The following is a 69,568-nucleotide window of genomic DNA, read 5'->3' as shown; positions in this document are numbered from 1 at the left end:
AAGATGCTCTCGCTCCACCCAGATAGGGGAGTCGATGAATTAGGTGCGAGGTACGAATATTTAGTTGAACGCAAGCGCAGCTGCCAATCTTACATGCCAAATCGAGACTCACTTATTAATTATATAACAAAGGCGACCGGATAGGTAAAGTGCAATCAAGAAACAAACTTACAATAAGCACAAACACGTGTTCAAGGTCACAAACGATCTTTATTAAGCCCTAATTGGTCCTGGCCAGCATGGCGGGTGCGGCCGCAACGGGCAGGATGCTCTGGAGCTGGTTGTGGGGTGCGGGCCAGGATGGTAGGACCGTGCCTTTGTTCCTCTCCTTCGGGGGAGGAACTCTTTACCTAACCCTAACCCTAACCCTAACCCTAACCCTAACCCCTAACCCTAACCCTAACCCTAACCCTAACCCTAACCCCTAACCCTAACCCTAACCCTAACCCTAACCCCTAACCCCTAACCCTAACCCTAACCCTAACCCTAACCCTAACCCCTAACCCTAACCCTAACCCTAACCCTAACCCTAACCCCTAACCCTAACCCTAACCCTAACCCTAACCCCTAACCCTAACCCTAACCCTAACCCTAACCCTAACCCTAACCCAATCGGTACCTGCAAGAAAAGAAACAGAAATACACAAGAGCGAAAAAAACAACAAGTTAATAAGCTAAAATAAGTAAATGGGAAATTATCCGGTACGAAACGCAAATTGCTGACATGAAACTATATAAGGACCGCTCCAAGCAGGAAACTCAGTCTCGATGCGGCCATGAAGGAGGAAACAGCTCCACGTGCAATAAAACTAAATTTAGCTGCAATTCCCGTGTGCCAGACCTGAGGAAGGCACAAAAGATGCCGAAACGTTGTCGATGGCCACACGGAGGAAATAAAAGGGAGCGCAAACTAGCGCCCATAGGAAAACAATTAGACGCAAAATTAATATTGACCCACGCTCTACCCAGATAGGAGAGCGCATGGATGCCGCACAGAGCAAGATGCTCTCGCTCCACCCAGATAGGGGAGTCGATGAATTAAGTGCGAGGTACGATTAATTTGACCGCAAATGCAGCTGTCAATCTATCATGCCAAGTCGAGACTCATTTATTACATATATAACAAAGGCGACCGGATAGGCAAAGTACAAACACAAAAACAACACAACAACTACAAAGCAAATACATGTTTATTAAGCCCAATTTGGCCTGACCAGCATGGCTGGCGCAGCCACGACGGACAGTGTGCTCTGGGGCTGGTTGTGGGACGTGGGCGTGGACGGTAGGACCGTGCCTTTGCTCCTCTCCTTCGGGGGAGGAACTCCATACTTAATCCACGCTCTACCCAAATAGGAGAGCGCATGGATGCCGCACAGAGCAAGATGCTCTCGCTCCACCCAGATAGGGGAGTCGATGAATTAGGTGCGAGGTACGAATATTTAGTTGAACGCAAGCGCAGCTGTCAATCTTACATGCCAAATCGAGACTCACTTATTAATTATATAACAAAGGCGACCGGATAGGTAAAGTGCAATAACAAGAAACAAACTTACAATAAGCACAAACACGTGTTCAAGGTCACAAACGATCTTTATTAAGCCCTAATTGGTCCTGGCCAGCATGGCGGGCGCGGCCGCAACGGGCAGGATGCTCTGGAGCTGGTTGTGGGGTGCGGGCCAGGATGGTAGGACCGTGCCTTTGTTCCTCTCCTTCGGGGGAGGAACTCTTTACCTAATCCTAACTCGCCTGTGCCACCTCCAGTGCGCCCCCCCCACGTTTCCGGTTTCTATCGAGCTCCTGTTACGTCTGTGTGCTGTCCCCTAAACTGGTCTTATCCCAGCCCTAATCCTAACCTATCCCCCATCCTAACCTAACCCCCGACCCTAACCCTAATCCTAACCCTAACCCTAACCCTAACCTTAACCCTAACCCTAACCCTAACCCTAACCTGACCCCATTTCCCGACAAGACAAAAACGTCAACCTGCAAGTTAAATTTGAAAATAAACAAGTCAAAATCTGAACGTAAACACAAATTTGAACAATAATGGCAAATAAGCACTATTTGAGACCAAAAGGCAGTTAAAAGTAAATACTTACCTCAAATAAAACCACAATACTCACCCAAAACAAAAACAAAAAATGTGCATACCTATCAAATTGAATGTAAACAATTGCAAATAAGCATTATTTGGGACAAAAAAAAGCAAAAAAAGCAGTTAAAAGTAAAATACTTACCTTAATTAAAACCATAATACTTACCCAAAACAAAAAAATACCCCATTTCCCGACAAGACAAAAACGTCAACCTGCAAGTTAAATTTGAAAATAAACAAGTCAAAATCTGAACGTAAACACAAATTTGAACAAAAAATAATGGCAAATAAGCACTATTTGAGACCAAAATGCAGTTAAAAGTAAATACTTACCTCAAATAAAACCACAATACTCACCCAAAACAAAAAAAATGTGCATACCTATCAAATTGAATGTAAACAATTGCAAATAAGCATTGTTTGGGACAAAAAAAGCAAAAAAAGCAGTTAAAAGTAAAATACTTACCTTAATTAAAACCATAATACTATCAAATTGAATGTAAACAATTGCAAATAAGCATTATTTGGGACAAAAAAAAGCAAAAAAAGCAGTTAAAAGTAAAATACTTACCTTAATTAAAACCATAATACTTACCCAAAACAAAAAAATATACTTACCTATTCCGGAGATCACAAATCCACGCCCAATCGGTGCCTGCAAGAAAACAAGTTACCATGTTAAAGAAACAAGCGCAAATCGCTGGCTCCGCCCACTTGGAGGAGTGTATATAAGCACCGTTCGGAGCAGGAGCTCTCAGTCTCGATGCGGCCGTGGAAGGGGAAGCAGCTCCCCATGTGATGAAACTAAACTAAATTTAGATGCAATTCCTGTGTGCCAGACCTGAAGAAGGCACAAAAGGTGCCGAAACGTTGTCGATGGCCACACAGATGAACAAAATTTAGCGCAAAATGACGCCGGTACAAAACCAATTGGAAACAAATAGTAATTTACCCACGCTCTACCCAAATAGGAGAGCGCATGGATGCCGCACAGAGCAAGATGCTCTCGCTCCACCCAGATAGGGGAGTCGATGAATTAGGTGCGAGGTACGAATATTTAGTTGAACGCAAGCGCAGCTGTCAATCTTACATGCCAAATCGAGACTCACTTATTAATTATATAACAAAGGCGACCGGATAGGTAAAGTGCAATCAAGAAACAAACTTACAATAAGCACAAACACGTGTTCAAGGTCACAAACGATCTTTATTAAGCCCTAATTGGTCCTGGCCAGCATGGCGGGCGCGGCCGCAACGGGCAGGATGCTCTGGAGCTGGTTGTGGGGTGCGGGCCAGGATGGTAGGACCGTGCCTTTGTTCCTCTCCTTCGGGGGAGGAACTCTTTACCTAACCCTAACCCTAACCCTAACCCTAACCCCTAACCCTAACCCTAACCCTAACCCTAACCCTAACCCTTCTTCCGCGCTCCTGGTGGAGGCGACACCGCTCGGTCTCCCGACACCGCCGCGTCTCCTCCACCTCCGCCAGCAAAGCGCCCCCCCTCCTCACCTGAGCAGACATTGCGCCACACCGGGCCGTTGAGACCGCAACGGAGCGCCGCGACGCTTACTGGGGACAAGCTACACAATACGGTAGCGGCCGCATCGAAGCCCGACGTGGCGTGCGGATAGTCAGACACGGATAGAGCGGATCACCTTGTCCATGGAGCCGTCCCTCAGGCTGAGGACCGAGGCATTCAGTCGCTGGATCTCTCCATCTTTGATTTTGATCACTCTCATCAGCTCCATTTCATGCTGCCGCAGTAATGTCTCCCTGGTAATGGCTAACTCTTTCTGCTTCTCCTCATGGAGTTTGCTTTTGAGTTCCGTCATGGCGGCGGTGGCACGGTGGTGCTCCGCCCGCAGGTCCTGACTTCTCTCTCTCTCCAGACAGCTGACCTGACATGACTTAGACTTAGACAAACTTTATTGTCATCTTGTCTGCACATGGTGCATACAAAACGAAATTCCGTTGCATACGTCTTACAACAAAGTAGTGATATTGCAGTTGAATAGAAGTAACATATCCTATGAAAATATATATATATACATATATACTATATATATATATATATATATATATTAAAAATAAGTATAAAGTGCAGCAGTGATAATTATGCAATAGTGCAAGTAGGCAAAACAGTATTCAAGAGTGTGCAGAGGAATGCTAAACCATGTATTAAACTTCTATTTAAAGGGTTTATACAAGTTCAGTAAAGTTGGTAGTGCGAGATAGTGCAAGATAGAGGTCCGTAGTGTCATAAAGTACAGTTCTGTGAATGTGTGATGCAGAGTTCAGTTTAGAGCTCAACAGTTCTAGTGTTCAACAGTCTGATGACAGCAGGGAAAAAGCTGTTGCAGAACCTGGTGGACCTGCAGCGGATGCTGCAAACCTCTTCCCAGAGGGCAGCAGGGAGAATAGTCCATGGTGGGGGTGTGATGGGTCATTGATGATGTTACGGGCACGGGACATGCAGCGCTGAGATGAAATGTCCTGAATGGAGGGAAGAGGAGCCCCTATGATCCTCTCTGCTGTCCTCACCACTCTCCTCACGTTCTTCCAATCGGAGGCGGTGCAGCCTCCACACCACACAGAGAGACAGCTTGTCAGAATGCTCTCTATGGTGCTCCTGTAGAACGTCCTCATGATGGGTGGGGGCAGGTGGGCTCTCCTCATCCTCCGCAGGAAGTACAAGCGCTTCTGTGCCCTCTTGACCAGTGCCGTAGTGTTCATAGTCCAGGTGAGGTCTTCTGTGATGTGGACCCCCAGGAATTTGGTGGTGCTGACCACCTCCACAGCTGAGCTGTTGATGATCAGTGGAGCGTGGTGAGGCTGTTTTTTCCTGAAGTCGACGATGATCTCCTTCATCTTCTCCTCATTCAGGATCAGGCTGTTTTCTCTGCACCAGCCCACCAGCTGCTCCACCTCCTCTCTGTAGTCCAGGTCGTTGTTGTCTCTGATGAGCCCCACCACCGTTGTGTCGTCTGCTGACTTCACGATGTGATTGGTGGTGAACCTGAGGACGCAGTCGTGTGTCATCAGGGTGCACAGCAGGGGGCTCAGGACGCAGCCCTGAAGGGAGCCTGTGCTGAGGGTGATGACATCAGAGGTGTTCTGTCCGACCCGGACTGACTGAGGTCTGTTGGTGAGGAAGTCTAGCAGCCAGTTGCGAAGGGGGGTGTTGAAGCCCAGGTGTTCCAATTTTCCTACCAGATGCTGTGGGATGATGGTGTTAAACGCTGAGCTGAAGTCCAGGAACAGCCTCCGCACATGGGTGTTCTTCTCCTCCAGGTGAGCCAGGCTCAGGTGAAGAACGGAGGAGATGGCGTCCTGAGTGGAGCGGTTTTGCCGGTCGGCAAACTGGAACGGGTCAAATAATAGGGGGAGTCTGGAAACGATGTGACCTTTAAGCAGCCTTTCGAAGCACTTCATCATAACCGGAGTCAGTGCAACAGGCCGGTAATCATTAAATGAGGTGATTTGAGGTTTCTTCGGCACCGGAATGATGGAGGCAGTCTTAAAGCACGCCGGCACTGTGGCTTGGCCCAGCGAGGTGTTAAAAATGTCTGTGATGACCCCAGCCAGATGACTTGCACATTCCCTGAACACACGCCCAGGAATGTTGTCGGGGCCAGGGGCCTTACAGGGGTTGACTTTCCTCAGGGTCTTCAACACATCGGCGGAGTCAAGGCAGAGTACCTCCTCTTCCTGATGGGGGACAGTTTTAACTGCTGGAGTGCCGTTTAGTGCCTCGAACCTCCCAAAGAAGTTATTTAGACCATTTAGAAAGTCAGCATCAACTACACCCACCGGGGGGGGGGAGGGTGAGTTGTAGTCTGTAATCGCCCGTATGCCTTGCCACATACTCCTGATGTTTTTGACGTCGTGGAAACGATCCTGAAATTTTCGACTGCGGTCTCGCTTCGCTATCCTGATGGCACGGTTCAAGTTGGCTCTCGCTGTCCTCAGTGTCTCCTTGTCGCCAGACTTGAAGGCAGAGTTCCGCGCTCGTAGCGTTTGACGTACCTCCTCAGTCATCCAGGGTCGTTGGTTGCCCCGGGTGATGATATTCTTAGTGGTGCTGACGTCCTCGGTGCATTTGTTGATGTAGGCTGACACAGTCATGGCACACGCATGTCTAATCTACATCGGGAAAACTGGGAGGGAGGGAGGCAGGCAGGGAGGCAGGCAGGGAGGCAGGCAGGGAGGCAGGCAGGGAGGCAGGCAGTGTCTGTCTGTTGAGGTTTTCACCTTGTTCTTCTCCTGCTGAAGTTCTAACTGGACGTCCATCAGTTTGGTTCTCAGCTCGTCATTGGCGGCCTGAAGGGCGTCCGTTCGCTCCGCCTTGGCCCGCCCTGCCGGAGCTCGTTTGGACATCTCTTACTCGAGTCTCGCCCGGTCGTCAGTCAGAGATCACAACATTTGTACCTGGAGAGAACAAACGCAGCGCTGTTTTCCACTGGCTTCGAACTCAACTTCAATCGGTACCGTAACTTACAACATCATAAACATAGAACTAGCTTGACTTATTCATTGAATAAATGCATTTGGTTCTTCAAAACTGCATCACGCAACATAGCGTGACCGAGACGGCCGTTATCCACCTGCGTGAAGTTATTTGGTGAAATGAATGAGATGTTTAAGACACCATCGTTCTGTCTCTATGTAGATGAAGGTAAATAATCGATTGCTGAAGGTCCAAAGGTGTTGTGATAAACAAATAAACATATTAGTGATTAGTGACATATTTGTGATAAACATATTAGGCAGGATAATCACATATGTTAACGTGACTGCCCACACTGTATTTATTTATGGTTATTTGTTAACTCGAGTACTGTTAGACATGAAATAGGAAGTGTTTAACATAAATGGAAGACGAAAGGGGTACTCACCATTGTAGCTCCTGCTGGTCAATGATACGAGCCTCTTCTTGCAGTGGAAAACATACAGCCAACAAACACCGTGGAACCTAAAGGAATGAAATTAAACATTAACATTTAGCCTCAACCAACATTCACAGATACAACGCAACGCAAACTACACAAACGTAAATCTTTTTAAACACAATGAGTTGTACTTACCGTGTACGCTCTAGACGGTCCACTTGCAAGCGGAAAATAAAGATATTTCTGTTGATAATCGTCGTGTTTGTATCCGGTGTCTCGCTCAAGGCCATTGCGCCCACAGATTTGAATTTTGGCGAGAGTTCAGCCTATTGACGTCATTTCCGCGGTGTAATACCCGCATATCTGAAACGGCAAAGTTAAGAGTAGAGTTAAATAAAGTTTTTAGTCAACGCAATAATTTACAACCGTTGACCAGTCGAAATAATCGTCGAAATTTGGCGTCTGTGGCTGGAAGCAGACGCCGAGTTCGACATTCCTCCCAAACGCCACACTCCCTTGCTTTTCAGGGCTAAAAAAAAACAGTTGTAATTACCTTGTACGCTCTAGACGGTCAAGTTGCAAGCTGAAAACAAAAATATTTGCCTTGTTAGTCATCGTGTTACTAACAGCTGTGTCTTGTTTGCCAGAACTGCCGCTTTCCTACTTCCTGTTGCAAGCCACGCCCACGGATTATAATTTTGCCGTGAGTTCCGCCTATTGACGTCATGTCCGCGTCACATGACTGCGACGTAATATTATCTAAAACTGTTTGTGCGGTATTGTGTTGTTCTGTGCGGTATTGTGTTATTCTGTGCGGCGTCGTGTTGTTCTGTGCGGCGTCGTGTTGTTCAGTGCGACGTCGTGTTGTTCAGTGCGGCATGGTGTTGTTCAGTGCGGCATAGTGTTGTTCAGTGCGGCATGGTGTTGTTCAGTGCGGCATAATGTTGTTCAGTGCGGCATAATGTTGTTCAGTGCGGCATGGTGTTGTTCAGTGCGGCATGGTGTTGTTCAGTGCGGCATGGTGTTGTTCAGTGCGGCATAATGTTGTTCAGTGCGCCATAATGTTGTTCAGTGCGGCATGGTGTTGTTCAGTGCGGGATGGTGTTGTTCAGTGCAGGATGGTGTTGTTCAGTGCGGCATGGTGTTGTTCAGTGCGGCATGGTGTTGTTCAATGCGGCATGGTGTTGTTCAGTGCGGGATGGTGTTGTTCAGTGCGGCATGGTGTTGTTCAGTGCGGCATAATGTTGTTCAGTGCGGCATGGTGTTGTTCAGTGTGGCATGGTGCTGTTCAGTGCGGCATGGTGTTGTTCAGTGCGGCATGGTGTTGTTCAGTGCGGAATGGTGTTGTTCAGTGCGGCATGGTGTTGTTCAGTCCGGGATGGTGTTGTTCAATGCGGGATCGTGTTGTTCAGTGCGGGGTGGTGTTGTTCAGTGCGGGATGGTGTTGTTCAGTGCGGCATGGTGTTGTTCAATGCGGCATGGTGTTGTTCAGTGCGGGATGGTGTTGTTCATTGCGGCATGGTGTTGTTCAGTGCGGCATGGTGTTGTTCAGTGCGGCATGGTGTTGTTCAGTGCGGCATGGTGTTGTTCAGTGCGGCATAATGTTGTTCAGTGCGGCATGGTGTTGTTCAGTGTGGAAAGGTGTTGTTCAGTGCAGGATGGTGTTGTTCAGTGCGGCATGGTGTTGTTCAATGCAGGATCGTGTTGTTCAGTGCGGAATGGTGTTGTTCAGTGCGGCATGGTGTTGTTCAGTGCGGCATGGTGTTGTTCAATGCGGCATGGTGTTGTTCAGTGCGGGATGGTGTTGTTCAGTGCGGCATGGTGTTTTTCAGTGCGGCATAATGTTGTTCAGTGCGGCATGGTGTTGTTCAGTGCGGCATGGTGTTGTTCAGTGCAGGATGGTGTTGTTCAGTGCAGGATGGTGTTGTTCAATGCGGCATGGTGTTGTTCAGTGCGGCATGGTGTTGTTCAGTGCGGAATGGTGTTGTTCAGTGCGGCATGGTGTTGTTCAGTGCGGGATGGTGTTGTTCAATGCGGGATCATGTTGTTCAGTGCGGGGTGGTGTTGTTCAGTGCAGGATGGTGTTGTTCAGTGCAGGATGGTGTTGTTCAGTGCGGCATGGTGTTGTTCAATGCAGGATCGTGTTGTTCAGTGCAGCATAATGTTGTTCAGTGCAGCATGGTGTTGTTCAGTGCGGCATGGTGTTGTTCAATGCGGCATGGTGTTGTTCAGTGCGGGATGGTGTTGTTCAGTGCGGCATGGTGTTTTTCAGTGCGGCATAATGTTGATCAGTGCGGCATGGTGTTGTTCAGTGCGGCATGGTGTTGTTCAGTGCAGAATGGTGTTGTTCAGTGCGGCATGGTGTTGTTCAATGCAGGATCGTGTTGTTCAGTGCAGCATAATGTTGTTCAGTGCAGCATGGTGTTGTTCAGTGCGGCATGGTGTTGTTCAATGCGGCATGGTGTTGTTCACTGCGGGATGGTGTTGTTCAATGCGGGATCGTGTTGTTCAGTGCGGCATAATGTTGTTCAGTGCAGCATGGTGTTGTTCAGTGCGGCATGGTGTTGTTCAGTGCGACATAATGTTGTTTAGTGCGGCATAATGTTGTTCAGTGCGGCATAATGTTGTTCAGTGCGGCATGGTGTTGTTCAGTGCGGCATGGTGTTGTTCAGTGCGGCATGGTGTTGTTCAGTGCAGGATGGTGTTGTTCAGTGCGGCATGGTGTTGTTTAATGCGGCATGGTGTTGTTCAGTGCGGGATGGTGTTGTTCAGTGCAGGATGGTGTTGTTCAGTGCGGCATGGTGTTGTTCAGTGCGGCATGGTGTTGTTCAGTGCGGCATAATGTTGTTCAGTGCGGCATGGTGTTGTTCAGTGCGGCATGGTGTTGTTCAGTGCGGCATGGTGTTGTTCAGTGCGGCATAATGTTGTCCAGTGCGCCATAATGTTGTTCAGTGCGGCATGGTGTTGTTTAGTGCGGGATGGTGTTGTTCAGTGCAGGATGGTGTTGTTCAGTGCGGCATGGTGTTGTTCAATGCGGCATGGTGTTGTTCAGTGCGGGATGGTGTTGTTCAGTGCGGCATGGTGTTGTTCAGTGCGGCATAATGTTGTTCAGTGCGGCATGGTGTTGTTCAGTGCGGCATGGTGTTGTTCAGTGCGGCATGGTGTTGTTCAGTGCGGCATGGTGTTGTTCAGTGCGGAATGGTGTTGTTCAGTGCGGCATGGTGTTGTTCAGTGCGGGATGGTGTTCAATGCGGGATCGTGTTGTTCAGTGCGGGGTGGTGTTGTTCAGTGCAGGATGGTGTTGTTCAATGCGGCATGGTGTTGTTCAGTGCGGGATGGTGTTGTTCAGTGCAGGATGGTGTTGTTCAGTGCGGCATGGTGTTGTTCAGTGCGGAATGGTGTTGTTCAGTGCGGCATGGTGTTGTTCAGTGCGGCATGGTGTTGTTCAGTGCAGGATGGTGTTGTTCAATGCGGGATGGTGTTGTTCAGTGCGGGATGGTGTTGTTCAGTGCAGGATGGTGTTGTTCAGTGCGGCATGGTGTTGTTCAATGCGGCATGGTGTTGTTCAGTGCAGGATGGTGTTGTTCAGTGCGGCATGGTGTTGTTCAATGCGGCATGGTGTTGTTCAATGCGGCATGGTGTTGTTCAGTGCGGCATGGTGTTGTTCAGTGCGGCATGGTGTTGTTCAGTGCAGCGTAATGTTGTTCAGTGCGGCATGGTGTTGTTCAGTGCGGAATGGTGTTGTTCAGTGCGGCATGGTGTTGTTCAGTGCAGGATGGTGTTGTTCAGTGCGGCATGGTGTTGCTCAGTGCGGCATGGTGTTGTTCAGTGCGGGATGGTGTTGTTCATTGCGGCATGGTGTTGTTCAGTGCGGCATGGTGTTGTTCAGTGCGGCATGGTGTTGTTCAGTGCGGCATAATGTTGTTCAGTGCGCCATAATGTTGTTCAGTGCGGCATGGTGTTGTTCAGTGCGGGATGGTGTTGTTCAGTGCAGGATGGTGTTGTTCAGTGCGGCATGGTGTTGTTCAATGCGGGATCGTGTTGTTCAGTGCGGCATGGTGTTGTTCAGTGCGGCATGGTGTTGTTCAGTGCGGCATGGTGTTGTTCAGTGCGGCATGGTGTTGTTCAGTGCGGCATAATGTTGTTCAGTGCGGCATAATGTTGTTCAGTGCGGCATAATGTTGTTCAGTGCGGGATGGTGTTGTTCAGTGCGGGATGGTGTTGTTCATTGCGGCATGGTGTTGTTCAGTGCGGCATGGTGTTGTTCAGTGCGGCATGGTGTTGTTCAGTGCGGGATGGTGTTGTTCAGTGCAGGATGGTGTTGTTCAGTGCGGCATGGTGTTGGTCAGTGCGGCATGGTGTTGTTCATTTCGGCATAATGTTGTTCAGTGCGGCATAATGTTGTTTAGTGCGGCATGGTGTTGTTCAGTGCGGGATGGTGTTGTTCAGTGCGTTATAATGTTGTTCAGTGCGGCATGGTGTTGTTCAGTGCGGCATGGTGTTGTTCAGTGCGGCATGGTGTTGTTCAGTGCGGCATAATGTTGTTCAGTGCGGCATAATGTTGTTCAGTGCGGCATGGTGTTGTTCAGTGCGGGATGGTGTTGTTCAGTGCGGGATGGTGTTGTTCAGTGCGGCATGGTGTTCAATGCGGAATGGTGTTGTTCAGTGCAGGATGGTGTTGTTCAGTGCGGCATGGTGTTGTTCAGTGCGGCATAATGTTGTTCAGTGCGGCATGGTGTTGTTCAGTGCGGCATGGTGTTGTTCAGTGCGGCATGGTGTTGTTCAGTGCGGCATAATGTTGTTCAGTGCGGCATGGTGTTGTTCAGTGCGGCATGGTGTTGTTCAGTGCGGCATAATGTTCAGTGCGGCATAATGTTGTTCAGTGCGGCATGGTGTTGTTCAGTGCGGGATGGTGTTGTTCAGTGCAGGATGGTGTTGTTCAGTGCGGCATGGTGTTCAGTGCGGGATGGTGTCTTTCAGTGCGGCATGGTGTCGTTCAGTGCGGCATGGTGTCTTTCAGTGCGGCATGGTGTCGTTCAGTGAGGCATGGTGTTGTTCAGTGCGGCATGGTGTTGTTTAGTGCGGCATGGTGTTGTTCAGTGCGGGATGGTGTTGTTCAGTGTGGCATGGTGTTCAGTGCGGCATGGTGTTGTTCAGTGCGGTATCGTGTTGTTCAGTGCGGTATCGTGTTTCTCAGTGCGGTATCGTGTTGTTCAGTGCAGTATCGTTGTGTTGTTCGTATTGTGTTTAACACTTAGCCTCTAACACTTAGCCTCTAACACTTAGCCTCTAGCATCTAGAAGGTAAATAAATAGGAAGGAAGGACTCACCGGTGACGTCTTCGCCCACGTCCAAGCGTTGTACTTTGTATTTTCATCCTTCTGACAGTGGAAAACATAGCCAACAAACACCGTGGAACCTAAACGAATGAAAGAAAACTATCATTTGGCCACAACCAACATTCACAGATACAACACAATGTGACGTGCGGGGTTGAGGTTAAAGGTTGAGTGAAGGGCCCTCGTTTTAAACTACTTTTTTGAAAAGGATTGGGAACAAGTAAGACGTATTTAATTTATTTAATGGGAAGTAGTAAGAGCTATTGAATTTAATCTATGTATTATATTCTATTGTATTGTATTCTGTTGTATTCTTTTGGATTGTATTCACACTAACCCCACTAAAACTTCAGCCCACAAAAACTCGCCTCTGGCGCCTAGCCTCTGGCACTTAGCCTCTAACACTTAGCCTTTAACACTTAGCCTTTAACACTTAGCCTTTAACACTTAGCCTAGAAGGTGAATAAATAGGGTTAAAGGTTGAGTGAAGGGACCTCGTTTTAAACTACTTTTTTGAAAAGGAGTGGGAACAAGTAAGACGTATTTAATTTATTTAATGGGAAGTAGTAAGACTTATTAAATTTATTTAATCTACTTTTCTTCCCAGGCAAAATTTGATGTGCTGCAATTCCAAATTTCCAAAGTGAATGAAGGAATGAAGTCCTTTAAATTATGATTTTGTATAAATACTAGGCATTAACACAAAATCGACGGCACAAAATGGGCAGACTTTACTTGTTTGAAAAGGACTGGTTACAAGACAGACTTTTTTAATTTATTTAATGGGAAGAAGACTTATTTATTTTAATTGATCTATTTTTGTTCCCTGCCAAAATTCGATTTGCTGCAATTCCAAATTTCCAAAGTGAATGAAGGAAAGAAGTCGTTTAAATTATGATTTTGTTTAAATACTAGGCATAGACACAAAATCTACGGCACAAAATGGGCAGACTTTACTTGTTTGAAGAGGACTGGTTACAAGACAGACTTTTCTGATTTATTTAATGGGAAGAAGACTTATTTAGTTTATTTAATCTATTTTTGTTCCCTGGCAAAATTGGATTTGCTGAAATTGTATTTTGCCAAATCTTGCCTTGAGACCTGATAGGAAGTATTAAACGCTTAGTTAAATCAATACAAGTTGGTAATAAGAGCGAGTAATGTTGGTTGAACCGATGAATGAAGGTTGAAAGCAATTTAAATTATGACTTTGTATAAATACTAGATATTAACAGAACATCTACTGCGCGAAATGGGCAGAGTTTACTTGTTTGAGAAGGAGTGGCTTATTCAAAACTAAGATTTATTTAATCTGTTTGTTCCCAGGCAAAATTGGATGTGATGCAATTCCAAATTTCACCACATGATGGTGCCCAATTTTGACTTCATAGGACATATTAAACACTTAGCTTGTTATTATGTTCAAGGTAATCAGATTTGTTTATTATTCTAATGGCCTCTTCAAAACTATTCTGGATTACTACTTTGGATCTATTCTACATTACTTGGCAACAACATACTCTGTAACAGATTAGGCAGTATAATCATATCTGTTAACTTGAGAGTGCCCACACTCAATCTACTTATCGTGATGTGTTAAATCAATTACTGTTAGACATTATTTGTCTGATAATCTACCAAATCTTTGAATTGAAGAATTTGTGATTTAATTAATAGCTTGTTGTTATGTTAAGGGTAATCAGACTTGTATATAATTCTAATGGCCTTCTTTTGAAAACTATTCTGAATTACAACTTTGGATCTTATATTACTTTGCAACAATCTACTCCGTGACAGATTAGGCAGTATAATCACATATGTTAACTTCAGTGCCCACACTGTATTTATTTATGGTTATTTGTTAAATCAAGTACTGTTAGACATGAAATAGGAAGTGTTTAACATAAATGTTATGGCTACTCACCATTGTAGCTCGCTCCTGGTCAATGATACGAGCCTCTTCTTGCAGTGGAAAACTTGCAGCCAACAAACACCGTGGAACCTAAAGGAATGAAATTAAACATTAACATTTCGCCTCGACCAATTTTCACACGTACAACGCAACGCGGCTACACTTCTGCTATTACAAACGTAAATCTCCTTAAACACAATGAGTGTTACTTACCGTGTACGCTCTAGACGGTCCAGTTGCAAGCAGAAAATAAAGATATTTCTGTTGATAATCGTCGCTGCTCAGTGGCTCACGGCCATCGCGCCAACAGATTTGAATTTTGGCGGAGGTTCGGGCAATTACGTCATATCCACGGCACATGACTGCGACGTAATACCCGCTTATCTGAAACGGCAGTTAAAAGTAGAGTTACATCAAGTTTTCTTGGAACCTAAACGAATGAAAGAAAACTATCATTTGGCCACAACCAACATTCACAGATACAACACAACGTGCGGGGTTGGGGTTAAAGATTGAGTGAAGGGCCCTCGTTTTAAACTACTGTTTTGAAAAGGAGTGGGAACAAGTAAGACGTATTTAATTTATTTAATGGGAAGTAGTAAGACTTATTAAATTTATTTAATCTACTTTTCTTCCCAGGCAAAATTTGATGTGCTGCAATTCCAAATTTCCAAAGTGAATGAAGGAATGAAGTCCTTTAAATTATGATTTTGTATAAATACTAGGCATTAACACAAAATCGACGGCACAAAATGGGCAGACTTTACTTGTTTGAAAAGGACTGGTTACAAGACAGACTTTTTTAATTTATTTAATGGGAAGAAGACTTATTTAGTTTAATTGATCTATTTTTGTTCCCTGCCAAAATTCGATTTGCTGCAATTCCAAATTTCCAAAGTGAATGAAGGAAAGACGTCGTTTAAATTATGATTTTGTTTAAATACTAGGCATAGACACAAAATCTACGGCACAAAATGGGCAGACTTTACTTGTTTGAAGAGGACTGGTTACAAGACAGACTTTTCTGATTTATTTAATGGGAAGAGGACTTATTTAGTTTATTTAATCTATTTTTGTTCCCTGGCAAAATTGGATTTGCTGAAATTGTATTTTGCCAAATCTCGATTTGAGACCTGATAGGAAGTATTAAACGCTTAGTTAAATCAATACAAGTTGGTAATAAGAGCGAGTAATGTTGGTTGAACCGATGAATGAAGGTTGAAAGCAATTTAAATTATGACTTTGTATAAATACTAGATATTAACAGAACATCTACTGCGCAAAATGGGCAGAGTTTACTTGTTTGAGAAGGAGTGGCTTATTCAAAACTAAGATTTATGTAATCTGTTTGTTCCCAGGCAAAATTGGATGTGATGCAATTCCAAATTTCACCACATGATGGTGCCCAATTTTGACTTCATAGGACATATTAAACACTTAGCTTGTTATTATGTTCAAGGTAATCAGATTTGTTTATCATTCTAATGGCCTCTTCAAAACTATTCTGGATTACTACTTTGGATCTATTCTACATTACTTGGCAACAACATACTCTGTAACAGATTAGGCAGTATAATCACATATGTTAACTTGAGAGTGCCCACACTCAATCTACTTATCGTGATGTGTTAAATCAATTACTGTTAGACATTATTTGTCTGATAATCTACCAAATCTTTGAATTGAAGAATTTGTGATTTAATTAATAGCTTGTTCAGGGTAATCAGACTTGTATATAATTCTAATGGCCTTCTTTTGAAAACTATTCTGAATTACAACTTTGGATCTTATATTACTTTGCAACAATCTACTCCGTGACAGATTAGGCAGTATAATCACATATGTTAACTTCAGTGCCCACACTGTATTTATTTATGGTTATTTGTTAAATCAAGTACTGTTAGACATGAAATAGGAAGTGTTTAACATAAATGTTATGGCTACTCACCATTGTAGCTCGCTCCTGGTCAATGATACGAGCCTCTTCTTGCAGTGGAAAACTTGCAGCCAACAAACACCGTGGAACCTAAAGGAATGAAATTAAACATTAACATTTCGCCTCGACCAATTTTCACACGTACAACGCAACGCGGCTACACTTCTGCTATTACAAATGTAAATCTCCTTAAACACAATGAGTGTTACTTACCGTGTACGCTCTAGACGGTCCAGTTGCAAGCAGAAAATAAAGATATTTCTGTTGATAATCGTCGCTGCTCAGTGGCTCACGGCCATCGCGCCAACAGATTTGAATTTTGGCGGAGGTTCGGGCAATTACGTCATATCCGCGGCATTTGACTGCGACGTAATACCCGCTTATCTGAAACGGCAGTTAAAAGTAGAGTTACATCAAGTTTTCTTGGAACCTAAACGAATGAAAGAAAACTATCATTTGGCCACAACCAACATTCACAGATACAACACAACGTGCGGGGTTGAGGTTAAAGATTGAGTGAAGGGCCCTCGTTTTAAACTACTGTTTTGAAAAGGAGTGGGAACAAGTAAGACGTATTTAATTTATTTAATGGGAAGTAGTAAGACTTATTAAATTTATTTAATCTACTTTTCTTCCCAGGCAAAATTTGATGTGCTGCAATTCCAAATTTCCAAAGTGAATGAAGGAATGAAGTCCTTTAAATTATGATTTTGTATAAATACTAGGCATTAACACAAAATCGACGGCACAAAATGGGCAGACTTTACTTGTTTGAAAAGGACTGGTTACAAGACAGACTTTTTTAATTTATTTAATGGGAAGAAGACTTATTTAGTTTAATTGATCTATTTTTGTTCCCTGCCAAAATTCGATTTGCTGCAATTCCAAATTTCCAAAGTGAATGAAGGAAAGAAGTCGTTTAAATTATGATTTTGTTTAAATACTAGGCATAGACACAAAATCTACGGCACAAAATGGGCAGACTTTACTTGTTTGAAGAGGACTGGTTACAAGACAGACTTTTCTGATTTATTTAATGGGAAGAGGACTTATTTAGTTTATTTAATCTATTTTTGTTCCCTGGCAAAATTGGATTTGCTGAAATTGTATTTTGCCAAATCTCGATTTGAGACCTGATAGGAAGTATTAAACGCTTAGTTAAATCAATACAAGTTGGTAATAAGAGCGAGTAATGTTGGTTGAACCGATGAATGAAGGTTGAAAGCAATTTAAATTATGACTTTGTATAAATACTAGATATTAACAGAACATTTACTGCGCAAAATGGGCAGAGTTTACTTGTTTGAGAAGGAGTGGCTTATTCAAAACTAAGATTTATGTAATCTGTTTGTTCCCAGGCAAAATTGGATGTGATGCAATTCCAAATTTCACCACATGATGGTGCCCAATTTTGACTTCATAGGACATATTAAACACTTAGCTTGTTATTATGTTCAAGGTAATCAGATTTGTTTATCATTCTAATGGCCTCTTCAAAACTATTCTGGATTACTACTTTGGATCTATTCTACATTACTTGGCAACAACATACTCTGTAACAGATTAGGCAGTATAATCACATATGTTAACTTGAGAGTGCCCACACTCAATCTACTTATCGTGATGTGTTAAATCAATTACTGTTAGACATTATTTGTCTGATAATCTACCAAATCTTTGAATTGAAGAATTTGTGATTTAATTAATAGCTTGTTCAGGGTAATCAGACTTGTATATAATTCTAATGGCCTTCTTTTGAAAACTATTCTGAATTACAACTTTGGATCTTATATTACTTTGCAACAATCTACTCGGTGACAGATTAGGCAGTATAATCACATATGTTAACTTCAGTGCCCACACTGTATTTATTTATGGTTATTTGTTAAATCAAGTACTGTTAGACATGAAATAGGAAGTGTTTAACATAAATGTTATGGCTACTCACCATTGTAGCTCGCTCCTGGTCAATGATATGAGCCTCTTCTTGCAGTGGAAAACTTGCAGCCAACAAACACCGTGGAACCTAAAGGAATGAAATTAAACATTAACATTTCGCCCGGACCAACATTCACACGTACAACGCAACGCGGCTACACTTCTGCTATTACAAACGTAAATCTCCTTAAACACAACGAGTGTTACTGACCGTGTACGCTCTAGGCAAAATTGGATGTGATGCAATTCCAAATCTATCTGAAACGGCAGTTAAAAGTAGAGTTACATCAAGTTTTCTTTTTTAATCAACACAATCATTTACAACCGTTGACCAGAAAGAATCGTCGAAATTCGACGTCCCCCACAAACGCCACGCTCACTCGCTTTTCAGGGCAACAAAAGTACTTCTTTTTAAAAACGATGAGTTGTACTTACCGTGTACGCTCTGGACGGTCCAGTTGCAAGCAGAAAATAAAAATATTTCTCTTGTTAGTCGTATGTTACCATCCGCTGTGTCTTTGTCAACATCGCCGCCATTTTCCTACTTCCTGCTGCGAGCCACGCCCACGGATTTAAATTTGGGCGGAAGCTCTTTCCATTGGCGTCGTTTTCGCGTATAGCAAATCCGATTGGTTGGGAAGGGGGCACGGTTATGCAGCCGAGGGGTCCTGTGATCGGTGGGATGTAAAGTAGGCGTCGACGTCACGTCCGCGTCACGTGACCACGACGTGGCAGACGTCATATAGCAACCGCTGTTTTGTTTAGTAGACTTACAGTTGTTATGCATTGACATAATGGCGCACACACCAAATAGATTTAAATAAATTAAATAATTCTTCTGCCCACTCTCTTTTAAACAAGTTAACTCTCCCCGCGGATTTGAATTCCGGCGAAAGTTACGCCCATCGACGTCACGTATGTCACGTGACCACGACGTGGCAGATGTCATATAGCAACCGCTGTTTTATTTAGTAGATTTACAGTTGTTATGCATTGGCATAATGGTGTGCACTCAAAATAGATTTAAATAAATTAAATATTTCTTCTGCCTACTCCCTTTTAAACAAGTTAACTCTGCCCACGTCCATTGACGTCTTGTCTGCGTCACGTGACCACGACGTAGCGACGTCATATAGTAACCGCTGTTTTGACCAGTAGACTTAGTTATTATGCGTTGACATAATGGCGCACTGGTTAGCATGGCCACCTCTTAAGCATGATGATGCGGGTTCGACGCCTGATCAATGTTAGCATGGAGTGAGCTGAAGTGCATGGCGCTGAAGATTTGAATCTTTGAAATGCGCTGAGGTCTGACATATCAGGCAGAATGGTTTGCCATCACGTTCAACAAAAAATAGAAACTTTCCCACTCTGATTAAAACGTCCTGTGTTCATCTACGTATTTTCGTTTTGCTGTGCATCTTTTCCCTGCCATTTCGAGAGCCCAATTGACACTCATAGTTTAAAGAAATGTGTTTGCCCATCCTACTTTGTGGAATTTCACCACATGCGCTTTTGACCAAAATACCAAATTGAACTCAAGTGAAGCCAACACGCACAACCCCCCCCCCCCCCCCACACACACACACACACACAAATGTTGATATGAACATAAAAGAGCCGCATGCGGTTCGGGAGTTGCGGCTTGGCCAAACCTGTACTATACAACTTTATTTGTATAAAATTTTCACAACAGCTGTCACACAAACAAAGCGGGAAAAACCGAAGACGTGCGTGTTCCGCCCACGCTGGATTTATTTGCACCTTTGAAAAGACACCGTATTGCCGCAGATGTGGCAAAGAGTACTTTTGGGCATCTGAGACGGAAGGATGTCCAAAGCATCACGTCACCTGCTCTGGTAGGCATGGTGGTGGGACGTTGAGGTCAACCGCTTTGGGGTTGGCTGAATCTTTGATCGCAGGATGCCACACACTTGAAGACAGAAGCAGAAAAGCAGAGCTAAATGCAAAATGTACTCACCGGTGACTCCAATTTTTTTCCCCCCTGAAGAAACAGCTGGACGGGTGGCCCCGGCCGGCCAGTGGGACTCTTGTTATTCTGACCCTTTTTAGTGCGCGTTTGGGGCAACAACCGTTTTTTGTGGCGCTCTCTTCTGGTTCAAAAGTGCCCTGCATGTGAATTTGCTTTTCCTGCCTTCTGATTGGATGAGCGCCGGTGTGACGCGGTGCCTCTGTCACCGTGGCGGGGGGTATACGTTGGCATCGGAGCGTCTGCCAACGTCTGAGACCGGCTGGCAGTGTATCGGAGGTGTCGAGTGCGGTGCCGCTGGAGCTCACTCACCAGCTGGTGTTAGGGCCACAGAATGAAGGCCAAGGAGAAGAATAGAAAGAGAAACAGAAACTTCTCCTCCAATTGTTTGATTTGTCTCTTCTGAGCTTCGATGAATTCTTTCAGCTCTTTGTTCCTCTAGGACGGACAAATGGAAAGTGGCATTCAAAAGCCAGTAAGCGTGCAAGTAAGTGCCGGGCTGGCTTTGGGCCCTTACCTGTTGCGCGCTGTGCAGCAGATCCATTCTCTCTTGGAGGATGCAAGCGTCGCGCTCCCTCAACTCGCACATCAGGGCTCGCTTCCATTGGTCCACGGCGCTCCTAAGCTCTTCTCTCTGATCCGCCGTCAGCACGTCATTCACGCCAGCGTGGCTGGCTTTTTCGCCGTCCGTGGCGGGGCAGTCCCGCTGCGGTAGCGCCTCGTACAACATGGCCTCCAGCTCCAGGATCCTCTGGGCCGCAATCCTCGTCCATCAGTGGTCCGGCGGGAGATTTGAGGGCGGCTTACCTTATGAGCCTGGTCCATGGAACACTTCCTGAAGTCCAACTCTTCATCCAGGTAGCCCTTCTGCTTGCAGAACATATCCTAGCACAGCTCAAGGTCAGAATTGTTGGGGCACATTGCCGGAGTTCCCCTTGGCTGATGTCGCGTGTCTGTCTACCTTCTCACTTTCAATGTCCAACATCTTCTGTTGAAGTGCTGACTTGGTCACTTTGATGTATTCTAACCACTGAGGAAAGGCTGCTGTCACATAAGCAGAATGCGAGAGCGTGCGTGGACGTGCGCGTTACCTTCTCGGCTAGGGTGAGAAGGGTCCTGGCGTGAATCACGACCACCTGCTCCTCGTTGGTGAGATTCTGCAAGAGCCCAAAGGCACAGCGTCAACAAGCTTCTTTCAGCGCAAAGCCTTCCAAAAGTCACATTTGAGCCGCCGAGTCTCGTGGAGTGCGAACATAAGGAGTTCGACATACACTTACGGCGTTATAGCCCAGGATGTCCAGCTTCTTCATCAGATCACTGATGACGATGTCCGGGGGAAAGGCGCAAGGAGCAATGTAAGGTGTTCTGGGACCTCGGGTTAAGGTTAGGGTTGCGAGGGACGCCTTACGTACGCTCACGCCCTCGGCCTCGCAGTAGATCTGCAAAGGGCTGAGGCCGTCTGGGAAACGGACTTGCAGAAACTTCAAGACGGGGGAGCGCCACTCCCTCTCCTGAAAGGCAGAGGCATGCATCCGTCCGTCCGTCCGTCCGTCCGTCACATCTCTGGCCTCAACACGCTTGTGCGAGTCTTCCCACCTCCAGCTCCAGGATGCGGAACTCAAGCAGTTCGTTTTGGTCTCGGATATCCTGGATGTGCTCTTTCAGACGCGCTTCTTCCGCCTCCATCCGCCTGACCTGAAAAGACAGTCAGACCTCATCTGCGGGGCTTCCCGACAGGTGTGACGCCAAGCGACTCCGCCCAGCGCCTTTCTTTCCGTCACCTTTTCGGCCAACTGCTGATTGCTCTGACGCAGCAGCTGCTTCTCCTCCACCCACTTGACATTCTAGAAGAGACAAACGCGTGGACAGCTTTGGAATGTTGTGTCATTTTCATCCACAAATTCTTTGGTTGACTGGAAAATGACATTTGCTTTTCTCCGCATTTTCCCAGCCACGTTCGGGGGGGGGGGGTTGGTCCAGTAATGCCAGACGGATGAGTGACTGAAGAATGTAGCTATTTTGTCTGAGAAAAAGGTGTGCTCATTGATGAGCTTACCTGTCCTTGTTGCTTCAGCGCTGACTCCAGATCTGCTACTCTGCTTTGATAGTGACCCATTTCTACCATCAGCTTTTCTCTGGTCTGAAAGGAGGAGGAGGGAGGCTCCTCCTCCTCCTTTCAGACCAGAGAACACCCGAGGCTGGGTGAGAACGGGGAGGCTGCGACCCGGCCGGGGGTTGCGGGAAGGGGCGCCACCTTGATCTCCTTCTCTGCGTCGTAGTCCCCTTTCGCTGGTCTGGGCTAGCAGAGCGTAGGCTCGTTGCAGCGCTTGATATTCTTGCGTCAGCTGGCGGTAGCGAAGCTCCGCCTCTTCATGCACACACCAATGCAACACAGCACTAGTACCAGAATCAGTCAGACCGGCGACAAAGCACCCGCGACGCAAAGACGAGTCCGATTCCAGGCTGAAGAGGAATGTTTGGTGCCAATACGCTGGCAGAAATGGCGGGCTACCTCTTCGGGTTCCGTGTCGGGGGTTCTGTCGGTGTGAAAAGACAAGGACGATCCGTCCGAGTCCACCAACACGTCTTCGTCGTAGCCGTAAAATGTTTCGATGACCTGCGGGCGCGGAAGCAAACATCTCTCTGAACAAACTGAAGCGACACCTCACGATGAATCGACGAGAGGAACGATAGCGAGAAAAAGGCCATTTCATCTTGCGCAACACCAAGCAGCCGCAAACAAACAGACTCACCTTGCAGGACCTCACGCTTTGTTCCTCCTCAGAGATTCTCGACGTCGGTATCGTAGCAGCAAATCTCTCTCCTGTCGACACAAATAATCCGCCTTTGAGATTCTTTGGATGCAAAGGGAACGAACGGCTCCGGCGCAGAAACAAACGCGACTCACAATGACATTTCTGACATGAGCTCCTGTCTCCAGAGCCTGAAAAACACGTCACCGGCGATGATTGGAGGGACGCTCGTCTTTTCCAAAAGTGACAACTACAGGGTGTGTCAGGGTTTTCCAGATTATCTTTATCGTATCATTGTGTTGCTTTGACTTTGACTGCGACCTGTAATAAATAATATTATTTATCCCTTATTTATCCCTATCGCTTATCCCTTCCTACACAAAGTCGTAAAACACCCCTTGCTATGTTTTGACTAGAGGTCAAGGGCTTCCTCTATTCAATCCACTCTTACACCCACCCTGTTTCTCTTAATTAAAATGCTCGTGCAGGAGCCGAGAGTCAGACTTCATTCGTACAACGGATGGACTCTCCACCTGCAGGTGTCCAAAAGAACTTACTTGTCTCCCGTGTGGTTCTTGCAAAATAAGTTGGAGCGAGCGCAACTCTAACAGGGTGCATTTTGCCACTAGCTGCCTACGGACAATGACGTCGCGCTCGCGGCTCATGGTTGACGGGCTGAGCAGCCGGGCAAGTCCGTCGTTTTCAGCGCACAGCGAGTGGCAAAGGCGCTGACAAAACGGGAGCTTTGAGCTGCTGAAAACGGCAAAACAAGTCTAAAGCGTGTTCAAACGCGTGCGCACAATGCTCCTGCTTGAAAGGTCGGAATTTAAGGGGCCAATTTTTTGGATGGCGGCCGCCGGCCAAGCTTTGGACGGAAAAGGTTTCCTGGCGACAGCGAGCGAGCGCGGCGCTGCCGTACGTGCACCGAGTCGCCTGCCTGAAGACCTTGGACAAGTCGTCGATGATGTGCCGCTGCTCCACAACTTGAAGGAACTCCATTTCACCGTCCTGCTGGCCGCAACCGCGGTCCAGGTCATTGAGCGAACTAGGCCTTCTCTGTGGAACACAAATGCAGTGGACTCTGTTGGCACGCCGCCGTTGTCCGCGTCGACTTACCAAGCTTGCCATCTCCTCGTTCTCCTGGGTGACAAAGCGCACTTTGTTTTCAAGGCGACACAGCACCAGCGAGAGTTCTTCATTCTTCCTGCTCAGGCGTTTGTTTTTGTACAGGAGTGGCAGAAACTGGCTTTCTGTTTCTCTCAGTCGCTTTAGCTGCAAGCATGAAGTGCGGGATGTGAAAGACGCACAACACGCGGGCCAGAACGTATCCATTCCTTTTGCATCGGTTTGAACGGAATCGTGGCTTTGGCTCCCAATAAAAGACATCTACCAGGCAACCGACTCGCCGCGCCGCTCAACTAATAAGCAAGCGCAATGGGTGCCTCGCTGGATGGCGCGCATCAAACGTAGCGCAAACCGTCAAGCGTGCCGTCAATAAATTACCAGTTCATTGCGCTCTTCAGAAAGCAGGGCGTTTCGATCCTCCAGTTTCCTGATGACTGCGCTGAGCTCAGCGATTTTCAGATGAAACCGTCGCGTGTCCCGATCCTCCTGAGACTGAAAACGCCCCGCAACACACACACACAAGCACTCGTTCAAAGTTCAAAACTGTTTTTGTGCTACCTTCCTCCAGCAACGAACTAAGTCATGCGTACTGCAAGTGTGTGATGAGGTGGCTTACGCAATGAAGAGGATTGCTAGTAGCGGCGTTGACCCCACTTCCAGGGTAGTTTAGGCCCGCCCTTTGGGAATCCCTCAGGGCAGCGATCTGCTGCTCGGCAGCCTGAGTCTGCAGCTGAAGGCGGTGGACGTGGCCGGCCCCAGGGCTTCATCCAAAACACTAACCGCTCTGTCTTTCAGCTTGATCTCATCCGTCTGGATGTACAAACGGGGAGCGCTCAGGCAGGCGGGCAAACTCATTTGCCAGAATTGTGACAAAAACAAAGAGAGCAACCGGCCAATTTTTTTCTTGAATCGACTAGAACACCTTTGCTGTGACAAAAGCGAAGCGAGCAACCGGACATTTTCTTCTTGTGAAATAGAATAGAATAGAATGCCTTAGGTGTCATTGCACTGCAGGTATACAACGAAATTGGGAACATAGCCACGCACCGCGCATCTGATCAGTCCTACCAGTCGGCGGATCTCCCTCTCGCAGTCTCTCTTGGTTCGGCTCAGCTCCTCCCGATGCTGGTGATGAGCCGATCGGAGCTCGGCCGCTCGGGACTGCCAGGCCTGCTGGGCCGCTGCCAGGGCTTCTTCCGCGCTCCTGGTGGAGGCGACACCGCTCGGTCTCCCGACACCGCCGCGTCTCCTCCACCTCCGCCAGCAAAGCGCCCCCCCTCCTCACCTGAGCAGACATTGCGCCACACCGGGCCGTTGAGACCGCAACGGAGCGCCGCGACGCTTACTGGGGACAAGCTACACAATACGGTAGCGGCCGCATCGAAGCCCGACGTGGCGTGCGGATAGTCAGACACGGATAGAGCGGATCACCTTGTCCATGGAGCCGTTCCTCAGGCTGAGGACCAAGGCATTCAGTCGCTGGATCTCTCCATCTTTGATTTTGATCACTCTCATCAGCTCCATTTCATGCTGCCGCAGTAATGTCTCCCTGGTAATGGCTAACTCTTTCTGCTTCTCCTCATGGAGTTTGCTTTTGAGTTCCGTCATGGCGGCGGTGGCACGGTGGTGCTCCGCCCGCAGGTCCTGACTTCTCTCTCTCTCCAGACAGCTGACCTGACATGACTTAGACTTAGACAAACTTTATTGTCATCTTGTCTGCACATGGTGCATACAAAACGAAATTCCGTTGCATACGTCTTACAACAAAGTAGTGATATTGCAGTTGAATAGAAGTAACATATCCTATGAAAATATATATATATATACATATATATTATATATATTTATATATATATATATATATTAAAAATAAGTATAAAGTGCAGCAGTGATAATTATGCAATAGTGCAAGTAGGCAAAACAGTATTCAAGAGTGTGCAGAGGAATGCTAAACCATGTATTAAACTTCTATTTAAAGGGTTTATACAAGTTCAGTAAAGTTGGTAGTGCGAGATAGTGCAAGATAGAGGTCCGTAGTGTCATAAAGTACAGTTCTGTGAATGTGTGATGCAGAGTTCAGTTTAGAGCTCAACAGTTCTAGTGTTCAACAGTCTGATGACAGCAGGGAAAAAGCTGTTGCAGAACCTGGTGGACCTGCAGCGGATGCTGCAAACCTCTTCCCAGAGGGAAGCAGGGAGAACAGTCCATGGTGGGGGTGTGATGGGTCATTGATGATGTTACGGGCACGGGACATGCAGCGCTGAGATGAAATGTCCTGAATGGAGGGAAGAGGAGCCCCTATGATCCTCTCTGCTGTCCTCACCACTCTCCTCACGTTCTTCCAATCGGAGGCGGTGCAGCCTCCACACCACACAGAGAGACAGCTTGTCAGAATGCTCTCTATGGTGCTCCTGTAGAACGTCCTCATGATGGGTGGGGGCAGGTGGGCTCTCCTCATCCTCCGCAGGAAGTACAAGCGCTTCTGTGCCCTCTTGACCAGTGCCGTAGTGTTCATAGTCCAGGTGAGGTCTTCTGTGATGTGGACCCCCAGGAATTTGGTGGTGCTGACCACCTCCACAGCTGAGCTGTTGATGATCAGTGGAGCGTGGTGAGGCTGTTTTTTCCTGAAGTCGACGATGATCTCCTTCATCTTCTCCTCATTCAGGATCAGGCTGTTTTCTCTGCACCAGCCCACCAGCTGCTCCACCTCCTCTCTGTAGTCCAGGTCGTTGTTGTCTCTGATGAGCCCCACCACCGTTGTGTCGTCTGCTGACTTCACGATGTGATTGGTGGTGAACCTGAGGACGCAGTCGTGTGTCATCAGGGTGCACAGCAGGGGGCTCAGGACGCAGCCCTGAAGGGAGCCTGTGCTGAGGGTGATGACATCAGAGGTGTTCTGTCCGACCCGGACTGACTGAGGTCTGTTGGTGAGGAAGTCTAGCAGCCAGTTGCGAAGGGGGGTGTTGAAGCCCAGGTGTTCCAATTTTCCTACCAGATGCTGTGGGATGATGGTGTTAAACGCTGAGCTGAAGTCCAGGAACAGCCTCCGCACATGGGTGTTCTTCTCCTCCAGGTGAGCCAGGCTCAGGTGAAGAACGGAGGAGATGGCGTCCTGAGTGGAGCGGTTTTGCCGGTCGGCAAACTGGAACGGGTCAAATAATAGGGGGAGTCTGGAAACGATGTGACCTTTAAGCAGCCTTTCGAAGCACTTCATCATAACCGGAGTCAGTGCAACAGGCCGGTAATCATTAAATGAGGTGATTTGAGGTTTCTTCGGCACCGGAATGATGGAGGCAGTCTTAAAGCACGCCGGCACTGTGGCTTGGCCCAGCGAGGTGTTAAAAATGTCTGTGATGACCCCAGCCAGATGACTTGCACATTCCCTGAACACACGCCCAGGAATGTTGTCGGGGCCAGGGGCCTTACAGGGGTTGACTCTCCTCAGGGTCTTCAACACATCGGCGGAGTCAAGGCAGAGTACCTCCTCTTCCTGATGGGGGACAGTTTTAACTGCTGGAGTGCCGTTTAGTGCCTCGAACCTCCCAAAGAAGTTATTTAGACCATTTAGAAAGTCAGCATCAACTACACCCACCGGGGGGGGTTAGGGTGAGTTGTAGTCTGTAATCGCCCGTATGCCTTGCCACATACTCCTGATGTTTTTGACGTCGTGGAAACGATCCTGAAATTTTCGACTGCGGTCTCGCTTCGCTATCCTGATGGCACGGTTCAAGTTGGCTCTCGCTGTCCTCAGTGTCTCCTTGTCGCCAGACTTGAAGGCAGAGTTCCGCGCTCGTAGCGTTTGACGTACCTCCTCAGTCATCCAGGGTCGTTGGTTGCCCCGGGTGATGATATTCTTAGTGGTGCTGACGTCCTCGGTGCATTTGTTGATGTAGGCTGACACAGTCATGGCACACGCATGTCTAATCTACATCGGGAAAACTGGGAGGGAGGGAGGCAGGCAGGGAGGCAGGCAGGGAGGCAGGCAGGGAGGCAGGCAGTGTCTGTCTGTTGAGGTTTTCACCTTGTTCTTCTCCTGCTGAAGTTCTAACTGGACGTCCATCAGTTTGGTTCTCAGCTCGTCATTGGCGGCCTGAAGGGCGTCCGTTCGCTCCGCCTTGGCCCGCCCTGCCGGAGCTCGTTTGGACATCTCTTACTCGAGTCTCGCCCGGTCGTCAGTCAGAGATCACAACATTTGTACCTGGAGAGCACAAACGCAGCGCTGTTTTCCACTGGCTTCGAACTCAACTTCAATCGGTACCGTAACTTACAACATCATAAACATAGAACTAGCTTGACTTATTCATTGAATAAATGCATTTGGTTCTTCAAAACTGCATCACGCAACATAGCGTGACCGAGACGGCCGTTATCCACCTGCGTGAAGTTATTTGGTGAAATGAATGAGATGTTTAAGACACCATCGTTCTGTCTCTATGTAGATGAAGGGAAATAATCGATTGCTGAAGGTCCAAAGGTGTTGTGATAAACAAATAAACATATTAGTGATTAGTGACATATTTGTGATAAACATATTAGGCAGGATAATCACATATGTTAACGTGACTGCCCACACTGTATTTATTTATGGTTATTTGTTAAATCGAGTACTGTTAGACATGAAATAGGAAGTGTTTAACATAAATGGAAGACGAAAGGGGTACTCACCATTGTAGCTCCTGCTGGTCAATGATACGAGCCTCTTCTTGCAGTGGAAAACATACAGCCAACAAACACCGTGGAACCTAAAGGAATGAAATTAAACATTAACATTTAGCCTCAACCAACATTCACAGATACAACGCAACGCAAACTACACAAACGTAAATCTTTTTAAACACAATGAGTTGTACTTACCGTGTACGCTCTAGACGGTCCACTTGCAAGCAGAAAATAAAGATATTTCTGTTGATAATCGTCGTGTTTGTATCCGGTGTCTCGCTCAAGGCCATTGCGCCCACAGATTTGAATTTTGGCGAGAGTTCAGCCTATTGACGTCATTTCCGCGGTGTAATACCCGCATATCTGAAACGGCAAAGTTAAGAGTAGAGTTAAATAAAGTTTTTAGTCAACGCAATAATTTACAACCGTTGACCAGTCGAAATAATCGTCGAAATTTGGCGTCTGTGGCTGGAAGCAGACGCCGAGTTCGACATTCCTCCCAAACGCCACACTCCCTCGCTTTTCAGGGCTAAAAAAAAACAGTTGTAATTACCTTGTACGCTCTAGACGGTCAAGTTGCAAGCTGAAAACAAAAATATTTGCCTTGTTAGTCATCGTGTTACTAACCGCTGTGTCTTGTTTGCCAGAACTGCCGCTTTCCTACTTCCTGTTGCAAGCCACGCCCACGGATTATAATTTTGCCGTGAGTTCCGCCTATTGACGTCATGTCCGCGTCACATGACTGCGACGTAATGTTATCTAAAACTGTTTGTGCGGTATTGTGTTGTTCTGTGCGGTATTGTGTTATTCTGTGCGGCGTCGTGTTGTTCTGTGCGGCGTCGTGTTGTTCAGTGCGACGTCGTGTTGTTCAGTGCGGCATGGTGTTGTTCAGTGCGGCATGGTGTTGTTCAGTGCGGCATGGTGTTGTTCAGTGCGGCATAATGTTCAGTGCGGCATAATGTTGTTCAGTGCGGCATGGTGTTGTTCAGTGCGGCATGGTGTTGTTCAGTGCGGCATGGTGTTGTTCAGTGCGGCATAATGTTGTTCAGTGCGCCATAATGTTGTTCAGTGCGGCATGGTGTTGTTCAGTGCGGGATGGTGTTGTTCAGTGCAGGATGGTGTTGTTCAGTGCGGCATGGTGTTGTTCAATGCAGCATGGTGTTGTTCAGTGCGGGATGGTGTTGTTCAGTGCGGCATGGTGTTGTTCAGTGCGGCATAATGTTGTTCAGTGCGGCATGGTGTTGTTCAGTGCGGCATGGTGTTGTTCAGTGCGGCATGGTGTTGTTCAGTGCGGCATGGTGTTGTTCAGTGCGGAATGGTGTTGTTCAGTGCGGCATGGTGTTGTTCAGTGCGGGACGGTGTTGTTCAATGCGGGATCGTGTTGTTCAGTGCGGGGTGGTGTTGTTCAGTGCAGGATGGTGTTGTTCAGTGCAGGATGGTGTTGTTCAGTGCGGCATGGTGTTGTTCAATGCAGGATCGTGTTGTTCAGTGCAGCATAATGTTGTTCAGTGCAGCATGGTGTTGTTCAGTGCGGCATGGTGTTGTTCAATGCGGCATGGTGTTGTTCAGTGCGGGATGGTGTTGTTCAATGCGGGATCGTGTTGTTCAGTGCGGCATAATGTTGTTCAGTGCAGCATGGTGTTGTTCAGTGCGGCATGGTGTTGTTCAGTGCGACATAATGTTGTTTAGTGCGGCATAATGTTGTTCAGTGCGGCATAATGTTGTTCAGTGCGGCATGGTGTTGTTCAGTGCGGCATGGTGTTGTTCAGTGCGGCATGGTGTTGTTCAGTGCAGGATGGTGTTGTTCAGTGCGGCATGGTGTTGTTCAATGCGGCATGGTGTTTTTCAGTGCGGGATGGTGTTGTTCAGTGCAGGATGGTGTTGTTCAGTGCGGCATGGTGTTGTTCAGTGCGGAATGGTGTTGTTCAGTGCGGCATGGTGTTGTTCAGTGCGGCATGGTGTTGTTCAGTGCAGGATGGTGTTGTTCAATGCGGGATCGTGTTGTTCAGTGCGGCATGGTGTTGTTCAGTGCGGGATGGTGTTGTTCAGTGCGGCATAATGTTGTTCAGTGCGGCATGGTGTTGTTCAGTGCGGCATGGTGTTGTTCAGTGCGGCATGGTGATGTTCAGTGCGGCATGGTGTTGTTCAGTGCAGGATGGTGTTGTTCAGTGCGGCATGGTGTTGTTCAATGCAGGATCGTGTTGTTCAGTGCAGCATAATGTTGTTCAGTGCAGCATGGTGTTGTTCAGTGCGGCATGGTGTTGTTCAATGCGGCATGGTGTTGTTCACTGCGGGATGGTGTTGTTCAATGCGGGATCGTGTTGTTCAGTGCGGCATAATGTTGTTCAGTGCAGCATGGTGTTGTTCAGTGCGGCATGGTGTTGTTCAGTGCGACATAATGTTGTTTAGTGCGGCATAATGTTGTTCAGTGCGGCATAATGTTGTTCAGTGCGGCATGGTGTTGTTCAGTGCGGCATGGTGTTGTTCAGTGCGGCATGGTGTTGTTCAGTGCGGCATGGTGTTGTTCAGTGCGGCATAATGTTGTCCAGTGCGCCATAATGTTGTTCAGTGCGGCATGGTGTTGTTTAGTGCGGGATGGTGTTGTTCAGTGCAGGATGGTGTTGTTCAGTGCGGCATGGTGTTGTTCAATGCGGCATGGTGTTGTTCAGTGCGGCATGGTGTTGTTCAGTGCGGCATAATGTTGTTCAGTGCGGCATGGTGTTGTTCAGTGCGGCATGGTGTTGTTCAGTGCGGCATGGTGTTGTTCAGTGCGGCATGGTGTTGTTCAGTGCGGAATGGTGTTGTTCAGTGCGGCATGGTGTTGTTCAGTGCGGGATCGTGTTGTTCAATGCGGGATCGTGTTGTTCAGTGCGGGGTGGTGTTGTTCAGTGCAGGATGGTGTTGTTCAGTGCAGGATGGTGTTGTTCAGTGCGGCATGGTGTTGTTCAATGCAGGATCGTGTTGTTCAGTGCAGCATAATGTTGTTCAGTGCAGCATGGTGTTGTTCAGTGCGGCATGGTGTTGTTCAATGCGGCATGGTGTTGTTCAGTGCGGGATGGTGTTGTTCAGTGCGGCATGGTGTTCAGTGCGACATAATGTTGTTCAGTGCGGCATAATGTTGTTCAGTGCGGCATGGTGTTGTTCAGTGCGGCATGGTGTTGTTCAGTGCGGCATGGTGTTGTTCAGTGCGGCATGGTGTTGTTCAGTGCAGGATGGTGTTGTTCAGTGCAGGATGGTGTTGTTCAATGCGGCATGGTGTTGTTCAGTGCGGGATGGTGTTGTTCAGTGCAGGATGGTGTTGTTCAGTGCGGCATGGTGTTGTTCAGTGCGGAATGGTGTTGTTCAGTGCGGCATGGTGTTGTTCAGTGCGGCATGGTGTTGTTCAGTGCAGGATGGTGTTGTTCAATGCGGGATGGTGTTGTTCAGTGCGGGATGGTGTTGTTCAGTGCAGGATGGTGTTGTTCAGTGCGGCATGGTGTTGTTCAATGCGGCATGTTGTTGTTCAGTGCAGGATGGTGTTGTTCAGTGCGGCATGGTGTTGTTCAATGCGGCAAGGTGTTGTTCAATGCGGCATGGTGTTGTTCAGTGCGGCATGGTGTTGTTCAGTGCGGCATGGTGTTGTTCAGTGCAGCGTAATGTTGTTCAGTGCGGCATGGTGTTGTTCAGTGCGGAATGGTGTTGTTCAGTGCGGCATGGTGTTGTTCAGTGCGGGATGGTGTTGTTCAGTGCGGCATGGTGTTGCTCAGTGCGGCATGGTGTTGTTCAGTGCGGCATGGTGTTGTTCATTGCGGCATGGTGTTGTTCAGTGCGGCATGGTGTTGTTCAGTGCGGCATGGTGTTGTTCAGTGCGGCATAATGTTGTTCAGTGCGCCATAATGTTGTTCAGTGCGGCATGGTGTTGTTCAGTGCGGGATGGTGTTGTTCAGTGCAGGATGGTGTTGTTCAGTGCGGCATGGTGTTGTTCAATGCGGGATCGTGTTGTTCAGTGCGGCATGGTGTTGTTCAGTGCGGCATGGTGTTGTTCAGTGCGGCATGGTGTTGTTCAGTGCGGCATAATGTTGTTCAGTGCGGCATAATGTTTTTCAGTGCGGCATAATGTTGTTCAGTGCGGCATAATGTTGTTCAGTGCGGCATAATGTTGTTCAGTGCGGGATGGTGTTGTTCATTGCGTCATGGTGTTGTTCAGTGCGGCATGGTGTTGTTCAGTGCGGCATGGTGTTGTTCAGTGCGGGATGGTGTTGTTCAGTGCGGCATGGTGTTGTTCAGTGCGGCATGGTGTTGTTCAGTGCGGGATGGTGTTGTTCAGTGCAGGATGGTGTTGTTCAGTGCGGCATGGTGTTGTTCAGTGCGGCATGGTGTTGTTCATTTCGGCATAATGTTGTTCAGTGCGGCATAATGTTGTTTAGTGCGGCATGGTGTTGTTCAGTGCGGGATGGTGTTGTTCAGTGCGGCATGGTGTTGTTCAGTGCAGCGTAATGTTGTTCAGTGCGGCATGGTGTTGTTCAGTGCGGAATGGTGTTGTTCAGTGCGGCATGGTGTTGTTCAGTGCGGGATGGTGTTGTTCAGTGCGGCATGGTGTTGCTCAGTGCGGCATGGTGTTGTTCAGTGCGGGATGGTGTTGTTCATTGCGGCATGGTGTTGTTCAGTGCGGCATGGTGTTGTTCAGTGCGGCATGGTGTTGTTCAGTGCGGCATAATGTTGTTCAGTGCGCCATAATGTTGTTCAGTGCGGCATGGTGTTGTTCAGTGCGGGATGGTGTTGTTCAGTGCAGGATGGTGTTGTTCAGTGCGGCATGGTGTTGTTCAATGCGGGATCGTGTTGTTCAGTGCGGCATGGTGTTGTTCAGTGCGGCATGGTGTTGTTCAGTGCGGCATGGTGTTGTTCAGTGCGGCATAATGTTGTTCAGTGCGGCATAATGTTGTTCAGTGCGGCATAATGTTGTTCAGTGCGGCATAATGTTGTTCAGTGCGGCATAATGTTGTTCAGTGCGGGATGGTGTTGTTCATTGCGTCATGGTGTTGTTCAGTGCGGCATGGTGTTGTTCAGTGCGGCATGGTGTTGTTCAGTGCGGGATGGTGTTGTTCAGTGCAGGATGGTGTTGTTCAGTGCGGCATGGTGTTCAGTGCGGCATGGTGTTGTTCATTTCGGCATAATGTTGTTCAGTGCGGCATAATGTTGTTTAGTGCGGCATGGTGTTGTTCAGTGCGGGATGGTGTTGTTCAGTGCGTTATAATGTTGTTCAGTGCGGCATGGTGTTGTTCAGTGCGGCATGGTGTTGTTCAGTGCGGCATGGTGTTGTTCAGTGCGGCATAATGTTGTTCAGTGCGGCATAATGTTGTTCAGTGCGGGATGGTGTTGTTCAGTGCGGGATGGTGTTGTTCAGTGCGGGATGGTGTTGTTCAGTGCGGCATGGTGTTCAATGCAGAATGGTGTTGTTCAGTGCAGGATGGTGTTGTTCAGTGCGGCATGGTGTTGTTCAGTGCGGCATAATGTTTAGTGCGGCATGGTGTTGTTCAGTGCGGGATGGTGTTGTTCAGTGCGTTATAATGTTGTTCAGTGCGGCATGGTGTTGTTCAGTGCAGCGTAATGTTGTTCAGTGCGGCATGGTGTTGTTCAGTGCGGAATGGTGTTGTTCAGTGCGGCATGGTGTTGTTCAGTGCGGGATGGTGTTGTTCAGTGCGGCATGGTGTTGCTCAGTGCGGCATGGTGTTGTTCAGTGCGGAATGGTGTTGTTCAGTGCGGCATGGTGTTGTTCAGTGCGGGATGGTGTTGTTCAGTGCGGCATGGTGTTGCTCAGTGCGGCATGGTGTTGTTCAGTGCGGGATGGTGTTGTTCATTGCGGCATGGTGTTGTTCAGTGCGGCATGGTGTTGTTCAGTGCGGCATGGTGTTGTTCAGTGCGGCATAATGTTGTTCAGTGCGCCATAATGTTCAGTGCGGCATGGTGTTGTTCAGTGCGGGATGGTGTTGTTCAGTGCAGGATGGTGTTGTTCAGTGCGGCATGGTGTTGTTCAATGCGGGATCGTGTTGTTCAGTGCGGCATGGTGTTGTTCAGTGCGGCATGGTGTTGTTCAGTGCGGCATGGTGTTGTTCAGTGCGGCATGGTGTTGTTCAGTGCGGCATAATGTTGTTCAGTGCGGCATAATGTTGTTCAGTGCGGCATAATGTTGTTCAGTGCGGCATAATGTTGTTCAGTGCGGCATAATGTTGTTCAGTGCGGGATGGTGTTGTTCATTGCGGCATGGTGTTGTTCAGTGCGGCATGGTGTTGTTCAGTGCGGCATGGTGTTGTTCAGTGCGGGATGGTGTTGTTCAGTGCAGGATGGTGTTGTTCAGTGCGGCATGGTGTTGTTCAGTGCGGCATAATGTTGTTTAGTGCGGCATGGTGTTGTTCAGTGCGGGATGGTGTTGTTCAGTGCGTTATAATGTTGTTCAGTGCGGCATGGTGTTGTTCAGTGCGGCATGGTGTTGTTCAGTGCGGCATGGTGTTGTTCAGTGCGGCATAATGTTGTTCAGTGCGGCATAATGTTGTTCAGTGCGGCATGGTGTTGTTCAGTGCGGGATGGTGTTGTTCAGTGCGGGATGGTGTTGTTCAGTGCGGCATGGTGTTCAATGCGGAATGGTGTTGTTCAGTGCAGGATGGTGTTGTTCAGTGCGGCATGGTGTTGTTCAGTGCGGCATAATGTTGTTCAGTGCGGCATGGTGTTGTTCAGTGCGGCATGGCGTTGTTCAGTGCGGCATGGTGTTGTTCAGTGCGGCATAATGTTCAGTGCGGCATGGTGTTGTTCAGTGCGGCATGGTGTTGTTCAGTGCGGCATAATGTTCAGTGCGGCATAATGTTGTTCAGTGCGGCATGGTGTTGTTCAGTGCGGGATGGTGTTGTTCAGTGCAGGATGGTGTTGTTCAGTGCGGCATGGTGTTCAGTGCGGGATGGTGTCTTTCAGTGCGGCATGGTGTCGTTCAGTGCGGCATGGTGTCTTTCAGTGCGGCATGGTGTCGTTCAGTGAGGCATGGTGTTGTTCAGTGCGGCATGGTGTTTAGTGCGGCATGGTGTTGTTCAGTGCGGGATGGTGTTGTTCAGTGTGGCATGGTGTTCAGTGCGGCATGGTGTTGTTCAGTGCGGTATCGTGTTGTTCAGTGCGGTATCGTGTTTCTCAGTGCGGTATCGTGTTGTTCAGTGCAGTACCGTTGTGTTGTTCGTATTGTGTTTAACACTTAGCCTCTAACACTTAGCCTCTAACACTTAGCCTCTAGCATCTAGAAGGTAAATAAATAGGAAGGAAGGACTCACCGGTGACGTCTTCGCCCACGTCCAAGCGTTGTACTTTGTATTTTCATCCTTCTGACAGTGGAAAACATAGCCAACAAACACCGTGGAACCTAAACGAATGAAAGAAAACTATCATTTGGCCACAACCAACATTCACAGATACAACACAATGTGACGTGCGGGGTTGAGGTTAAAGGTTGAGTGAAGGGCCCTCGTTTTAAACTACTTTTTTGAAAAGGATTGGGAACAAGTAAGACGTATTTAATTTATTTAATGGGAAGTAGTAAGAGCTATTGAATTTAATCTATGTATTATATTCTATTGTATTGTATTCTGTTGTATTCTTTTGGATTGTATTCACACTAACCCCACTAAAACTTCAGCCCACAAAAACTCGCCTCTGGCGCCTAGCCTCTGGCACTTAGCCTCTAACACTTAGCCTTTAACACTTAGCCTTTAACACTTAGCCTTTAACACTTAGCCTAGAAGGTGAATAAATAGGGTTAAAGGTTGAGTGAAGGGACCTCGTTTTAAACTACTTTTCTGAAAAGGAGTGGGAACAAGTAAGACGTATTTAATTTATTTAATGGGAAGTAGTAAGACTTATTAAATTTATTTAATCTACTTTTCTTCCCAGGCAAAATTTGATGTGCTGCAATTCCAAATTTCCAAAGTGAATGAAGGAATGAAGTCCTTTAAATTATGATTTTGTATAAATACTAGGCATTAACACAAAATCGACGGCACAAAATGGGCAGACTTTACTTGTTTGAAAAGGACTGGTTACAAGACAGACTTTTTTAATTTATTTAATGGGAAGAAGACTTATTTAGTTTAATTGATCTATTTTTGTTCCCTGCCAAAATTCGATTTGCTGCAATTCCAAATTTCCAAAGTGAATGAAGGAAAGAAGTCGTTTAAATTATGATTTTGTTTAAATACTAGGCATAGACACAAAATCTACGGCACAAAATGGGCAGACTTTACTTGTTTGAAGAGGACTGGTTACAAGACAGACTTTTCTGATTTATTTAATGGGAAGAAGACTTATTTAGTTTATTTAATCTATTTTTGTTCCCTGGCAAAATTGGATTTGCTGAAATTGTATTTTGCCAAATCTTGCCTTGAGACCTGATAGGAAGTATTAAACGCTTAGTTAAATCAATACAAGTTGGTAATAAGAGCGAGTAATGTTGGTTGAACCGATGAATGAAGGTTGAAAGCAATTTAAATTATGACTTTGTATAAATACTAGATATTAACAGAACATCTACTGCGCGAAATGGGCAGAGTTTACTTGTTTGAGAAGGAGTGGCTTATTCAAAACTAAGATTTATTTAATCTGTTTGTTCCCAGGCAAAATTGGATGTGATGCAATTCCAAATTTCACCACATGATGGTGCCCAATTTTGACTTCATAGGACATATTAAACACTTAGCTTGTTATTATGTTCAAGGTAATCAGATTTGTTTATTATTCTAATGGCCTCTTCAAAACTATTCTGGATTACTACTTTGGATCTATTCTACATTACTTGGCAACAACATACTCTGTAACAGATTAGGCAGTATAATCATATCTGTTAACTTGAGAGTGCCCACACTCAATCTACTTATCGTGATGTGTTAAATCAATTACTGTTAGACATTATTTGTCTGATAATCTACCAAATCTTTGAATTGAAGAATTTGTGATTTAATTAATAGCTTGTTGTTATGTTAAGGGTAATCAGACTTGTATATAATTCTAATGGCCTTCTTTTGAAAACTATTCTGAATTACAACTTTGGATCTTATATTACTTTGCAACAATCTACTCCGTGACAGATTAGGCAGTATAATCACATATGTTAACTTCAGTGCCCACACTGTATTTATTTATGGTTATTTGTTAAATCAAGTACTGTTAGACATGAAATAGGAAGTGTTTAACATAAATGTTATGGCTACTCACCATTGTAGCTCGCTCCTGGTCAATGATACGAGCCTCTTCTTGCAGTGGAAAACTTGCAGCCAACAAACACCGTGGAACCTAAAGGAATGAAATTAAACATTAACATTTCGCCTCGACCAATTTTCACACGTACAACGCAACGCGGCTACACTTCTGCTATTACAAACGTAAATCTCCTTAAACACAATGAGTGTTACTTACCGTGTACGCTCTAGACGGTCCAGTTGCAAGCAGAAAATAAAGATATTTCTGTTGATAATCGTCGCTGCTCAGTGGCTCACGGCCATCGCGCCAACAGATTTGAATTTTGGCGGAGGTTCGGGCAATTACGTCATATCCACGGCACATGACTGCGACGTAATACCCGCTTATCTGAAACGGCAGTTAAAAGTAGAGTTACATCAAGTTTTCTTGGAACCTAAACGAATGAAAGAAAACTATCATTTGGCCACAACCAACATTCACAGATACAACACAACGTGCGGGGTTGGGGTTAAAGATTGAGTGAAGGGCCCTCGTTTTAAACTACTGTTTTGAAAAGGAGTGGGAACAAGTAAGACGTATTTAATTTATTTAATGGGAAGTAGTAAGACTTATTAAATTTATTTAATCTACTTTTCTTCCCAGGCAAAATTTGATGTGCTGCAATTCCAAATTTCCAAAGTGAATGAAGGAATGAAGTCCTTTAAATTATGATTTTGTATAAATACTAGGCATTAACACAAAATCGACGGCACAAAATGGGCAGACTTTACTTGTTTGAAAAGGACTGGTTACAAGACAGACTTTTTTAATTTATTTAATGGGAAGAAGACTTATTTAGTTTAATTGATCTATTTTTGTTCCCTGCCAAAATTCGATTTGCTGCAATTCCAAATTTCCAAAGTGAATGAAGGAAAGAAGTCGTTTAAATTATGATTTTGTTTAAATACTAGGCATAGACACAAAATCTACGGCACAAAATGGGCAGACTTTACTTGTTTGAAGAGGACTGGTTACAAGACAGACTTTTCTGATTTATTTAATGGGAAGAGGACTTATTTAGTTTATTTAATCTATTTTTGTTCCCTGGCAAAATTGGATTTGCTGAAATTGTATTTTGCCAAATCTCGATTTGAGACCTGATAGGAAGTATTAAACGCTTAGTTAAATCAATACAAGTTGGTAATAAGAGCGAGTAATGTTGGTTGAACCGATGAATGAAGGTTGAAAGCAATTTAAATTATGACTTTGTATAAATACTAGATATTAACAGAACATCTACTGCGCAAAATGGGCAGAGTTTACTTGTTTGAGAAGGAGTGGCTTATTCAAAACTAAGATTTATGTAATCTGTTTGTTCCCAGGCAAAATTGGATGTGATGCAATTCCAAATTTCACCACATGATGGTGCCCAATTTTGACTTCATAGGACATATTAAACACTTAGCTTGTTATTATGTTCAAGGTAATCAGATTTGTTTATCATTCTAATGGCCTCTTCAAAACTATTCTGGATTACTACTTTGGATCTATTCTACATTACTTGGCAACAACATACTCTGTAACAGATTAGGCAGTATAATCACATATGTTAACTTGAGAGTGCCCACACTCAATCTACTTATCGTGATGTGTTAAATCAATTACTGTTAGACATTATTTGTCTGATAATCTACCAAATCTTTGAATTGAAGAATTTGTGATTTAATTAATAGCTTGTTCAGGGTAATCAGACTTGTATATAATTCTAATGGCCTTCTTTTGAAAACTATTCTGAATTACAACTTTGGATCTTGTATTACTTTGCAACAATCTACTCCGTGACAGATTAGGCAGTATAATCACATATGTTAACTTCAGTGCCCACACTGTATTTATTTATGGTTATTTGTTAAATCAAGTACTGTTAGACATGAAATAGGAAGTGTTTAACATAAATGTTATGGCTACTCACCATTGTAGCTCGCTCCTGGTCAATGATACGAGCCTCTTCTTGCAGTGGAAAACTTGCAGCCAACAAACACCGTGGAACCTAAAGGAATGAAATTAAACATTAACATTTCGCCTCGACCAATTTTCACACGTACAACGCAACGCGGCTACACTTCTGCTATTACAAATGTAAATCTCCTTAAACACAATGAGTGTTACTTACCGTGTACGCTCTAGACGGTCCAGTTGCAAGCAGAAAATAAAGATATTTCTGTTGATAATCGTCGCTGCTCAGTGGCTCACGGCCATCGCGCCAACAGATTTGAATTTTGGCGGAGGTTCGGGCAATTACGTCATATCCGCGGCATTTGACTGCGACGTAATACCCGCTTATCTGAAACGGCAGTTAAAAGTAGAGTTACATCAAGTTTTCTTGGAACCTAAACGAATGAAAGAAAACTATCATTTGGCCACAACCAACATTCACAGATACAACACAACGTGCGGGGTTGAGGTTAAAGATTGAGTGAAGGGCCCTCGTTTTAAACTACTGTTTTGAAAAGGAGTGGGAACAAGTAAGACGTATTTAATTTATTTAATGGGAAGTAGTAAGACTTATTAAATTTATTTAATCTACTTTTCTTCCCAGGCAAAATTTGATGTGCTGCAATTCCAAATTTCCAAAGTGAATGAAGGAATGAAGTCCTTTAAATTATGATTTTGTATAAATACTAGGCATTAACACAAAATCGACGGCACAAAATGGGCAGACTTTACTTGTTTGAAAAGGACTGGTTACAAGACAGACTTTTTTAATTTATTTAATGGGAAGAAGACTTATTTAGTTTAATTGATCTATTTTTGTTCCCTGCCAAAATTCGATTTGCTGCAATTCCAAATTTCCAAAGTGAATGAAGGAAAGAAGTCGTTTAAATTATGATTTTGTTTAAATACTAGGCATAGACACAAAATCTACGGCACAAAATGGGCAGACTTTACTTGTTTGAAGAGGACTGGTTACAAGACAGACTTTTCTGATTTATTTAATGGGAAGAGGACTTATTTAGTTTATTTAATCTATTTTTGTTCCCTGGCAAAATTGGATTTGCTGAAATTGTATTTTGCCAAATCTCGATTTGAGACCTGATAGGAAGTATTAAACGCTTAGTTAAATCAATACAAGTTGGTAATAAGAGCGAGTAATGTTGGTTGAACCGATGAATGAAGGTTGAAAGCAATTTAAATTATGACTTTGTATAAATACTAGATATTAACAGAACATCTACTGCGCAAAATGGGCAGAGTTTACTTGTTTGAGAAGGAGTGGCTTATTCAAAACTAAGATTTATGTAATCTGTTTGTTCCCAGGCAAAATTGGATGTGATGCAATTCCAAATTTCACCACATGATGGTGCCCAATTTTGACTTCATAGGACATATTAAACACTTAGCTTGTTATTATGTTCAAGGTAATCAGATTTGTTTATCATTCTAATGGCCTCTTCAAAACTATTCTGGATTACTACTTTGGATCTATTCTACATTACTTGGCAACAACATACTCTGTAACAGATTAGGCAGTATAATCACATATGTTAACTTGAGAGTGCCCACACTCAATCTACTTATCGTGATGTGTTAAATCAATTACTGTTAGACATTATTTGTCTGATAATCTACCAAATCTTTGAATTGAAGAATTTGTGATTTAATTAATAGCTTGTTCAGGGTAATCAGACTTGTATATAATTCTAATGGCCTTCTTTTGAAAACTATTCTGAATTACAACTTTGGATCTTATATTACTTTGCAACAATCTACTCGGTGACAGATTAGGCAGTATAATCACATATGTTAACTTCAGTGCCCACACTGTATTTATTTATGGTTATTTGTTAAATCAAGTACTGTTAGACATGAAATAGGAAGTGTTTAACATAAATGTTATGGCTACTCACCATTGTAGCTCGCTCCTGGTCAATGATATGAGCCTCTTCTTGCAGTGGAAAACTTGCAGCCAACAAACACCGTGGAACCTAAAGGAATGAAATTAAACATTAACATTTCGCCCGGACCAACATTCACACGTACAACGCAACGCGGCTACACTTCTGCTATTACAAACGTAAATCTCCTTAAACACAACGAGTGTTACTGACCGTGTACGCTCTAGGCAAAATTGGATGTGATGCAATTCCAAATCTATCTGAAACGGCAGTTAAAAGTAGAGTTACATCAAGTTTTCTTTTTTAATCAACACAATCATTTACAACCGTTGACCAGAAAGAATCGTCGAAATTCGACGTCCCCCACAAACGCCACGCTCACTCGCTTTTCAGGGCAACAAAAGTACTTCTTTTTAAAAACGATGAGTTGTACTTACCGTGTACGCTCTGGACGGTCCAGTTGCAAGCAGAAAATAAAAATATTTCTCTTGTTAGTCGTATGTTACCATCCGCTGTGTCTTTGTCAACATCGCCGCCATTTTCCTACTTCCTGCTGCGAGCCACGCCCACGGATTTAAATTTGGGCGGAAGCTCTTTCCATTGGCGTCGTTTTCGCGTATAGCAAATCCGATTGGTTGGGAAGGGGGCACGGTTATGCAGCCGAGGGGTCCTGTGATCGGTGGGATGTAAAGTAGGCGTCGACGTCACGTCCGCGTCACGTGACCACGACGTGGCAGACGTCATATAGCAACCGCTGTTTTGTTTAGTAGACTTACAGTTGTTATGCATTGACATAATGGCGCACACACCAAATAGATTTAAATAAATTAAATAATTCTTCTGCCCACTCTCTTTTAAACAAGTTAACTCTCCCCGCGGATTTGAATTCCGGCGAAAGTTACGCCCATCGACGTCACGTATGTCACGTGACCACGACGTGGCAGATGTCATATAGCAACCGCTGTTTTGTTTAGTAGATTTACAGTTGTTATGCATTGGCATAATGGTGTGCACTCAAAATAGATTTAAATAAATTAAATATTTCTTCTGCCTACTCCCTTTTAAACAAGTTAACTCTGCCCACGTCCATTGACGTCTTGTCTGCGTCACGTGACCACGACGTAGCGACGTCATATAGTAACCGCTGTTTTGACCAGTAGACTTAGTTATTATGCGTTGACATAATGGCGCACTGGTTAGCATGGCCACCTCTTAAGCATGATGATGCGGGTTCGACGCCTGATCAATGTTAGCATGGAGTGAGCTGAAGTGCATGGCGCTGAAGATTTGAATCTTTGAAATGCGCTGAGGTCTGACATATCAGGCAGAATGGTTTGCCATCACGTTCAACAAAAAATAGAAACTTTCCCACGCATGCGGTTCGGGAGTTGCGGCTTGGCCAAACCTGTACTATACAACTTTATTTGTATAAAATTTTCACAACAGCTGTCACACAAACAAAGCGGGAAAAACCGAAGACGTGCGTGTTCCGCCCACGCTGGATTTATTTGCACCTTTGAAAAGACACCGTATTGCCGCAGATGTGGCAAAGAGTACTTTTGGGCATCTGAGACAGAAGGATGTCCAAAGCATCACGTCACCTGCTCTGGTAGGCATGGTGGTGGGACGTTGAGGTCAACCGCTTTGGGGTTGGCTGAATCTTTGATCGCAGGATGCCACACACTTGAAGACAGAAGCAGAAAAGCAGAGCTAAATGCAAAATGTACTCACCGGTGACTCCAATTTTTTTCCCCCCTGAAGAAACAGCTGGACGGGTGGCCCCGGCTGGCCAGTGGGACTCTTGTTATTCTGACCCTTTTTAGTGCGCGTTTGGGGCAACAACCGTTTTTTGTGGCGCTCTCTTCTGGTTCAAAAGTGCCCTGCATGTGAATTTGCTTTTCCTGCCTTCTGATTGGATGAGCGCCGGTGTGACGCGGTGCCTCTGTCACCGTGGCGGGGGGTATACGTTGGCATCGGAGCGTCTGCCAACGTCTGAGACCGGCTGGCAGTGTATCGGAGGTGTCGAGTGCGGTGCCGCTGGAGCTCACTCACCAGCTGGTGTTAGGGCCACAGAATGAAGGCCAAGGAGAAGAATAGAAAGAGAAACAGAAACTTCTCCTCCAATTGTTTGATTTGTCTCTTCTGAGCTTCGATGAATTCTTTCAGCTCTTTGTTCCTCTAGGACGGACAAATGGAAAGTGGCATTCAAAAGCCAGTAAGCGTGCAAGTAAGTGCCGGGCTGGCTTTGGGCCCTTACCTGTTGCGCGCTGTGCAGCAGATCCATTCTCTCTTGGAGGATGCAAGCGTCGCGCTCCCTCAACTCGCACATCAGGGCTCGCTTCCATTGGTCCACGGCGCTCCTAAGCTCTTCTCTCTGATCCGCCGTCAGCACGTCATTCACGCCAGCGTGGCTGGCTTTTTCGCCGTCCGTGGCGGGGCAGTCCCGCTGCGGTAGCGCCTCGTACAACATGGCCTCCAGCTCCAGGATCCTCTGGGCCGCAATCCTCGTCCATCAGTGGTCCGGCGGGAGATTTGAGGGCGGCTTACCTTATGAGCCTGGTCCATGGAACACTTCCTGAAGTCCAACTCTTCATCCAGGTAGCCCTTCTGCTTGCAGAACATATCCTAGCACAGCTCAAGGTCAGAATTGTTGGGGCACATTGCCGGAGTTCCCCTTGGCTGATGTCGCGTGTCTGTCTACCTTCTCACTTTCAATGTCCAACATCTTCTGTTGAAGTGCTGACTTGGTCACTTTGATGTATTCTAACCACTGAGGAAAGGCTGCTGTCACATAAGCAGAATGCGAGAGCGTGCGTGGACGTGCGCGTTACCTTCTCGGCTAGGGTGAGAAGGGTCCTGGCGTGAATCACGACCACCTGCTCCTCGTTGGTGAGATTCTGCAAGAGCCCAAAGGCACAGCGTCAACAAGCTTCTTTCAGCGCAAAGCCTTCCAAAAGTCACATTTGAGCCGCCGAGTCTCGTGGAGTGCGAACATAAGGAGTTCGACATACACTTACGGCGTTATAGCCCAGGATGTCCAGCTTCTTCATCAGATCACTGATGACGATGTCCGGGGGAAAGGCGCAAGGAGCAATGTAAGGTGTTCTGGGACCTCGGGTTAAGGTTAGGGTTGCGAGGGACGCCTTACGTACGCTCACGCCCTCGGCCTCGCAGTAGATCTGCAAAGGGCTGAGGCCGTCTGGGAAACGGACTTGCAGAAACTTCAAGACGGGGGAGCGCCACTCCCTCTCCTGAAAGGCAGAGGCATGCATCCGTCCGTCCGTCCGTCCGTCCGTCCGTCACATCTCTGGCCTCAACACGCTTGTGCGAGTCTTCCCACCTCCAGCTCCAGGATGCGGAACTCAAGCAGTTCGTTTTGGTCTCGGATATCCTGGATGTGCTCTTTCAGACGCGCTTCTTCCGCCTCCATCCGCCTGACCTGAAAAGACAGTCAGACCTCATCTGCGGGGCTTCCCGACAGGTGTGACGCCAAGCGACTCCGCCCAGCGCCTTTCTTTCCGTCACCTTTTCGGCCAACTGCTGATTGCTCTGACGCAGCAGCTGCTTCTCCTCCACCCACTTGACATTCTAGAAGAGACAAACGCGTGGACAGCTTTGGAATGTTGTGTCATTTTCATCCACAAATTCTTTGGTTGACTGGAAAATGACATTTGCTTTTCTCCGCATTTTCCCAGCCACGTTCGGGGGGGGGGGGGGGGGGGGGGGGGTTGGTCCAGTAATGCCAGACGGATGAGTGACTGAAGAATGTAGCTATTTTGTCTGAGAAAAAGGTGTGCTCATTGATGAGCTTACCTGTCCTTGTTGCTTCAGCGCTGACTCCAGATCTGCTACTCTGCTTTGATAGTGACCCATTTCTACCATCAGCTTTTCTCTGGTCTGAAAGGAGGAGGAGGGAGGCTCCTCCTCCTCCTTTCAGACCAGAGAACACCCGAGGCTGGGTGAGAACGGGGAGGCTGCGACCCGGCCGGGGGTTGCGGGAAGGGGCGCCACCTTGATCTCCTTCTCTGCGTCGTAGTCCCCTTTCGCTGGTCTGGGCTAGCAGAGCGTAGGCTCGTTGCAGCGCTTGATATTCTTGCGTCAGCTGGCGGTAGCGAAGCTCCGCCTCTTCATGCACACACCAATGCAACACAGCACTAGTACCAGAATCAGTCAGACCGGCGACAAAGCACCCGCGACGCAAAGACGAGTCCGATTCCAGGCTGAAGAGGAATGTTTGGTGCCAATACGCTGGCAGAAATGGCGGGCTACCTCTTCGGGTTCCGTGTCGGGGGTTCTGTCGGTGTGAAAAGACAAGGACGATCCGTCCGAGTCCACCAACACGTCTTCGTCGTAGCCGTAAAATGTTTCGATGACCTGCGGGCGCGGAAGCAAACATCTCTCTAAACAAACTGAAGCGACACCTCACGATGAATCGACGAGAGGAACGATAGCGAGAAAAAGGCCATTTCATCTTGCGCAACACCAAGCAGCCGCAAACAAACAGACTCACCTTGCAGGACCTCACGCTTTGTTCCTCCTCAGAGATTCTCGACGTCGGTATCGTAGCAGCAAATCTCTCTCCTGTCGACACAAATAATCCGCCTTTGAGATTCTTTGGATGCAAAGGGAACGAACGGCTCCGGCGCAGAAACAAACGCGACTCACAATGACATTTCTGACATGAGCTCCTGTCTCCAGAGCCTGAAAAACACGTCACCGGCGATGATTGGAGGGACGCTCGTCTTTTCCAAAAGTGACAACTACAGGGTGTGTCAGGGTTTTCCAGATTATCTTTATCGTATCATTGTGTTGCTTTGACTTTGACTGCGACCTGTAATAAATAATATTATTTATCCCTTATTTATCCCTATCGCTTATCCCTTCCTACACAAAGTCGTAAAACACCCCTTGCTATGTTTTGACTAGAGGTCAAGGGCTTCCTCTATTCAATCCACTCTTACACCCACCCTGTTTCTCTTAATTAAAATGCTCGTGCAGGAGCCGAGAGTCAGACTTCATTCGTACAACGGATGGACTCTCCACCTGCAGGTGTCCAAAAGAACTTACTTGTCTCCCGTGTGGTTCTTGCAAAATAAGTTGGAGCGAGCGCAACTCTAACAGGGTGCATTTTGCCACTAGCTGCCTACGGACAATGACGTCGCGCTCGCGGCTCATGGTTGACGGGCTGAGCAGCCGGGCAAGTCCGTCGTTTTCAGCGCACAGCGAGTGGCAAAGGCGCTGACAAAACGGGAGCTTTGAGCTGCTGAAAACGGCAAAACAAGTCTAAAGCGTGTTCAAACGCGTGCGCACAATGCTCCTGCTTGAAAGGTCGGAATTTAAGGGGCCAATTTTTTGGATGGCGGCCGCCGGCCAAGCTTTGGACGGAAAAGGTTTCCTGGCGACAGCGAGCGAGCGCGGCGCTGCCGTACGTGCACCGAGTCGCCTGCCTGAAGACCTTGGACAAGTCGTCGATGATGTGCCGCTGCTCCACAACTTGAAGGAACTCCATTTCACCGTCCTGCTGGCCGCAACCGCGGTCCAGGTCATTGAGCGAACTAGGCCTTCTCTGTGGAACACAAATGCAGTGGACTCTGTTGGCACGCCGCCGTTGTCCGCGTCGACTTACCAAGCTTGCCATCTCCTCGTTCTCCTGGGTGACAAAGCGCACTTTGTTTTCAAGGCGACACAGCACCAGCGAGAGTTCTTCATTCTTCCTGCTCAGGCGTTTGTTTTTGTACAGGAGTGGCAGAAACTGGCTTTCTGTTTCTCTCAGTCGCTTTAGCTGCAAGCATGAAGTGCGGGATGTGAAAGACGCACAACACGCGGGCCAGAACGTATCCATTCCTTTTGCATCGGTTTGAACGGAATCGTGGCTTTGGCTCCCAATAAAAGACATCTACCAGGCAACCGACTCGCCGCGCCGCTCAACTAATAAGCAAGCGCAATGGGTGCCTCGCTGGATGGCGCGCATCAAACGTAGCGCAAACCTTCAAGCGTGCCGTCAATAAATTACCAGTTCATTGCGCTCTTCAGAAAGCAGGGCGTTTCGATCCTCCAGTTTCCTGATGACTGCGCTGAGCTCAGCGATTTTCAGATGAAACCGTCGCGTGTCCCGATCCTCCTGAGACTGAAAACGCCCCGCAACACACACACACAAGCACTCGTTCAAAGTTCAAAACTGTTTTTGTGCTACCTTCCTCCAGCAACGAACTAAGTCATGCGTACTGCAAGTGTGTGATGAGGTGGCTTACGCAATGAAGAGGATTGCTAGTAGCGGCGTTGACCCCACTTCCAGGGTAGTTTAGGCCCGCCCTTTGGGAATCCCTCAGGGCAGCGATCTGCTGCTCGGCAGCCTGAGTCTGCAGCTGAAGGCGGTGGACGTGGCCGGCCCCAGGGCTTCATCCAAAACACTAACCGCTCTGTCTTTCAGCTTGATCTCATCCGTCTGGATGTACAAACGGGGAGCGCTCAGGCAGGCGGGCAAACTCATTTGCCAGAATTGTGACAAAAACAAAGAGAGCAACCGGCCAATTTTTTTCTGGAATCGACTAGAACACCTTTGCTGTGACAAAAGCGAAGCGAGCAACCGGACATTTTCTTCTTGTGAAATAGAATAGAATAGAATGCCTTAGGTGTCATTGCACTGCAGGTATACAACGAAATTGGGAACATAGCCACGCACCGCGCATCTGATCAGTCCTACCAGTCGGCGGATCTCCCTCTCGCAGTCTCTCTTGGTTCGGCTCAGCTCCTCCCGATGCTGGTGATGAGCCGATCGGAGCTCGGCCGCTCGGGACTGCCAGGCCTGCTGGGCCGCTGCCAGGGCTTCTTCCGCGCTCCTGGTGGAGGCGACACCGCTCGGTCTCCCGACACCGCCGCGTCTCCTCCACCTCCGCCAGCAAAGCGCCCCCCCTCCTCACCTGAGCAGACATTGCGCCACACCGGGCCGTTGAGACCGCAACGGAGCGCCGCGACGCTTACTGGGGACAAGCTACACAATACGGTAGCGGCCGCATCGAAGCCCGACGTGGCGTGCGGATAGTCAGACACGGATAGAGCGGATCACCTTGTCCATGGAGCCGTCCCTCAGGCTGAGGACCAAGGCATTCAGTCGCTGGATCTCTCCATCTTTGATTTTGATCACTCTCATCAGCTCCATTTCATGCTGCCGCAGTAATGTCTCCCTGGTAATGGCTAACTCTTTCTGCTTCTCCTCATGGAGTTTGCTTTTGAGTTCCGTCATGGCGGCGGTGGCACGGTGGTGCTCCGCCCGCAGGTCCTGACTTCTCTCTCTCTCCAGACAGCTGACCTGACATGACTTAGACTTAGACAAACTTTATTGTCATCTTGTCTGCACATGGTGCATACAAAACGAAATTCCGTTGCATACGTCTTACAACAAAGTAGTGATATTGCAGTTGAATAGAAGTAACATATCCTATGAAAATATATATATATACATATATACTATATATGTATATATATATATATTAAAAATAAGTATAAAGTGCAGCAGTGATAATTATGCAATAGTGCAAGTAGGCAAAACAGTATTCAAGAGTGTGCAGAGGAATGCTAAACCATGTATTAAACTTCTATTTAAAGGGTTTATACAAGTTCAGTAAAGTTGGTAGTGCGAGATAGTGCAAGATAGAGGTCCGTAGTGTCATAAAGTACAGTTCTGTGAATGTGTGATGCAGAGTTCAGTTTAGAGCTCAACAGTTCTAGTGTTCAACAGTCTGATGACAGCAGGGAAAAAGCTGTTGCAGAACCTGGTGGACCTGCAGCGGATGCTGCAAACCTCTTCCCAGAGGGCAGCAGGGAGAACAGTCCATGGTGGGGGTGTGATGGGTCATTGATGATGTTACGGGCACGGGACATGCAGCGCTGAGATGAAATGTCCTGAATGGAGGGAAGAGGAGCCCCTATGATCCTCTCTGCTGTCCTCACCACTCTCCTCACGTTCTTCCAATCGGAGGCGGTGCAGCCTCCACACCACACAGAGAGACAGCTTGTCAGAATGCTCTCTATGGTGCTCCTGTAGAACGTCCTCATGATGGGTGGGGGCAGGTGGGCTCTCCTCATCCTCCGCAGGAAGTACAAGCGCTTCTGTGCCCTCTTGACCAGTGCCGTAGTGTTCATAGTCCAGGTGAGGTCTTCTGTGATGTGGACCCCCAGGAATTTGGTGGTGCTGACCACCTCCACAGCTGAGCTGTTGATGATCAGTGGAGCGTGGTGAGGCTGTTTTTTCCTGAAGTCGACGATGATCTCCTTCATCTTCTCCTCATTCAGGATCAGGCTGTTTTCTCTGCACCAGCCCACCAGCTGCTCCACCTCCTCTCTGTAGTCCAGGTCGTTGTTGTCTCTGATGAGCCCCACCACCGTTGTGTCGTCTGCTGACTTCACGATGTGATTGGTGGTGAACCTGAGGACGCAGTCGTGTGTCATCAGGGTGCACAGCAGGGGGCTCAGGACGCAGCCCTGAAGGGAGCCTGTGCTGAGGGTGATGACATCAGAGGTGTTCTGTCCGACCCGGACTGACTGAGGTCTGTTGGTGAGGAAGTCTAGCAGCCAGTTGCGAAGGGGGGTGTTGAAGCCCAGGTGTTCCAATTTTCCTACCAGATGCTGTGGGATGATGGTGTTAAACGCTGAGCTGAAGTCCAGGAACAGCCTCCGCACATGGGTGTTCTTCTCCTCCAGGTGAGCCAGGCTCAGGTGAAGAACGGAGGAGATGGCGTCCTGAGTGGAGCGGTTTTGCCGGTCGGCAAACTGGAACGGGTCAAATAATAGGGGGAGTCTGGAAACGATGTGACCTTTAAGCAGCCTTTCGAAGCACTTCATCATAACCGGAGTCAGTGCAACAGGCCGGTAATCATTAAATGAGGTGATTTGAGGTTTCTTCGGCACCGGAATGATGGAGGCAGTCTTAAAGCACGCCGGCACTGTGGCTTGGCCCAGCGAGGTGTTAAAAATGTCTGTGATGACCCCAGCCAGATGACTTGCACATTCCCTGAACACACGCCCAGGAATGTTGTCGGGGCCAGGGGCCTTACAGGGGTTGACTCTCCTCAGGGTCTTCAACACATCGGCGGAGTCAAGGCAGAGTACCTCCTCTTCCTGATGGGGGACAGTTTTAACTGCTGGAGTGCCGTTTAGTGCCTCGAACCTCCCAAAGAAGTTATTTAGACCATTTAGAAAGTCAGCATCAACTACACCCACCGGGGGGGGGGAGGGTGAGTTGTAGTCTGTAATCGCCCGTATGCCTTGCCACATACTCCTGATGTTTTTGACGTCGTGGAAACGATCCTGAAATTTTCGACTGCGGTCTCGCTTCGCTATCCTGATGGCACGGTTCAAGTTGGCTCTCGCTGTCCTCAGTGTCTCCTTGTCGCCAGACTTGAAGGCAGAGTTCCGCGCTCGTAGCGTTTGACGTACCTCCTCAGTCATCCAGGGTCGTTGGTTGCCCCGGGTGATGATATTCTTAGTGGTGCTGACGTCCTCGGTGCATTTGTTGATGTAGGCTGACACAGTCATGGCACACGCATGTCTAATCTACATCGGGAAAACTGGGAGGGAGGGAGGCAGGCAGGGAGGCAGGCAGGGAGGCAGGCAGGGAGGCAGGCAGTGTCTGTCTGTTGAGGTTTTCACCTTGTTCTTCTCCTGCTGAAGTTCTAACTGGACGTCCATCAGTTTGGTTCTCAGCTCGTCATTGGCGGCCTGAAGGGCGTCCGTTCGCTCCGCCTTGGCCCGCCCTGCCGGAGCTCGTTTGGACATCTCTTACTCGAGTCTCGCCCGGTCGTCAGTCAGAGATCACAACATTTGTACCTGGAGAGCACAAACGCAGCGCTGTTTTCCACTGGCTTCGAACTCAACTTCAATCGGTACCGTAACTTACAACATCATAAACATAGAACTAGCTTGACTTATTCATTGAATAAATGCATTTGGTTCTTCAAAACTGCATCACGCAACATAGCGTGACCGAGACGGCCGTTATCCACCTGCGTGAAGTTATTTGGTGAAATGAATGAGATGTTTAAGACACCATCGTTCTGTCTCTATGTAGATGAAGGTAAATAATCGATTGCTGAAGGTCCAAAGGTGTTGTGATAAACAAATAAACATATTAGTGATTAGTGACATATTTGTGATAAACATATTAGGCAGGATAATCACATATGTTAACGTGACTGCCCACACTGTATTTATTTATGGTTATTTGTTAAATCGAGTACTGTTAGACATGAAATAGGAAGTGTTTAACATAAATGGAAGACGAAAGGGGTACTCACCATTGTAGCTCCTGCTGGTCAATGATACGAGCCTCTTCTTGCAGTGGAAAACATACAGCCAACAAACACCGTGGAACCTAAAGGAATGAAATTAAACATTAACATTTAGCCTCAACCAACATTCACAGATACAACGCAACGCAAACTACACAAACGTAAATCTTTTTAAACACAATGAGTTGTACTTACCGTGTACGCTCTAGACGGTCCACTTGCAAGCGGAAAATAAAGATATTTCTGTTGATAATCGTCGTGTTTGTATCCGGTGTCTCGCTCAAGGCCATTGCGCCCACAGATTTGAATTTTGGCGAGAGTTCAGCCTATTGACGTCATTTCCGCGGTGTAATACCCGCATATCTGAAACGGCAAAGTTAAGAGTAGAGTTAAATAAAGTTTTTAGTCAACGCAATAATTTACAACCGTTGACCAGTCGAAATAATCGTCGAAATTTGGCGTCTGTGGCTGGAAGCAGACGCCGAGTTCGACATTCCTCCCAAACGCCACACTCCCTCGCTTTTCAGGGCTAAAAAAAAACAGTTGTAATTACCTTGTACGCTCTAGACGGTCAAGTTGCAAGCTGAAAACAAAAATATTTGCCTTGTTAGTCATCGTGTTACTAACCGCTGTGTCTTGTTTGCCAGAACTGCCGCTTTCCTACTTCCTGTTGCAAGCCACGCCCACGGATTATAATTTTGCCGTGAGTTCCGCCTATTGACGTCATGTCCGCGTCACATGACTGCGACGTAATATTATCTAAAACTGTTTGTGCGGTATTGTGTTGTTCTGTGCGGTATTGTGTTATTCTGTGCGGCGTCGTGTTGTTCTGTGCGGCGTCGTGTTGTTCAGTGCGACGTCGTGTTGTTCAGTGCGGCATGGTGTTGTTCAGTGCGGCATGGTGTTGTTCAGTGCGGCATGGTGTTGTTCAGTGCGGCATAATGTTGTTCAGTGCGGCATAATGTTGTTCAGTGCGGCATGGTGTTGTTCAGTGCGGCATGGTGTTGTTCAGTGCGGCATGGTGTTGTTCAGTGCGGCATAATGTTGTTCAGTGCGCCATAATGTTGTTCAGTGCGGCATGGTGTTGTTCAGTGCGGGATGGTGTTGTTCAGTGCAGGATGGTGTTGTTCAGTGCGGCATGGTGTTGTTCAATGCGGCATGGTGTTGTTCAGTGCGGGATGGTGTTGTTCAGTGCGGCATGGTGTTGTTCAGTGCGGCATAATGTTGTTCAGTGCGGCATGGTGTTGTTCAGTGCGGCATGGTGTTGTTCAGTGCGGCATGGTGTTGTTCAGTGCGGCATGGTGTTGTTCAGTGCGGAATGGTGTTGTTCAGTGCGGCATGGTGTTGTTCAGTCCGGGATGGTGTTGTTCAGTGCGGCATGGTGTTGTTCAGTGCGGGGTGGTGTTGTTCAGTGCGGGATGGTGTTGTTCAGTGCGGCATGGTGTTGTTCAATGCGGCATGGTGTTGTTCAGTGCGGGATGGTGTTGTTCAATGCGGGATCGTGTTGTTCAGTGCGGCATAATGTTGTTCAGTGCAGCATGGTGTTGTTCAGTGCGGCATGGTGTTGTTCAGTGCGGCATAATGTTGTTCAGTGCGGCATGGTGTTGTTCAGTGTGGAAAGGTGTTGTTCAGTGCAGGATGGTGTTGTTCAGTGCGGCATGGTGTTCAATGCAGGATCGTGTTGTTCAGTGCAGCATAATGTTGTTCAGTGCAGCATGGTGTTGTTCAGTGCGGCATGGTGTTGTTCAATGCGGCATGGTGTTGTTCACTGCGGGATGGTGTTGTTCAATGCGGGATCGTGTTGTTCAGTGCGGCATAATGTTGTTCAGTGCAGCATGGTGTTGTTCAGTGCGGCATGGTGTTGTTCAGTGCGACATAATGTTGTTTAGTGCGGCATAATGTTGTTCAGTGCGGCATAATGTTGTTCAGTGCGGCATGGTGTTGTTCAGTGCGGCATGGTGTTGTTCAGTGCGGCATGGTGTTGTTCAGTGCAGGATGGTGTTCAGTGCGGCATGGTGTTGTTCAATGCGGCATGGTGTTGTTCAGTGCGGAATGGTGTTCAGTGCAGGATGGTGTTGTTCAGTGCGGCATGGTGTTGTTCAGTGCGGAATGGTGTTGTTCAGTGCGGCATGGTGTTGTTCAGTGCGGCATGGTGTTGTTCAGTGCAGGATGGTGTTGTTCAATGCGGGATCGTGTTGTTCAGTGCGGCATGGTGTTGTTCAGTGCGGCATGGTGTTGTTCAGTGCGGCATAATGTTGTTCAGTGCGGCATGGTGTTGTTCAGTGCGGCATGGTGTTGTTCAGTGCGGCATGGTGTTGTTCAGTGCGGCATGGTGTTGTTCAGTGCGGCATAATGTTGTCCAGTGCGCCATAATGTTGTTCAGTGCGGCATGGTGTTGTTTAGTGCGGGATGGTGTTGTTCAGTGCAGGATGGTGTTGTTCAGTGCGGCATGGTGTTGTTCAATGCGGCATGGTGTTGTTCAGTGCGGGATGGTGTTGTTCAGTGCGGCATGGTGTTGTTCAGTGCGGCATAATGTTGTTCAGTGCGGCATGGTGTTGTTCAGTGCGGCATGGTGTTGTTCAGTGCGGCATGGTGTTGTTCAGTGCGGCATGGTGTTGTTCAGTGCGGAATGGTGTTGTTCAGTGCGGCATGGTGTTGTTCAGTGCGGGATGGTGTTGTTCAATGCGGGATCATGTTGTTCAGTGCGGGGTGGTGTTGTTCAGTGCAGGATGGTGTTGTTCAGTGCAGGATGGTGTTGTTCAGTGCGGCATGGTTTTGTTCAATGCAGGATCGTGTTGTTCAGTGCAGCATAATGTTGTTCAGTGCAGCATGGTGTTGTTCAGTGCGGCATGGTGTTGTTCAATGCGGCATGGTGTTGTTCAGTGCGGGATGGTGTTGTTCAGTGCGGCATGGTGTTTTTCAGTGCGGCATAATGTTGTTCAGTGCGGCATGGTGTTGTTCAGTGCGGCATGGTGTTGTTCAGTGCAGGATGGTGTTGTTCAGTGCGGCATGGTGTTGTTCAATGCAGGATCGTGTTGTTCAGTGCAGCATAATGTTGTTCAGTGCAGCATGGTGTTGTTCAGTGCGGCATAATGTTGTCCAGTGCGCCATAATGTTGTTCAGTGCGGCATGGTGTTGTTTAGTGCGGGATGGTGTTGTTCAGTGCAGGATGGTGTTGTTCAGTGCGGCATGGTGTTGTTCAATGCGGCATGGTGTTGTTCAGTGCGGGATGGTGTTGTTAAGTGCGGCATGGTGTTGTTCAGTGCGGCATAATGTTGTTCAGTGCGGCATGGTGTTGTTCAGTGCGGCATGGTGTTGTTCAGTGCCGCATGGTGTTGTTCAGTGCGGCATGGTGTTGTTCAGTGCGGCATGGTGTTGTTCAGTGCGGCATGGTGTTGTTCAGTGCGGCATGGTGTTGTTCAGTGCGGAATGGTGTTGTTCAGTGCGGCATGGTGTTGTTCAGTGCGGGATGGTGTTGTTCAATGCGGGATCATGTTGTTCAGTGCGGGGTGGTGTTGTTCAGTGCAGGATGGTGTTGTTCAGTGCAGGATGGTGTTGTTCAGTGCGGCATGGTGTTGTTCAATGCAGGATCGTGTTGTTCAGTGCAGCATAATGTTGTTCAGTGCAGCATGGTGTTGTTCAGTGCGGCATGGTGTTGTTCAATGCGGCATGGTGTTGTTCAGTGCGGGATGGTGTTGTTCAGTGCGGCATGGTGTTTTTCAGTGCGGCATAATGTTGTTCAGTGCGGCATGGTGTTGTTCAGTGCGGCATGGTGTTGTTCAGTGCAGGATGGTGTTGTTCAGTGCGGCATGGTGTTGTTCAATGCAGGATCGTGTTTTTCAGTGCAGCATAATGTTGTTCAGTGCAGCATGGTGTTGTTCAGTGCGGCATAATGTTGTCCAGTGCGCCATAATGTTGTTCAGTGCGGCATGGTGTTGTTTAGTGCGGGATGGTGTTGTTCAGTGCAGGATGGTGTTGTTCAGTGCGGCATGGTGTTGTTCAATGCGGCATGGTGTTGTTCAGTGCGGGATGGTGTTGTTCAGTGCGGCATGGTGTTGTTCAGTGCGGCATAATGTTGTTCAGTGCGGCATGGTGTTGTTCAGTGCGCCATGGTGTTGTTCAGTGCGGCATGGTGTTGTTCAGTGCGGCATGGTGTTGTTCAGTGCGGAATGGTGTTGTTCAGTGCGGCATGGTGTTGTTCAGTGCGGGATGGTGTTGTTCAATGCGGGATCATGTTGTTCAGTGCGGGGTGGTGTTGTTCAGTGCAGGATGGTGTTGTTCAGTGCAGGATGGTGTTGTTCAGTGCGGCATGGTGTTGTTCAATGCAGGATCGTGTTGTTCAGTGCGGCATGGTGTTGTTCAGTGCAGGATGGTGTTGTTCAGTGCGGCATGGTGTTGTTTAATGCGGCATGGTGTTGTTCAGTGCGGGATGGTGTTGTTCAGTGCAGGATGGTGTTGTTCAGTGCGGCATGGTGTTGTTCAGTGCGGCATAATGTTGTTCAGTGCGGCATAATGTTGTTCAGTGCGGCATAATGTTGTTCAGTGCGGCATAATGTTGTTCAGTGCGGGATGGTGTTGTTCATTGCGGCATGGTGTTGTTCAGTGCGGCATGGTGTTGTTCAGTGCGGCATGGTGTTGTTCAGTGCGGGATGGTGTTGTTCAGTGCAGGATGGTGTTGTTCAGTGCGGCATGGTGTTGTTCAGTGCGGCATGGTGTTGTTCATTTCGGCATAATGTTGTTCAGTGCGGCATAATGTTGTTTAGTGCGGCATGGTGTTGTTCAGTGCGGGATGGTGTTGTTCAGTGCGTTATAATGTTGTTCAGTGCGGCATGGTGTTGTTCAGTGCGGCATGGTGTTGTTCAGTGCGGCATGGTGTTGTTCAGTGCGGCATAATGTTGTTCAGTGCGGCATAATGTTGTTCAGTGCGGCATGGTGTTGTTCAGTGCGGGATGGTGTTGTTCAGTGCGGGATGGTGTTGTTCAGTGCGGCATGGTGTTCAATGCGGAATGGTGTTGTTCAGTGCAGGATGGTGTTGTTCAGTGCGGCATGGTGTTGTTCAGTGCGGCATAATGTTGTTCAGTGCGGCATGGTGTTGTTCAGTGCGGCATGGTGTTGTTCAGTGCGGCATGGTGTTGTTCAGTGCGGCATAATGTTGTTCAGTGCGGCATGGTGTTGTTCAGTGCGGCATGGTGTTGTTCAGTGCGGCATAATGTTCAGTGCGGCATAATGTTGTTCAGTGCGGCATGGTGTTGTTCAGTGCGGGATGGTGTTGTTCAGTGCAGGATGGTGTTGTTCAGTGCGGCATGGTGTTCAGTGCGGGATGGTGTCTTTCAGTGCGGCATGGTGTCGTTCAGTGCGGCATGGTGTCTTTCAGTGCGGCATGGTGTCGTTCAGTGAGGCATGGTGTTGTTCAGTGCGGCATGGTGTTGTTTAGTGCGGCATGGTGTTGTTCAGTGCGGGATGGTGTTGTTCAGTGTGGCATGGTGTTCAGTGCGGCATGGTGTTGTTCAGTGCGGTATCGTGTTGTTCAGTGCGGTATCGTGTTTCTCAGTGCGGTATCGTGTTGTTCAGTGCAGTATCGTTGTGTTGTTCGTATTGTGTTTAACACTTAGCCTCTAACACTTAGCCTCTAACACTTAGCCTCTAGCATCTAGAAGGTAAATAAATAGGAAGGAAGGACTCACCGGTGACGTCTTCGCCCACGTCCAAGCGTTGTACTTTGTATTTTCATCCTTCTGACAGTGGAAAACATAGCCAACAAACACCGTGGAACCTAAACGAATGAAAGAAAACTATCATTTGGCCACAACCAACATTCACAGATACAACACAATGTGACGTGCGGGGTTGAGGTTAAAGGTTGAGTGAAGGGCCCTCGTTTTAAACTACTTTTTTGAAAAGGATTGGGAACAAGTAAGACGTATTTAATTTATTTAATGGGAAGTAGTAAGAGCTATTGAATTTAATCTATGTATTATATTCTATTGTATTGTATTCTGTTGTATTCTTTTGGATTGTATTCACACTAACCCCACTAAAACTTCAGCCCACAAAAACTCGCCTCTGGCGCCTAGCCTCTGGCACTTAGCCTCTAACACTTAGCCTTTAACACTTAGCCTTTAACACTTAGCCTTTAACACTTAGCCTAGAAGGTGAATAAATAGGGTTAAAGGTTGAGTGAAGGGACCTCGTTTTAAACTACTTTTCTGAAAAGGAGTGGGAACAAGTAAGACGTATTTAATTTATTTAATGGGAAGTAGTAAGACTTATTAAATTTATTTAATCTACTTTTCTTCCCAGGCAAAATTTGATGTGCTGCAATTCCAAATTTCCAAAGTGAATGAAGGAATGAAGTCCTTTAAATTATGATTTTGTATAAATACTAGGCATTAACACAAAATCGACGGCACAAAATGGGCAGACTTTACTTGTTTGAAAAGGACTGGTTACAAGACAGACTTTTTTAATTTATTTAATGGGAAGAAGACTTATTTAGTTTAATTGATCTATTTTTGTTCCCTGGCAAAATTCGATTTGCTGCAATTCCAAATTTCCAAAGTGAATGAAGGAAAGAAGTCGTTTAAATTATGATTTTGTTTAAATACTAGGCATAGACACAAAATCTACGGCACAAAATGGGCAGACTTTACTTGTTTGAAGAGGACTGGTTACAAGACAGACTTTTCTGATTTATTTAATGGGAAGAAGACTTATTTAGTTTATTTAATCTATTTTTGTTCCCTGGCAAAATTGGATTTGCTGAAATTGTATTTTGCCAAATCTTGCCTTGAGACCTGATAGGAAGTATTAAACGCTTAGTTAAATCAATACAAGTTGGTAATAAGAGCGAGTAATGTTGGTTGAACCGATGAATGAAGGTTGAAAGCAATTTAAATTATGACTTTGTATAAATACTAGATATTAACAGAACATCTACTGCGCGAAATGGGCAGAGTTTACTTGTTTGAGAAGGAGTGGCTTATTCAAAACTAAGATTTATTTAATCTGTTTGTTCCCAGGCAAAATTGGATGTGATGCAATTCCAAATTTCACCACATGATGGTGCCCAATTTTGACTTCATAGGACATATTAAACACTTAGCTTGTTATTATGTTCAAGGTAATCAGATTTGTTTATTATTCTAATGGCCTCTTCAAAACTATTCTGGATTACTACTTTGGATCTATTCTACATTACTTGGCAACAACATACTCTGTAACAGATTAGGCAGTATAATCATATCTGTTAACTTGAGAGTGCCCACACTCAATCTACTTATCGTGATGTGTTAAATCAATTACTGTTAGACATTATTTGTCTGATAATCTACCAAATCTTTGAATTGAAGAATTTGTGATTTAATTAATAGCTTGTTGTTATGTTAAGGGTAATCAGACTTGTATATAATTCTAATGGCCTTCTTTTGAAAACTATTCTGAATTACAACTTTGGATCTTATATTACTTTGCAACAATCTACTCCGTGACAGATTAGGCAGTATAATCACATATGTTAACTTCAGTGCCCACACTGTATTTATTTATGGTTATTTGTTAAATCAAGTACTGTTAGACATGAAATAGGAAGTGTTTAACATAAATGTTATGGCTACTCACCATTGTAGCTCGCTCCTGGTCAATGATACGAGCCTCTTCTTGCAGTGGAAAACTTGCAGCCAACAAACACCGTGGAACCTAAAGGAATGAAATTAAACATTAACATTTCGCCTCGACCAATTTTCACACGTACAACGCAACGCGGCTACACTTCTGCTATTACAAACGTAAATCTCCTTAAACACAATGAGTGTTACTTACCGTGTACGCTCTAGACGGTCCAGTTGCAAGCAGAAAATAAAGATATTTCTGTTGATAATCGTCGCTGCTCAGTGGCTCACGGCCATCGCGCCAACAGATTTGAATTTTGGCAGAGGTTCGGGCAATTACGTCATATCCACGGCACATGACTGCGACGTAATACCCGCTTATCTGAAACGGCAGTTAAAAGTAGAGTTACATCAAGTTTTCTTGGAACCTAAACGAATGAAAGAAAACTATCATTTGGCCACAACCAACATTCACAGATACAACACAACGTGCGGGGTTGGGGTTAAAGATTGAGTGAAGGGCCCTCGTTTTAAACTACTGTTTTGAAAAGGAGTGGGAACAAGTAAGACGTATTTAATTTATTTAATGGGAAGTAGTAAGACTTATTAAATTTATTTAATCTACTTTTCTTCCCAGGCAAAATTTGATGTGCTGCAATTCCAAATTTCCAAAGTGAATGAAGGAATGAAGTCCTTTAAATTATGATTTTGTATAAATACTAGGCATTAACACAAAATCGACGGCACAAAATGGGCAGACTTTACTTGTTTGAAAAGGACTGGTTACAAGACAGACTTTTTTAATTTATTTAATGGGAAGAAGACTTATTTAGTTTAATTGATCTATTTTTGTTCCCTGCCAAAATTCGATTTGCTGCAATTCCAAATTTCCAAAGTGAATGAAGGAAAGAAGTCGTTTAAATTATGATTTTGTTTAAATACTAGGCATAGACACAAAATCTACGGCACAAAATGGGCAGACTTTACTTGTTTGAAGAGGACTGGTTACAAGACAGACTTTTCTGATTTATTTAATGGGAAGAGGACTTATTTAGTTTATTTAATCTATTTTTGTTCCCTGGCAAAATTGGATTTGCTGAAATTGTATTTTGCCAAATCTCGATTTGAGACCTGATAGGAAGTATTAAACGCTTAGTTAAATCAATACAAGTTGGTAATAAGAGCGAGTAATGTTGGTTGAACCGATGAATGAAGGTTGAAAGCAATTTAAATTATGACTTTGTATAAATACTAGATATTAACAGAACATCTACTGCGCAAAATGGGCAGAGTTTACTTGTTTGAGAAGGAGTGGCTTATTCAAAACTAAGATTTATGTAATCTGTTTGTTCCCAGGCAAAATTGGATGTGATGCAATTCCAAATTTCACCACATGATGGTGCCCAATTTTGACTTCATAGGACATATTAAACACTTAGCTTGTTATTATGTTCAAGGTAATCAGATTTGTTTATCATTCTAATGGCCTCTTCAAAACTATTCTGGATTACTACTTTGGATCTATTCTACATTACTTGGCAACAACATACTCTGTAACAGATTAGGCAGTATAATCACATATGTTAACTTGAGAGTGCCCACACTCAATCTACTTATCGTGATGTGTTAAATCAATTACTGTTAGACATTATTTGTCTGATAATCTACCAAATCTTTGAATTGAAGAATTTGTGATTTAATTAATAGCTTGTTCAGGGTAATCAGACTTGTATATAATTCTAATGGCCTTCTTTTGAAAACTATTCTGAATTACAACTTTGGATCTTGTATTACTTTGCAACAATCTACTCCGTGACAGATTAGGCAGTATAATCACATATGTTAACTTCAGTGCCCACACTGTATTTATTTATGGTTATTTGTTAAATCAAGTACTGTTAGACATGAAATAGGAAGTGTTTAACATAAATGTTATGGCTACTCACCATTGTAGCTCGCTCCTGGTCAATGATACGAGCCTCTTCTTGCAGTGGAAAACTTGCAGCCAACAAACACCGTGGAACCTAAAGGAATGAAATTAAACATTAACATTTCGCCTCGACCAATTTTCACACGTACAACGCAACGCGGCTACACTTCTGCTATTACAAATGTAAATCTCCTTAAACACAATGAGTGTTACTTACCGTGTACGCTCTAGACGGTCCAGTTGCAAGCAGAAAATAAAGATATTTCTGTTGATAATCGTCGCTGCTCAGTGGCTCACGGCCATCGCGCCAACAGATTTGAATTTTGGCGGAGGTTCGGGCAATTACGTCATATCCGCGGCATTTGACTGCGACGTAATACCCGCTTATCTGAAACGGCAGTTAAAAGTAGAGTTACATCAAGTTTTCTTGGAACCTAAACGAATGAAAGAAAACTATCATTTGGCCACAACCAACATTCACAGATACAACACAACGTGCGGGGTTGAGGTTAAAGATTGAGTGAAGGGCCCTCGTTTTAAACTACTGTTTTGAAAAGGAGTGGGAACAAGTAAGACGTATTTAATTTATTTAATGGGAAGTAGTAAGACTTATTAAATTTATTTAATCTACTTTTCTTCCCAGGCAAAATTTGATGTGCTGCAATTCCAAATTTCCAAAGTGAATGAAGGAATGAAGTCCTTTAAATTATGATTTTGTATAAATACTAGGCATTAACACAAAATCGACGGCACAAAATGGGCAGACTTTACTTGTTTGAAAAGGACTGGTTACAAGACAGACTTTTTTAATTTATTTAATGGGAAGAAGACTTATTTAGTTTAATTGATCTATTTTTGTTCCCTGCCAAAATTCGATTTGCTGCAATTCCAAATTTCCAAAGTGAATGAAGGAAAGAAGTCGTTTAAATTATGATTTTGTTTAAATACTAGGCATAGACACAAAATCTACGGCACAAAATGGGCAGACTTTACTTGTTTGAAGAGGACTGGTTACAAGACAGACTTTTCTGATTTATTTAATGGGAAGAGGACTTATTTAGTTTATTTAATCTATTTTTGTTCCCTGGCAAAATTGGATTTGCTGAAATTGTATTTTGCCAAATCTCGATTTGAGACCTGATAGGAAGTATTAAACGCTTAGTTAAATCAATACAAGTTGGTAATAAGAGCGAGTAATGTTGGTTGAACCGATGAATGAAGGTTGAAAGCAATTTAAATTATGACTTTGTATAAATACTAGATATTAACAGAACATCTACTGCGCAAAATGGGCAGAGTTTACTTGTTTGAGAAGGAGTGGCTTATTCAAAACTAAGATTTATGTAATCTGTTTGTTCCCAGGCAAAATTGGATGTGATGCAATTCCAAATTTCACCACATGATGGTGCCCAATTTTGACTTCATAGGACATATTAAACACTTAGCTTGTTATTATGTTCAAGGTAATCAGATTTGTTTATCATTCTAATGGCCTCTTCAAAACTATTCTGGATTACTACTTTGGATCTATTCTACATTACTTGGCAACAACATACTCTGTAACAGATTAGGCAGTATAATCACATATGTTAACTTGAGAGTGCCCACACTCAATCTACTTATCGTGATGTGTTAAATCAATTACTGTTAGACATTATTTGTCTGATAATCTACCAAATCTTTGAATTGAAGAATTTGTGATTTAATTAATAGCTTGTTCAGGGTAATCAGACTTGTATATAATTCTAATGGCCTTCTTTTGAAAACTATTCTGAATTACAACTTTGGATCTTATATTACTTTGCAACAATCTACTCGGTGACAGATTAGGCAGTATAATCACATATGTTAACTTCAGTGCCCACACTGTATTTATTTATGGTTATTTGTTAAATCAAGTACTGTTAGACATGAAATAGGAAGTGTTTAACATAAATGTTATGGCTACTCACCATTGTAGCTCGCTCCTGGTCAATGATATGAGCCTCTTCTTGCAGTGGAAAACTTGCAGCCAACAAACACCGTGGAACCTAAAGGAATGAAATTAAACATTAACATTTCGCCCGGACCAACATTCACACGTACAACGCAACGCGGCTACACTTCTGCTATTACAAACGTAAATCTCCTTAAACACAACGAGTGTTACTGACCGTGTACGCTCTAGGCAAAATTGGATGTGATGCAATTCCAAATCTATCTGAAACGGCAGTTAAAAGTAGAGTTACATCAAGTTTTCTTTTTTAATCAACACAATCATTTACAACCGTTGACCAGAAAGAATCGTCGAAATTCGACGTCCCCCACAAACGCCACGCTCACTCGCTTTTCAGGGCAACAAAAGTACTTCTTTTTAAAAACGATGAGTTGTACTTACCGTGTACGCTCTGGACGGTCCAGTTGCAAGCAGAAAATAAAAATATTTCTCTTGTTAGTCGTATGTTACCATCCGCTGTGTCTTTGTCAACATCGCCGCCATTTTCCTACTTCCTGCTGCGAGCCACGCCCACGGATTTAAATTTGGGCGGAAGCTCTTTCCATTGGCGTCGTTTTCGCGTATAGCAAATCCGATTGGTTGGGAAGGGGGCACGGTTATGCAGCCGAGGGGTCCTGTGATCGGTGGGATGTAAAGTAGGCGTCGACGTCACGTCCGCGTCACGTGACCACGACGTGGCAGACGTCATATAGCAACCGCTGTTTTGTTTAGTAGACTTACAGTTGTTATGCATTGACATAATGGCGCACACACCAAATAGATTTAAATAAATTAAATAATTCTTCTGCCCACTCTCTTTTAAACAAGTTAACTCTCCCCGCGGATTTGAATTCCGGCGAAAGTTACGCCCATCGACGTCACGTATGTCACGTGACCACGACGTGGCAGATGTCATATAGCAACCGCTGTTTTGTTTAGTAGATTTACAGTTGTTATGCATTGGCATAATGGTGTGCACTCAAAATAGATTTAAATAAATTAAATATTTCTTCTGCCTACTCCCTTTTAAACAAGTTAACTCTGCCCACGTCCATTGACGTCTTGTCTGCGTCACGTGACCACGACGTAGCGACGTCATATAGTAACCGCTGTTTTGACCAGTAGACTTAGTTATTATGCGTTGACATAATGGCGCACTGGTTAGCATGGCCACCTCTTAAGCATGATGATGCGGGTTCGACGCCTGATCAATGTTAGCATGGAGTGAGCTGAAGTGCATGGCGCTGAAGATTTGAATCTTTGAAATGCGCTGAGGTCTGACATATCAGGCAGAATGGTTTGCCATCACGTTCAACAAAAAATAGAAACTTTCCCACGCATGCGGTTCGGGAGTTGCGGCTTGGCCAAACCTGTACTATACAACTTTATTTGTATAAAATTTTCACAACAGCTGTCACACAAACAAAGCGGGAAAAACCGAAGACGTGCGTGTTCCGCCCACGCTGGATTTATTTGCACCTTTGAAAAGACACCGTATTGCCGCAGATGTGGCAAAGAGTACTTTTGGGCATCTGAGACAGAAGGATGTCCAAAGCATCACGTCACCTGCTCTGGTAGGCATGGTGGTGGGACGTTGAGGTCAACCGCTTTGGGGTTGGCTGAATCTTTGATCGCAGGATGCCACACACTTGAAGACAGAAGCAGAAAAGCAGAGCTAAATGCAAAATGTACTCACCGGTGACTCCAATTTTTTTCCCCCCTGAAGAAACAGCTGGACGGGTGGCCCCGGCTGGCCAGTGGGACTCTTGTTATTCTGACCCTTTTTAGTGCGCGTTTGGGGCAACAACCGTTTTTTGTGGCGCTCTCTTCTGGTTCAAAAGTGCCCTGCATGTGAATTTGCTTTTCCTGCCTTCTGATTGGATGAGCGCCGGTGTGACGCGGTGCCTCTGTCACCGTGGCGGGGGGTATACGTTGGCATCGGAGCGTCTGCCAACGTCTGAGACCGGCTGGCAGTGTATCGGAGGTGTCGAGTGCGGTGCCGCTGGAGCTCACTCACCAGCTGGTGTTAGGGCCACAGAATGAAGGCCAAGGAGAAGAATAGAAAGAGAAACAGAAACTTCTCCTCCAATTGTTTGATTTGTCTCTTCTGAGCTTCGATGAATTCTTTCAGCTCTTTGTTCCTCTAGGACGGACAAATGGAAAGTGGCATTCAAAAGCCAGTAAGCGTGCAAGTAAGTGCCGGGCTGGCTTTGGGCCCTTACCTGTTGCGCGCTGTGCAGCAGATCCATTCTCTCTTGGAGGATGCAAGCGTCGCGCTCCCTCAACTCGCACATCAGGGCTCGCTTCCATTGGTCCACGGCGCTCCTAAGCTCTTCTCTCTGATCCGCCGTCAGCACGTCATTCACGCCAGCGTGGCTGGCTTTTTCGCCGTCCGTGGCGGGGCAGTCCCGCTGCGGTAGCGCCTCGTACAACATGGCCTCCAGCTCCAGGATCCTCTGGGCCGCAATCCTCGTCCATCAGTGGTCCGGCGGGAGATTTGAGGGCGGCTTACCTTATGAGCCTGGTCCATGGAACACTTCCTGAAGTCCAACTCTTCATCCAGGTAGCCCTTCTGCTTGCAGAACATATCCTAGCACAGCTCAAGGTCAGAATTGTTGGGGCACATTGCCGGAGTTCCCCTTGGCTGATGTCGCGTGTCTGTCTACCTTCTCACTTTCAATGTCCAACATCTTCTGTTGAAGTGCTGACTTGGTCACTTTGATGTATTCTAACCACTGAGGAAAGGCTGCTGTCACATAAGCAGAATGCGAGAGCGTGCGTGGACGTGCGCGTTACCTTCTCGGCTAGGGTGAGAAGGGTCCTGGCGTGAATCACGACCACCTGCTCCTCGTTGGTGAGATTCTGCAAGAGCCCAAAGGCACAGCGTCAACAAGCTTCTTTCAGCGCAAAGCCTTCCAAAAGTCACATTTGAGCCGCCTGATCTCGTGGAGTGCGAACATAAGGAGTTCGACATACACTTACGGCGTTATAGCCCAGGATGTCCAGCTTCTTCATCAGATCACTGATGACGATGTCCGGGGGAAAGGCGCAAGGAGCAATGTAAGGTGTTCTGGGGACCTCGGGTTAAGGTTAGGGTTGCGAGGGACGCCTTACGTACGCTCACGCCCTCGGCCTCGCAGTAGATCTGCAAAGGGCTGAGGCCGTCTGGGAAACGGACTTGCAGAAACTTCAAGACGGGGGAGCGCCACTCCCTCTCCTGAAAGGCAGAGGCCATGCATCCGTCCGTCCGTCCGTCCGTCCGTCGTCACATCTCTGGCCTCAACACGCTTGTGCGAGTCTTCCCACCTCCAGCTCCAGGATGCGGAACTCAAACAGTTCGTTTTGGTCTCGGATATCCTGGATGTGCTCTTTCAGACGCGCTTCTTCCGCCTCCATCCGCCTAGACCTGAAAAGACATCAGACCTCATCTGCGGGCTTCCCGACAGGTGTGACGCAAGCGACTCCGCCCAGCGCCTTTCTTTCCGTCACCTTTTCGGCCAACTGCTGATTGCTCTGACGCAGCAGCTGCTTCTCCTCCACCCACTTGACATTCTAGAAGAGACAAACGCGTGGACAGCTTTGGAATGTTGTGTCATTTTCATCCACAAATTCTATGGTTGACTGGAAAATGACATTTGCTTTTCTCCGCATTTTCCCAGCCACGTTCGGGGGGGGGGGAGGGGGGGGGGGGGGGGTTGTGTCCAGTAATGCCAGACGGATGAGTGACTGAGAATGTAGCTATTTGTCTGAGAAAAAGGTGTGCTCATTGATGAGCTTACCTGTCCTTGTTGCTTCAGCGCTGACTCCAGATCTGCTACTCTGCTTTGATAGTGACCCATTTCTACCATCAGCTTTTCTCTGGTCTGAAAGGAGGAGGAGGGAGGCTCCTCCTCCTCCTTTCAGACCAGAGAACACCCGAGGCTGGGTGAGAACGGGGAGGCTGCGACCCGGCCGGGGTTGCGGGAAGGGGCGCCACTTGATCTCCTTCTCTGCGTCGTAGTCCCCTTTCGCTGGTCTGGGCTAGCAGAGCGTAGGCTCGTTGCAGCGCTTGATATTCTTGCGTCAGCTGGCGGTAGCGAAGCTCCGCCTCTTCATGCACACACCATGCAACACAGCACTAGTACCAGAATCAGTCAGACCGGCGACAAAGCACCCGCGACGCAAAGACGAGTCCGATTCCAGGCTGAAGAGGAATGTTTGGTGCCAATACGCTGGCAGAAATGGCGGGCTACCTCTTCGGGTTCCGTGTCGGGGGTTCTGTCGGTGTGAAAAGACAAGGACGATCCGTCCGAGTTCCCACCAACACGTCTTCGTCGTAGCCGTAAAATGTTTCGATGACCTGCGGGCGCGGAAGCAAACATCTCTCTGACACAAACTGAAGCGACACCTCACGATGAATCGACGAGAGGAACGATAGCGAGAAAAAGGCCATTTCATCTTGCGCACCACCAAGCAGCCGCAAACAAACAGACTCACCTTGCAGGACCTCACGCTTTGTTCCTCCTCAGAGATTCCTCGACGTCGGTATCGTAGCAGCAAATCTCTCTCCTGTCGACACAAATAATCCGCCTTTGAGATTCTTTGGATGCAAAGGGAACGAACGGCTCCGGCGCAGAAACAAACGCGACTCACAATGACATTTCTGACATGAGCTCCTGTCTCCAGAGCCTGAAAAACACGTCACCCGGCGATGATTGGAGGGACGCTCGTCTTTTCCAAAAGTGACAACTACAGGGTGTGTCAGGGTTTTCCAGATTATCTTTATCGTATCATTGTGTTGCTTTGACTTTGACTGCGACCTGTAATAATAATATTATTTATCCCTTATTTATCCCTATCGCTTATCCCTTCCTACACAAAGTCGTAAAACACCCCTTGCTATGTTTTGACTAGAGGTCAAGGGCTTCCTCTAATTCAATCCACTCTTACACCCACCCTGTTTCTCTTAATTAAAATGCTCGTGCAGGAGCCGAGAGTCAGACTTCATTCGTACAACGGATGGACTCTCCACCTGCAGGTGTCCCAAAAGAACTTACTTGTCTCCCGTGTGGTTCTTGCAAAATAAGTTGGAGCGAGCGCAACTCTAACAGGTGCATTTTGCCCACTAGCTGCCTACGGACAATGACGTCGGCGCTCGCGGCTCATGGTTGACGGCTGAGCAGCCGGGCAAGTCCGTCGTTTTCAGCGCATCAGCGAGTGGCAAAGGCGCTGACAAAACGGGAGCTTTGAGCTGCTGAAAACGGCAAAACAAGTCTAAAGCGTGTTCAAACGCGTGCGCACAATGCTCCTGCTTGAAAGGTCGGAATTTAAGGGGCCAATTTTTTGGATGGCGGCCGCCGGCCAAGCTTTGGAACGGAAAAGGTTTCCTGGCGACAGCGAGCGAGCGCGGCGCTGCCGTACGTGCACCGAGTCGCCTGCCTGAAGACCTTGGACAAGTCGTCGATGATGTGCCGCTGCTCCACAACTTGAAGGAACTCCATTTCACCGTCCTGCTGGCCGCAACCGCGGTCCAGGTCATTGAGCGAACTAGGCCTTCTCTGTGGAACACAAATGCAGTGGACTCTGTTGGCACGCCGCCGTTGTCCGCGTCGACTTACCAAGCTTGCCATCTCCTCGTTCTCCTGGGTGACAAAGCGCACTTTGTTTCAAGGCGACACAGCACCAGCGAGAGTTCTTCATTCTTCCTGCTCAGGCGTTTGTTTTTGTACAGGAGTGGCAGAAACTGGCTTTCTGTTTCTCTCAGTCGCTTTAGCTGCAAGCATGAAGTGCGGGATGTGAAAGACGCACAACACGCGGGCCCAGAACGTATCCATTCCTTTTGCATCGGTTTGAAACGGAATCGTGGCTTTGGCTCCCAATAAAAGACATCTACCAGGCAACCGACTCGCCGCGCGCTCAACTAATAAGCAAGCGCAATGGGTTGCCTCGCTGGATGGCGCGCATCAAACGTAGCGCAAACCTTCAAGCGTGCCGTCAATAAATTACCAGTTCATTGCGCTCTTCAGAAAGCAAGGCGTTTCGATCCTCCAGTTTCCTGATGACTGCGCTGAGC

At 46.5% G+C, this 69,568-nt stretch overlaps 3 protein-coding genes and 2 long non-coding RNA genes across 11 annotated transcripts; all 5 read right to left on the bottom strand.

Annotated features, from left to right (window-relative positions):
- Nucleotides 1-20,906: 20,906 nt before the first annotated feature.
- LOC148393709 (janus kinase and microtubule-interacting protein 3-like) lies at nt 20,907-22,030 on the bottom strand. 2 transcript variants are annotated; one of them, XM_088385524.1, is made up of 5 exons: nt 21,881-22,030; nt 21,696-21,794; nt 21,377-21,610; nt 21,061-21,256; nt 20,907-20,984 (listed from the first exon to the last, which is right to left on the bottom strand). In XM_088385524.1, exons 2-4 carry the CDS (start codon nt 21,783-21,785, stop codon nt 21,071-21,073), a joined length of 510 nt encoding a protein of 169 aa, XP_088241650.1. In that variant the 5' UTR covers nt 21,786-21,794; nt 21,881-22,030; the 3' UTR covers nt 20,907-20,984; nt 21,061-21,070. The 2 variants fall into 2 exon arrangements, with proteins under 2 accessions (XP_088241650.1, XP_088241651.1); XM_088385525.1 differs by having other exon boundaries at nt 21,696-22,030.
- Nucleotides 22,031-22,070: 40 nt separating this feature from the next.
- Nucleotides 22,071-42,274, bottom strand: LOC148393707 (uncharacterized). Of its 3 annotated transcripts, none has more exons than XR_015860378.1 (5): nt 42,156-42,274; nt 41,932-41,978; nt 22,853-23,173; nt 22,612-22,716; nt 22,071-22,467 (listed from the first exon to the last, which is right to left on the bottom strand). It is a non-coding gene; the product is annotated as an uncharacterized LOC148393707 (long non-coding RNA). The 3 variants fall into 3 exon arrangements; XR_015860377.1 differs by having other exon boundaries at nt 22,071-22,716; nt 22,853-22,923; nt 23,008-23,173; XR_015860376.1 differs by having other exon boundaries at nt 22,071-22,716.
- LOC148393708 (janus kinase and microtubule-interacting protein 3-like) lies at nt 25,036-28,158 on the bottom strand. Its single transcript, XM_088385368.1, has 4 exons — nt 27,999-28,158; nt 25,409-25,651; nt 25,104-25,262; nt 25,036-25,041 (listed from the first exon to the last, which is right to left on the bottom strand). Exons 1-4 carry the CDS (start codon nt 28,122-28,124, stop codon nt 25,036-25,038), a joined length of 534 nt encoding a protein of 177 aa, XP_088241494.1. The 5' UTR covers nt 28,125-28,158.
- Nucleotides 42,275-43,177: 903 nt separating the features above from the next.
- LOC148393706 (janus kinase and microtubule-interacting protein 3-like) lies at nt 43,178-45,393 on the bottom strand. Of its 2 annotated transcripts, XM_088385256.1 has the most exons (7): nt 45,244-45,393; nt 45,059-45,157; nt 44,736-44,969; nt 44,420-44,615; nt 43,976-44,343; nt 43,771-43,896; nt 43,178-43,401 (listed from the first exon to the last, which is right to left on the bottom strand). In XM_088385256.1, the coding sequence occupies exons 2-4, from the start codon at nt 45,146-45,148 to the stop codon at nt 44,430-44,432; spliced, it is 510 nt and encodes a 169-aa protein (XP_088241382.1). In that variant the 5' UTR covers nt 45,149-45,157; nt 45,244-45,393; the 3' UTR covers nt 43,178-43,401; nt 43,771-43,896; nt 43,976-44,343; nt 44,420-44,429. The 2 variants fall into 2 exon arrangements, with proteins under 2 accessions (XP_088241382.1, XP_088241383.1); XM_088385257.1 differs by having other exon boundaries at nt 45,059-45,393.
- A 51-nt stretch (nt 45,394-45,444) lies between these two features.
- LOC148393705 (uncharacterized) lies at nt 45,445-64,037 on the bottom strand. 3 transcript variants are annotated; one of them, XR_015860399.1, is made up of 5 exons: nt 63,919-64,037; nt 63,695-63,741; nt 46,229-46,549; nt 45,988-46,092; nt 45,445-45,843 (listed from the first exon to the last, which is right to left on the bottom strand). It is a non-coding gene; the product is annotated as an uncharacterized LOC148393705 (long non-coding RNA). The 3 variants fall into 3 exon arrangements; XR_015860398.1 differs by having other exon boundaries at nt 45,445-46,092; nt 46,229-46,299; nt 46,384-46,549; XR_015860397.1 differs by having other exon boundaries at nt 45,445-46,092.
- Nucleotides 64,038-69,568: the final 5,531 nt, after the last annotated feature.

The sequence above is a fragment of the Syngnathus floridae genome, chromosome 9 (genome assembly GCF_059516105.1).
Source record: "Syngnathus floridae isolate MCC-2025c chromosome 9, RoL_Sflo_1.0, whole genome shotgun sequence".
Taxonomy (NCBI): Eukaryota; Metazoa; Chordata; class Actinopteri; order Syngnathiformes; family Syngnathidae; genus Syngnathus; species Syngnathus floridae.
The sequence above is the reverse complement of the archived record's forward strand: the minus strand, read 5'-3'. Positions and strand labels throughout refer to the sequence as shown.

Excerpts from the sequence above, each read along its gene's own strand:
- LOC148393709 (XM_088385525.1), bottom strand. The coding sequence starts at position 21,785 with ATGGAGGCGGAAGAAGCGCGTCTGAAAGAGCACATCCAGGATATCCGA. Across the intron at positions 21,611-21,695 it reads TCCGCATCCTGGAGCTGGAG|GAGAGGGAGTGGCGCTCCCC; the intron begins GTGGGAAGACTC and ends TCTGCCTTTCAG. Across the intron at positions 21,257-21,376 it reads ACATCCTGGGCTATAACGCC|AATCTCACCAACGAGGAGCA; the intron begins GTAAGTGTATGT and ends GGGCTCTTGCAG.
- LOC148393708 (XM_088385368.1), bottom strand. The coding sequence starts at position 28,124 with ATGTCCAAACGAGCTCCGGCAGGGCGGGCCAAGGCGGAGCGAACGGAC. Across the intron at positions 25,652-27,998 it reads TTCAGCAGGAGAAGAACAAG|GTCAGCTGTCTGGAGAGAGA; the intron begins GTGAAAACCTCA and ends AAGTCATGTCAG. Across the intron at positions 25,263-25,408 it reads GGAACGGCTCCATGGACAAG|GTGAGGAGGGGGGGCGCTTT; the intron begins GTGATCCGCTCT and ends ATGTCTGCTCAG.
- LOC148393706 (XM_088385257.1), bottom strand. The coding sequence starts at position 45,148 with ATGGAGGCGGAAGAAGCGCGTCTGAAAGAGCACATCCAGGATATCCGA. Across the intron at positions 44,970-45,058 it reads TCCGCATCCTGGAGCTGGAG|GAGAGGGAGTGGCGCTCCCC; the intron begins GTGGGAAGACTC and ends TCTGCCTTTCAG. Across the intron at positions 44,616-44,735 it reads ACATCCTGGGCTATAACGCC|AATCTCACCAACGAGGAGCA; the intron begins GTAAGTGTATGT and ends GGGCTCTTGCAG.